At 50.8% G+C, this 61,426-nt stretch overlaps 18 protein-coding genes across 18 annotated transcripts in view; 9 read left to right on the top strand and 9 right to left on the bottom strand.

Annotated features, from left to right (window-relative positions):
- Positions 1-4,288: 4,288 nt before the first annotated feature.
- On the top strand, positions 4,289-5,556 carry PFICI_05332 (uncharacterized protein; the record flags this gene model as incomplete). The annotated part of the gene is made up of 2 exons (XM_007833913.1): positions 4,289-4,880; positions 5,057-5,556. The coding sequence occupies 2 exons, from the start codon at positions 4,289-4,291 to the stop codon at positions 5,554-5,556; spliced, it is 1,092 nt and encodes a 363-aa protein (XP_007832104.1).
- A 536-nt stretch (positions 5,557-6,092) lies between these two features.
- On the bottom strand, positions 6,093-7,957 carry PFICI_05331 (uncharacterized protein; the record flags this gene model as incomplete). The annotated part of the gene is made up of 5 exons (XM_007833912.1): positions 6,093-6,437; positions 6,518-6,544; positions 6,711-7,494; positions 7,561-7,752; positions 7,842-7,957. The coding sequence occupies 5 exons, from the start codon at positions 7,955-7,957 to the stop codon at positions 6,093-6,095; spliced, it is 1,464 nt and encodes a 487-aa protein (XP_007832103.1).
- Positions 7,958-9,291: 1,334 nt separating this feature from the next.
- On the bottom strand, positions 9,292-13,227 carry PFICI_05330 (uncharacterized protein; the record flags this gene model as incomplete). The annotated part of the gene is made up of 4 exons (XM_007833911.1): positions 9,292-9,930; positions 10,013-12,927; positions 12,999-13,116; positions 13,222-13,227. The coding sequence occupies 4 exons, from the start codon at positions 13,225-13,227 to the stop codon at positions 9,292-9,294; spliced, it is 3,678 nt and encodes a 1,225-aa protein (XP_007832102.1).
- A 1,008-nt stretch (positions 13,228-14,235) lies between these two features.
- PFICI_05329 (uncharacterized protein) lies at positions 14,236-16,659 on the top strand (the record flags this gene model as incomplete). The annotated part of the gene is made up of 2 exons (XM_007833910.1): positions 14,236-14,580; positions 14,644-16,659. The coding sequence occupies 2 exons, from the start codon at positions 14,236-14,238 to the stop codon at positions 16,657-16,659; spliced, it is 2,361 nt and encodes a 786-aa protein (XP_007832101.1).
- A 558-nt stretch (positions 16,660-17,217) lies between these two features.
- PFICI_05328 (uncharacterized protein) lies at positions 17,218-21,257 on the bottom strand (the record flags this gene model as incomplete). Its single annotated transcript, XM_007833909.1, has 2 exons — positions 17,218-18,840; positions 18,900-21,257. 2 exons carry the CDS (start codon positions 21,255-21,257, stop codon positions 17,218-17,220), a joined length of 3,981 nt encoding a protein of 1,326 aa, XP_007832100.1.
- Positions 21,258-23,928: 2,671 nt separating this feature from the next.
- Positions 23,929-24,880, top strand: PFICI_05327 (Uricase; the record flags this gene model as incomplete). The annotated part of the gene is made up of 2 exons (XM_007833908.1): positions 23,929-24,706; positions 24,774-24,880. 2 exons carry the CDS (start codon positions 23,929-23,931, stop codon positions 24,878-24,880), a joined length of 885 nt encoding a protein of 294 aa, XP_007832099.1.
- Positions 24,881-25,140: 260 nt separating this feature from the next.
- On the bottom strand, positions 25,141-26,724 carry PFICI_05326 (uncharacterized protein; the record flags this gene model as incomplete). Its single annotated transcript, XM_007833907.1, has 1 exon — positions 25,141-26,724. The coding sequence occupies one exon, from the start codon at positions 26,722-26,724 to the stop codon at positions 25,141-25,143; it is 1,584 nt and encodes a 527-aa protein (XP_007832098.1).
- Positions 26,725-26,794: 70 nt separating this feature from the next.
- Positions 26,795-27,268, bottom strand: PFICI_05325 (uncharacterized protein; the record flags this gene model as incomplete). Its single annotated transcript, XM_007833906.1, has 1 exon — positions 26,795-27,268. One exon carries the CDS (start codon positions 27,266-27,268, stop codon positions 26,795-26,797), a length of 474 nt encoding a protein of 157 aa, XP_007832097.1.
- A 660-nt stretch (positions 27,269-27,928) lies between these two features.
- PFICI_05324 (54S ribosomal protein L23) lies at positions 27,929-28,399 on the bottom strand (the record flags this gene model as incomplete). Its single annotated transcript, XM_007833905.1, has 1 exon — positions 27,929-28,399. The coding sequence occupies one exon, from the start codon at positions 28,397-28,399 to the stop codon at positions 27,929-27,931; it is 471 nt and encodes a 156-aa protein (XP_007832096.1).
- A 1,039-nt stretch (positions 28,400-29,438) lies between these two features.
- On the top strand, positions 29,439-30,359 carry PFICI_05323 (uncharacterized protein; the record flags this gene model as incomplete). Its single annotated transcript, XM_007833904.1, has 3 exons — positions 29,439-29,550; positions 29,617-29,694; positions 29,806-30,359. 3 exons carry the CDS (start codon positions 29,439-29,441, stop codon positions 30,357-30,359), a joined length of 744 nt encoding a protein of 247 aa, XP_007832095.1.
- A 5,712-nt stretch (positions 30,360-36,071) lies between these two features.
- On the top strand, positions 36,072-37,847 carry PFICI_05322 (uncharacterized protein; the record flags this gene model as incomplete). The annotated part of the gene is made up of 5 exons (XM_007833903.1): positions 36,072-36,086; positions 36,148-36,297; positions 36,349-36,684; positions 36,737-37,768; positions 37,827-37,847. The coding sequence occupies 5 exons, from the start codon at positions 36,072-36,074 to the stop codon at positions 37,845-37,847; spliced, it is 1,554 nt and encodes a 517-aa protein (XP_007832094.1).
- Positions 37,848-39,128: 1,281 nt separating this feature from the next.
- Positions 39,129-41,130, top strand: PFICI_05321 (uncharacterized protein; the record flags this gene model as incomplete). The annotated part of the gene is made up of 7 exons (XM_007833902.1): positions 39,129-39,229; positions 39,312-39,493; positions 39,550-39,632; positions 39,697-40,241; positions 40,293-40,509; positions 40,589-40,993; positions 41,092-41,130. The coding sequence occupies 7 exons, from the start codon at positions 39,129-39,131 to the stop codon at positions 41,128-41,130; spliced, it is 1,572 nt and encodes a 523-aa protein (XP_007832093.1).
- A 1,214-nt stretch (positions 41,131-42,344) lies between these two features.
- On the top strand, positions 42,345-44,852 carry PFICI_05320 (ATP-dependent RNA helicase DBP2; the record flags this gene model as incomplete). Its single annotated transcript, XM_007833901.1, has 7 exons — positions 42,345-42,469; positions 42,639-42,736; positions 42,790-43,758; positions 43,814-43,921; positions 44,393-44,521; positions 44,576-44,719; positions 44,785-44,852. The coding sequence occupies 7 exons, from the start codon at positions 42,345-42,347 to the stop codon at positions 44,850-44,852; spliced, it is 1,641 nt and encodes a 546-aa protein (XP_007832092.1).
- Positions 44,853-46,626: 1,774 nt separating this feature from the next.
- PFICI_05319 (uncharacterized protein) lies at positions 46,627-47,412 on the bottom strand (the record flags this gene model as incomplete). Its single annotated transcript, XM_007833900.1, has 1 exon — positions 46,627-47,412. One exon carries the CDS (start codon positions 47,410-47,412, stop codon positions 46,627-46,629), a length of 786 nt encoding a protein of 261 aa, XP_007832091.1.
- Positions 47,413-48,180: 768 nt separating this feature from the next.
- Positions 48,181-49,045, top strand: PFICI_05318 (40S ribosomal protein S16; the record flags this gene model as incomplete). Its single annotated transcript, XM_007833899.1, has 3 exons — positions 48,181-48,249; positions 48,517-48,588; positions 48,755-49,045. The coding sequence occupies 3 exons, from the start codon at positions 48,181-48,183 to the stop codon at positions 49,043-49,045; spliced, it is 432 nt and encodes a 143-aa protein (XP_007832090.1).
- Positions 49,046-50,559: 1,514 nt separating this feature from the next.
- On the top strand, positions 50,560-51,384 carry PFICI_05317 (uncharacterized protein; the record flags this gene model as incomplete). The annotated part of the gene is made up of 1 exon (XM_007833898.1): positions 50,560-51,384. The coding sequence occupies one exon, from the start codon at positions 50,560-50,562 to the stop codon at positions 51,382-51,384; it is 825 nt and encodes a 274-aa protein (XP_007832089.1).
- A 1,566-nt stretch (positions 51,385-52,950) lies between these two features.
- Positions 52,951-54,525, bottom strand: PFICI_05316 (uncharacterized protein; the record flags this gene model as incomplete). The annotated part of the gene is made up of 1 exon (XM_007833897.1): positions 52,951-54,525. One exon carries the CDS (start codon positions 54,523-54,525, stop codon positions 52,951-52,953), a length of 1,575 nt encoding a protein of 524 aa, XP_007832088.1.
- Positions 54,526-59,805: 5,280 nt separating this feature from the next.
- The window catches only part of PFICI_05315 (uncharacterized protein), a gene marked incomplete at both ends in the record, with an annotated part of 1,652 nt that continues 31 nt past the window's right edge, over positions 59,806-61,426 (bottom strand). Inside the window, 3 exons of the mRNA XM_007833896.1 lie at positions 59,806-60,167; positions 60,372-60,552; positions 60,750-61,426. The exon at positions 60,750-61,426 is cut by the window's right edge and continues 31 nt beyond it. Coding sequence (XP_007832087.1) covers positions 59,806-60,167; positions 60,372-60,552; positions 60,750-61,426 — 1,220 coding nt within the window. The remainder of the gene's footprint in view (positions 60,168-60,371; positions 60,553-60,749) is intronic.

Raw genomic sequence — 61,426 nt, 5'->3', positions numbered from 1 at the left:
TACCCCCTGGCTGGCTGGCCACTCGCGGAGAATATCACCTTTGGCGAGACCGCCGAAGATCTGTTTCTGAGCCCGATTGGTCACCGACGCAATTGTGTTTGTGGTCGAGGTCAGAGCACCCTACAAGAGCCGTCCCGTTTAGCTAAAGCAGCCGCAACACGTCATCTCATCCGCAGTGGGCGGCGGGCAATAGCCTAACGTACGGAATATACAGACTTGCAGTTGGCATTGTAATACGCGACCAATACATTGGGGACATTCTTTGGTTGTGGCTGACCTTGCAACCCACGTTCGCCCACTCCATCCCGCGTCCCCCCAAACTAAAGGTGAACTTCGAAAGAAGCAGACCTTCCGGATGCGGCTCCATGAGGTTCTATCTCGAGCGAGACGAGGAAGAGTACCTCTGTCACCGACTCCGTCCCTGCCATGCACTCATCGCACGCCACCCCGGCCCTCTGCCAGGAGGATCACATCGTTGGGCATCGAGCTAGCAGCGGCATTGCTACCCGGAATGAGTGGACAGCAAACCCTGCTCGTGGCGCGGTAGGTATGGACGTGGGCGTGGGCGTGGGCGTGGCCATCGACGACGTGGGCGGGCATGGATGGGATTTTAGGGAGGGTCAAAGCACAAATCTTTTTTTTTTAACCATGGACCATTACTATTGCTATTGCTTCTTTGAATTATTATTATTTTATTTTATTTTAATTCGGCGTGGGTTCTACGCCATGGTCATGGAATAAGATCCCTGATGATGGCATGCTCCAGTTTCGCACCTCCAGTCATCACTCTTCCATCGGTTCTTCGCTGCAGAAACACACAAGATTCATACAGGCCCCGCTGCAGTGGGATCCTTAAGCTCAACATGATGGCCACAGGCCTGCCAAGGTGATGTATAGGTAAGCAAAATGACGTTCCCCATCCTTCTGACGGCTTTGACGACTTCTTTTGCTTTTTGTTTTCCACTCTACATACCCTCCTCTCATGCACCACGACAGTGATCATCACGAGTAGGCAAGCGCTTAGACAGATTGCGCCCTTGCTGTCTAGTACCGTAGGGTACTTGCTGTAGGTCTCCCGACAACCGATGATCACGAAGATCGTTGACAGGGCGTATACACCGGTGCCCTGGGTCCGTGGCGGATGCCGAACGACCCCTACCCAAGGCCATAACACAGAGCCACAGAGCCACAGAGCCAAAAAGACGGGAGGGTTGATGACACTACGACGTGAAGAAGAAGACTATGGCATGCAGGTCACCATCTGCAGCTAATCTCTCGCTGCACCGCTGGCTCGGCTAGGCAGTCTCCATCCTCATCCAATGACCCTAGCTCACCACTTTCCCCGAATCCCCATCATCCTGTTGGCATGAGCAACAATTGATTCCATGTCTTTTCAATTTCATAATTTATATGTTATTTGGACTATAGACAGGGCTTGATTCAATAACCTGCTGTTCCGAATACGCGAAAACAAGTAAGAAGGTTTCATCATTTCTGATTATGGTGAATCTACCAGTTCAGAGTCGGGTACTTGACAATGCCAGTAGCTGGCTAGCTGCTTGCCCAGCCGACCGTATGGGTTGATTTTTTATAAAAAAAAAAAAAAAAAAAAAACCTCGTCAAATGTTGCACCCAATGGCACATGAAGTGAAGCACGCTTATTAAAGGCATGAGGTTGATGCCGAAACCTACAGACTGCACAAATGATTGTTCAGCTAGAATCCAAGGATACCTACCCTCCATGCAGTCGTGCTTCGTGTCACAACGTAAAATCATCATAGAGCAGGTGGTCACCAGCGTCCATTTCCAGGTAGACACACATACTACCACCACACACGCGCAGCCGCACGACCATAACGTCTCATCGATATCACATGCAGCAGCCAGTTACTACTACTACGTACCGCCTCAAAATTTCGCAACTGTCGCCAGGGCTATGAGGGAGCCTGGAAAAGGCGGCTTATTCCCTTTTACGAATTCCCTGGCTAGGTACTTTACCTAGTTGGTACACACACGACCTATGAAGGTAATGTAGGTTCAGATATAAGGTACTAAAAGCCTGTCCATGTCGACTTCACTAATCTAGACAGAGTTACTACTGCCTCATTGCACAGCACCGGCCTATAGTTTATGGAATATCTACTACCTTAACGGTACTCATCAGCTGCACTTGGGCACAATCGCGGCATGCGTTCCTAGGTAAAGTACCTACATACCTCAGACTTATGGCGCAGATCATCTTGGAGCAGCAGCAGCAGCACTGGGGCCAACCAACTACGCTACAGTAGTCGTAGTGACCTTTTTTAGAGATATGCGGGACGGCACGAGTACCGTACCCCTCCCTCCCTCCGTCTCTCCCTTCGTCTCTGCTCTCGCTCGCACGGAGGCAAGATGCGATACAAAAAGCGCCAGTCAGCCAAGGACATGCCCTGTTGCGGCCTCTTGCGATTGCTGCACGTACGTATCATAGTGTGTGTACTACATTTCAGTAGTGTCCAAGCAAGGGTAATCCGTACATACATTCCTGGGCGGGCTGGCTCCGGCTGCATTGGGGCCCTCCACGCGATCGCCGGCATCCTTCCAAGCTGCTGGGTTGGAAAAAGAAAAAAGGCCTTTGCCAAGTCTGCCCCCCCATATACATACATGGCCCCAAGTAACACTAACTGGTCGGCAATTCTTCTTGCTTGCAATTGAGTTTTGGGGGCATGTACCAACTGCAATAGTCCTGTTGCAAGTCGCGGAAAAATCAGTGGGCGAGGATGCCGCAAGTGAGGGCATCCATGTACAGACACTGTCCCTTCTTTCCTCAGCCCGGTCCTATGTTCGGCAAGGCTTGACCTTTGTCTCATCCTACAACCACCATCTCGTCCATACGAAATCTCAAGAATCTTACCTGTCAATTTCTGGCTCTGGCTTGTCACGGTCACCCCATGCAAAGATGGATGAGCTCCTGCCGTTGTGTACCTCTTTGATTCAGCACTGAGAGAGAAGCGAGAGAGAGAGACAGGGTGGGAAGGAAAAAAAAAAAAATAACAAGGACGGAGCGGTCAGCCATGGCCGCACACACGAATACGCCAAAAACAAGGAGCTCCACTTGCTAAAGTATTTCACTCGACGGTACGGAATATACGTGCGAGAACCATTTGAACGGCGTCCTGACTTGGACCAAACTGACTGGGTTGCTGGGAATCGCTCGCTGGCTGACTGACACCTTTTTGGGAAGAATGCAACACTATTGGGACCCCGCGTCACAGGTTCCGGTGTTCCGCGGCCGCGGCGCAAACTTGCGGTCTGGTCACGTCACGCAACGAAACACGTTGCTAGTGGGGAGGGAAGGGAAGCAAAAGAGGTGGAGGGTGCGGCGTCTACGTGACCGTCCCCCCCAAAGACTCCATCGTGCTGAGCTGGAGTATGTAGTAGGTAGTGTATCTTATGGGTCTCGTTCGTCACCAACAATAGACTGCCAGGTCACCACACTTGGGGGTGGGCTCTATCGCGTCTATGGCTCCAATCTATTGCCGTCGACTCTTCCTGCTAGACATCAGAACATGCAGTCGCACTCTCATTGTCCGCTCTCGTCTTGATCTTGTTATGCTCTGCTCTGCTTCAAAACGACGTCGGGGGCTGGCCCATCAATGAAACTATTTTGTGCCTCCAGGGTACTACTGCCACGGGCTTACCGCCTTCATACAAGCGCACCCGTAATTAGTAGTGACGAGCCCGCCCATTCAATCGTATCTATTTCTTCATGCTTGCCAGACAAAATACACAACCCTCTACGCTACAAGCTTGAAACCCCTGACAAATAATGAATATACTTCAATATAGCCGTCGAGTTCACTGATTTGCCATTGAACCGAAAACTCCGGGAAATGAACATATAAACGACGGAGAAATGTCGATACTGCGGAGCGAAGGCCCGCATTCCGGTGCATGTAAAGAGAACACAGTTGTAGTGAAGCGTGTCGTTTATACCACAATGTGAGGTCTCGGGGCGAAAGTTTGCATTGAAGAGTCAAGCTATTTAAAGGCAAAGCTTTGATCTCTCTTTTTCGCCTTGTTCGCGTCACCATCCCGCAAGTGGATTCCAAAAGGAAGATAAAAAAACAAAAAAACAATCTCGATCGATGCAATTTTTTTCGGATGCGTGCCGAAAACCTTCGATTGAAATCGAACCGATCCGCTCCGAGAACCGCCCGCAATCCCCACCGGAGCAGCACGGCGCGGGCGGGACCCAGAGCCAGCCTTGCTTCATAAGAACGGGGACCGATTTTCTTTCCCTTCTTCAATGGCAAGGATTCTTACTAGAATTTTGGAGACTTTGGGACTGAGGAAGAAGAAGGCGCAGAAAGAAAATTCGAAACAGCAGCAGCAGCAGCAGGCAAAAGGAAAGGAGTCAGCAGAAAAGGACGTGGAGGTCAGGAACATGTCGTCAAACGCCGCCGCCGCCGCCGCCGCACCGGCATCGCTGCAGGAGTGGGAGATCAAGGAGCCGTGGATCAAGCTCCACTGCGCGCTGGGCGAGGGGCCGTACTACGAAAAGGCGAGCCACCGCCTGCGCTTTGTCGACATCATCGAGAAGCGCATACACACGGTGGACCTGCACCGGGGGCCCGAGTCGCTGTCGACGCTGCAGCTCGACGTCCGCGTCGGCGTCACGGCCGACATTGCCGGCGTCGACCCGCGCGAGCGCATCCTCGTCGGCGCCAAGCACGGCGCCGCCATCCTGCACCGCGACTCGGGCCGCTACGAGTACCTGACCAAGTTCTACGTCGAGGACAAGGAGCGCATCCGTGGCAACGACGGTGCTGTCGATCCTCATGGCCGCTTCTGGCTCGGCAGTATGACGGATTTTGGTTATGGCCCCGTGCAACCCGAGGGTGAGTAGTATATACCTTGGTCGCCTATGAATTTCTTTTGTTGCGGTCCCAGTTGATGGGGTCTCGTTGCAATCTATCTACAAGCAAAGAAGAAACTACATTGGTTTCTTCTTTTCCCGTCATATAAGTTTGATAGACAGTTATCAGAAATTTTGCTGACATGTTCATGGATCTAGGTGCCCTGTGGTTGTTCCACGCCGGAGACCCCGGCCTGGAGGTCAAGGGCCCAGTGTCCATCCCCAACTCGGTGAGCTGGTCGCCGGACAAGAAGACCATGTACTTTACGCACTCGTCGTCGCGCGTGATCCACGCCTTTGACTATGCCGACACGGCTGAAGGGCCCGCCGTGTCAAACGAGCGCATCTTCTTCATGTACAATGGCCAGGGCGAGCCCGACGGCCACCGCATCGACGTCGAGGGCAACATGTGGTGCGCCGTGTACGGCGACGCCGTGGTGCTCAAGATCTCGCCCAAGGGCCAGCTGATCGGCTGCATCAAGATGCCGACCCGCAACATTACCTGCGTCGAATTTGTCGGCACGGAGATCTTCATTACCACCGCCGGCATGGAGGAGGGCCAGGGCACCCCCGAGGAGGTCGACTTTAGCGGTGGCTTGTTCCGAATCGATGTCGGTGTTCGTGGCCAGGAGCCTCACCTGTTCAAGCTGGACGCGTAAAGTTGTTGGCGTTAGATAATGGGCTGGGTAATTTTGAGGCCAAGAAAAACAATACAGTAAAAAGAAACATCAGTTTCCAAGTGAAGAGGCTTGTACTTGCCCTCTAATTATGATGAACCGATCCTGAGGACACGACTATAAAAATGACAAATGTGCATCTCATCCCCTGACTTCAAGGCCTGCAAAGCTTTGCGCCAAGCCCGTGATACACTTATTGACGAGACCGATTTCTGGGAACTTTGCCAGTATAAATCGGCCTTGGGGGGGGGGAATTGAACCGCCTGACTGGTTTATTTCGACCCCTAGACTCGCTCAAAAGTACAACATGATCAAAATGGAATTGTGATAGCTTATGTCATCTATTCTCAGGTCTGATGAACCAGCTGAAAATACACCATTCCCGATGTATCAACCACGAGCCTTTCTGTGCTCTTTCTGAAATCTCATTCTGCAACTATCATCATTTACATGCACCCTCTTTGCCAAGCTTTACACGTCTCCCTACGATCAAAGAGTTGACTGGCGTTGTACCCTTTTCAAAGAGTATATCGGAAGCCAGGACTCAGCGCAAGGGGACCGACTCGGCTCTCCTGGACAATTTCGTCGCGTTTTTCCAGCTCGCCCTTCTCGGGACTACCACCGTCGTCCTCCTGAACGTTCTCAAGAGCGTCGAGCTTGCGATTCTCGCGCACCAGACAGAATCGCAAGACGGTGGCACAACAGATGGAGGCAAACACAAAGACGGTGTTGGCTGTCATGGCCGGGAGGTAGCGCGGCCCCGTGGACGAGTTGTACATGTACGGCGAGTAGATTTGCGCAAAATTGCCTACCATGTTGGCAAAAGCGAATGCCGCCGCGCGCTTCTCGAGTGGACGCGGGATCTAGTTTATAATCAGCCAGAACTACAAGACAAAAAGGATCGGTCTATGGAGTTCAAAATATAAGAAAATAGTTTTCATACCGTCGACGATATCCAGGCGTACGTGACCTAGTGCGTCGAAATGTGTTAGCCTCTCAAATCTTTTCATGATTGTATAGAAATTTCCACCAAGTTCTCGAGCTACCGCTACTAGGTAGGCAGGTATTTCCCGAGACAAAGTTACGGGACCGCCAAATCTCAAAGATAGACTCTTCTAGGAAAACATGCTGCTTACATTGAAGCTGCCGTAAACTCCCCCGAGCATCAAGAATAGGGAAAAGTACCGCGGCGCCAGCGTCGTCGTGGACGCCGCAACAATATAGCCCACCATGCCGACCGCAAGGGGCACGACGAGGTGGCCGTACCGCTCGGCGCGGCGGTCGCTCGAGATACTGACGGCCATGGCGACAATGGCGGCAAACACGTACGGCGGCGCCGTCATGAGCAGCGACTGCACGCTGGAGAATTCAAAAGTGGCCACCAGGGTCGGGACAAACGACGTGACCGCCGCGGCCGTCGTCTTGGTGATGACCACGGCGGCCAGCAGCCACACCTTGTAGTCGGCGAGGGCGAGCCGGACGCCGCGGAGGACGGGCCCGCGCTCCTCGTCTTGGCTGCCGCTGTGCCGGTGGAGCCGGTCCTTGGCAATGGCCTTTTCCTGCTCCGACAGCCACCGCGTCGTGCCCGGGAAGTCGGGCAGCAGGAACACGGAGCACAGCGAGAGGAAGACGGTCGCCGAGCCCTCAATGATGAACAGCCACTGCCAGGCGTGTAGTCCGTGGGCGCCGTCGAGCCCGTATTGTACGCCGGCGCCCACCAGGCCGCCAAAGGCGCTGGACAAGAGACTGCCCGTGTAGAGAACTGCCGTCCGTGTAGCAAGCTCTTTGGGCGTGTACCACGACGACAACAAGAAAAGCGCACCAGGAAAGAAGGGAGCTTCGAGAAAGCCGAGAAAGAAACGGCAAGCTACTAGGCCATGGAAACTTGTCACTGCAGCAGTACATGCAGATACGGCTCCCCTGTACAATGTTTAGTCTGGACCATATAGCCAGAAAGGACCGACAGAGCAACAGACAAAGACTTACCATAGAGCCATACAAAGAGGCAGGTATATGCTTGGCCGTACTCGAGTGAGAATCATGTTGGATGGAATCTGCAAGGCAATGTATCCGGCAAACAAGACCGATATAGCCACATTATAGTCGTCCCCTGCAAGGCCGAGGTCATCTTCGATGCCCTGCACACGAGCGTTGGGGAGTGCTTGACGGTCAAGATAGCTGCATGTTCCAACATTAGCAAGAGCGCAGACACATAGAAAAGAAACGCAAGATGATATTTTGCAACGATAAGCTTGGCTTGCCCTTACTTGAGAACGATCATCACCACCAGGACTGGCATGAGCCTCCAATCAATCTTTCGCACAAGCTTCTTTTCCAATGCTTGGTATTCCGACACATCGGTGGGCAGTAAACTTGAAGCCATGTTTGCGGCGGTGTCGTGCTGCCGATCAGGGTAGTCTGACGGGGTGAATTCGTTGACACGGTGACATTGGCTGCGAAGTCACAGCGATAAGAGATGACCACCTTGACCTGTCCAGATTGAGTGTGCAGGGTCTTGTGTCTATCTGTCTTGCCGAGTTGACTTGATGAAAAGCAAGCTGATCGATTGATGGTGAGGTCGAATATATGAATCGGCTCAATGTGCCAGTCGTGTACCACCGTTTGTATATGACGATAATGATTAGTCAAGTTGTAAAGAGAATGAAAGGAAAGATCATGACTCGAGTGGCAGGTAGGCCCTTTGCTCGCACCCTCAGATGACCAACAGAGCTTGTGCGAATCAATGTATTTTCCGGGCAATTCCCGTCGCGGGACTTGCATCTTCGAATCTGCAGTCCTCGACGATGCTGTACAACCTCATTCGTCTTCTTGACTGGTCTTTGATCCACTCCCCCATAACCTCGGGGAAGAACAGCCGATGTGAAGGTGCGGAGAAGTGAGAAAAAAAAGTCTACATGCAGTTACTCCGTTTCCCACTATATCATCACCTAGGTAGTAGCCATATCCAACCCCCGCAATGGGGTAGGTTAGTTGAAATAGGCAAGCCAAAACAGCAGATGCAAAGTCGGGGTATCTGACCAATGCGAGCGGCCCAGATTGGTAAGATAATGTAGATCATAGAATATAGAGGTTATGACTTGCGAGATTCTGCTTGAGCTTCAAAGTAACACCGCCACATATCTCGCGCAATGTGTTTTATTACAACAGTGTCCAGAGTCTTGGTCCAGTTGTCCGTGGCTGAGTATAACATTCATCTGGCAACAATTTGCAGGAAGGTATAAATGCCTATTTAGGCAGTCTTGGCTTGCAAAATTCAACTATAGACTCTTGGCCCTTGGCCCCGGCCACACCTTGAGCTTACCCTCATGGTTAGCAGGTTGAAAGGAGCATAAAAGCATACGCAGTCGCACAATAGAGCCGCACCCTGAGTGCATCTTGAGTAGGATGAATGAACGGTATCGCTCAATAAGTCGCTGAAACACTTTGCTCGCAGAGAGCCTGATAAACAGTCAGGTGTAAGCACTACGGACAGTTTGACAGTACTCTAAGCTCAACGCAAAGTGCCGGTGCCGCATCTTTGCACAATTACAAGTTCACGGCAGTTGCCAGTCCCTTTCTGGTAGACACAAGTCTGCAAGACATTACTGGATTCTGTTTTTTGTGTGTGTCCTGAGGGCCTCCCAGTTCAACAGTCGCTTATCCCGACGATGTGGGTATCTTTGCTATGACAAAAATTCAATACCATCTGGCACTTCTTTACAGGACATAACGACCTGCGCCAACATTATTCCAGTCGCGAATGCCCCTGCCTTCCTCCAGCTCCACGCACCACCAAAGGGCTTCTTTTGCCTTGTCCATCTGGCCACTCTCCTCGTGAGCCCTGGCCAGAGCAAACCACGCATCCGAGTTGTTCCAGCCAGTGCCGAGTCGCGTGAGGCCCGACAGCAGACCGTATGCCCGATCTCTGGCAGCAAGTCTGTCCACTAGAGGTAGCGATTTTGCCTTGTATGGCGCTGGGAGCTCTTCGATCGACACGGCCTGGGATGGCTTCCGCTGCTGCTTGGGAGGTGATCCACTAATTGCAGGTGAACTCGTCGCCTCTCCGCCAAGTCCTAATGGACCGGATGGGAGAGCAGTGAGGGCCAGTGCAGATTTTGATCGCAATGCGAGACTCTCGTGTGTTGCTGTTGGATCATCAATATTGATTGGCTGCCCGTCCGGCTCTGCGATACCTGGAATGGCTGGCGCAGGCGAAAGGACCTCGGCATAAATGTCCAACAAGATCGTCGACAATCCTACAATGGCAGCCGGATGGTTTGCATTGTGCATCAAAGCTTCTTCAAAGTCGGCTCGAGCTTTGTATGGAATACCCTCGGCAACTGAGAGGGAACCAGTCTGGACCAATGTTAGTAAATGAACTTCATGATGTGGTATGTAATTAAAGGTGGTGGGCAAAATGCACCAAGGGAATGCATACCTCCGAGTGAACATCAGCCCATAGCTCCTCGACACTTCTCTTACCACCCCAACCAGGGTGACTGATTCCAACAGATCCAGACGTGTCCTTGGCAATATCCAATTCCATGGCTTCAATAATCTTCTTGGCCTCATCGATGGCGTTCTGGCACTGACTAAACACCCCCGCACGTCTGTAGAATGCTGCAATCATCAACCATACTTTAACGAGGATCGTCTGTCGCTGTCTCTTTGTTTGCTCCGCGGGGAAATGAAGCAGAGGCAATGTGATTGGTGGTGAGAGAGAATCCAGAGTAAAGGATTCCGGGCCTGTGGTCGACCCCTTATACGAAGAAGCTGTAGAATCGTACCTGAGCAACCCTCTCCCCTTTGAGAAAGACTGTTGGCTAGAGATGTTGCTCTTGGTCTTCCAATCAAAGAAGTCTGGCCTGTCAGTGGCTGCGGCATCTCCCAGAGGCGTGAAATATGCGTCACCATCAGAAATAGTTGGCTGGTGTGCCCGCTGGCTTGGAGGTCTGCTTGTGCTTGCAGCTCTTCGTTGCTGGCTGCTGGCATCGCGCTTCTTGAGACTGTTGCCCCGTTTTACAGAGTCACTTCGGCGCCCCCGGACACTTCCGGTGGACTTGCGGGAGCGTGTGTCGGACAAATCCGTGTTGTCTCGAGTGATTTGTATAGCAGGAGCTGGGGGCGCATCGGCGGCGGCAGTGACAGGAGCGGCAGTGGATGGTGGGTTCTGAGCAGTTTGAGGTCGGTCTGATGGTGACATTGGTGTCTCTTCCTCTAAAGGAACTGTCTCTCGCAGCCTGCTAGAAGCTCTACCCCGGTTTCCAAAAACACTACCTCGAAAACTACGCAACGTCCCTGCCGAGCTTTTCGGAGGCGCAACGGTGAGAGACCTCTGTGTTGTCGATGGGGCATTTGTCTGCATAGTTCCAAAAAGTCTGGTGTACAGAACAAGCAGTTCGTGACTTGCGTTGACGGCAACTTCTGGGCCTTCGAGCAGCTCTAGAAGCGCAAGTTGGGTCATCTTGACCTCGATAATATTCTCCTTTTCAAGATCGTCCATCTCGTCAACAAGAGCGCCCGGTTTGCCATGTCCATTCTTGGCTTCAAGCTCGTTGAGGTGATCGCTTCGGAACTGACTCTGCAGCCCCTGAGTTCCAAACAGTACTGCCGGATCACCAAATTGCTCGAAAGCACCCTCACAAGCTCGAGCGGCCATGACGTAGTCCTGACGCGCACTGAGAAGCAGGGCCAACAAATGCCAAAGTGGAATGAGGGAACGCTCATGCCAGTGGCTGCCAGCCGCCGGGATGTACTCTGTTGATTTCTTGTTGGTCATGAGAGCAGCCTTGATGATATCTATGGCTGTGGACAACTCTCTCTGCTCTGCCAGGAGGAGACCAAGAGTGAAAAGAGTCCGAACATCGGCTGGATTTCCAGTGTCTGGTGCTAGGGACTTTTGAAAGCTTCGAATCGCCTTACCCTGTATTTCCGTCCTGGAAGCAGCGTCAAATGTCATCCTAGCCCACTGAGCTTGCGATACACCAATCGCTTGCCACGCCAGAGCATTCGCCTTTGCTGAAATACGTGGGTGGAGAACAACGCCATTAGCGTTTTCCTCGGGCAACGATGTTATATCTGCAGTGTTGGGCATCGGTGCTGGTAGTTTCTGTAACATTTCTTCCAACTCAATTCCAAGACCGTAGGCTGCTTCTGCCTCCTCGCGGAAACCGTATTTGCACAGAGCTGAAATAGCCGCCGAGATGGTCTCGAGCACAGTAGCATCATCGTCAAGGCTAGGTTCTGCGTGTCCAGTTTTGTCGATGCGAGCCTTGCCCTTCTTGACAATTTCCAGGTACGAGTTGAACGCCTTGAGGGCCAAGTCAAATTCAGCCACAGCAAGATGCACCGTGAAGAGGTGACGCAAAATGGCGGTTGAGTGAAAAGTCTTGGTCGCGGCTCGGTATAGAATTTCGAGGATACCACGGCTCAGGGCGTCCTTACCACCATGAGCAAGATCGTGTTCGTGCCAGTCGCGTCCATTCAGAATACTCCAGTTGCTCATGACAAGAGCGACAAAGGCTTCAATTTCCTCGCGCTCCTCGTCTGCGCGGGGAAACGGGGTCTCGTCCAGCAAAAGCGCCTCATATGCAGCCTCGACCTTTTTCAATTCCATACGCAGCTGATTCCGTGCCGATGCCTCGTTTGAAAGAGTAGGCACTTCTGCGGTCGGGAAAGGCAGATCCTGGTCTAGGATGGCAGAAAGAGCAGTGTAATACTCGCGCCATACCCTTCTTCTCGGCACAGCTCCTCTAAAACCGTGACCACCGACGAGAGGAGTGCCCTGGCTCTTGGAAGTCTCCCAGTAGCGTGCCCACGAGCGATATGGAGCCAGAACTGTCGAGTCGTCCAAGCTCTTCTCGCCTCTTTCCAATGCCTGCGACTGCAGCATGCAGAACTCGGTCAGGAAGAGCTCGGCCCAGAATTGTAGCTGCTTGCGACCTTTTTGCGTGGACCAAACTCTTGTCAGGGAACTCAAGGCGACCTCAAAGACAGCGAGGGCCTGGAGTCGTTCATTGTCCCGAGAAAGACAATTTGCCTTGAGGTAGGCGGCCTTGAGCGTGCAGACTCGGGTCCATTCTGAGACTTCCTCGGGATCCTGTTCTAAAACACTCGGCAGACGGGTTACGGCAATGCTGTACTCTCCGACGGCCCAGTGCAGCCATCCTACGCAGACTTGTGCCTGATACTTGTCCTCCTGCAAGGTGTGCTCATTTTCGATTGCCTCGAGAAGTTTTGGGAGAAGATTTGTGATATCGAGGTCCGTCTGGGAGACTGCAGTGGCAGGACGCGCCGTCTGCTTCAGCTGGGCTTTGATGATGGCATATTCAGTTTCGGCAGTCGTCGCAAGACCTATGTGACGCTCGAATTAGCCATCTATGGCCAATGATACGGTGAAGTCAGAACGGTGGGTAGTGTGTTACATTGTCTGTTTGGTGCATGTTTGCGAATCTTGCGCACCGCCTCGGGCACGGCGTCCCAGTTGTCTTCGCAGCGACAATTCTCTAGTTGTGACAGGTAGATCTCGGCCTTGGATGGTTTCTGGGTAGTAGAGTTGGGCGTTAGTATTTGTCTGATGTATCATTCGCGTCGGTCGCCGAGCATGTCTGCTCATGCCTAGAGAGAGGGGAGGATTGCGCGGCGTACCGTCATTATGAAGGGGGTTTAAAGGAGCGGCAGATGTTTTTGGAGGGAGTGAAGATGCGCCTAAGCTAGCATGCTCGAAAAACGCAGGACGGCGGCGGGCAGCAGAATGGAAAAGAAGTAGATGCTGTCTGTGATCAAAATGATGAAGGGCGTCGCAACGCAGGCAAGCAAATCAAGGGCAAACAAAGCGAATCAAAAGCCTTCTCTGGCCAACGCAAGTTGTCGGCGACTTGAGGCCAACGTTTATGGGAAATAGCTTGGGCGAGATCGACGCAATCCAGGGGCAGGGAAGTGACGTCCATTTCCACATGCTGGGATCACTGGGTACGGAGCTGGAGCTCGGGGGGACGCGACAGGCGGTTGGCAGCTGGCCCAACGGCGGTAAACATTAAAAAAACAAAAAAGGCCAGGGAAAACATTAACTTGCATATGGGAATCACAATTTTTCATTGGTTCATCCCCGTTCCAATGGGCCATGAAGAGATATTCCGAGATTGTGTGTAAATTTATGATCTTTCAAGTGATGATTGAGTGAACATTCATGTGAGCCTGCATTGCTGTAGTAGTTCTACTTTGGCATGATTGTTGTCAGCGACTTTGCTTATGGACATTGATGAGTGGAATTCATAGACCCAATTATAATGTACGCAACCAGGTACAGGGACTACTCGGTACGTACTTGCACATTGCAGTGTATCTATCTATCCATCCGTAATGGATGGACCTTATGCAGTCCCCGGACCCACTAAAAAGTTCAAAACCAAAGTCGCAACAACAGAGACTTTGAAAGATTCAGATAACGAGAAAGATCTGCACCTCTTACAATCTAGAGTATTTTACCTGCTGTGGGATATGGTCTGTGAAGACGCACCGAATTTTTTTGACCGACTGAGATGACCAGAATTTCTACGAATTCTGCAACTCATTGGTCATTCACGAAATCCAGCAACCTATAAATCTCTGCACAAAGCTTAAGATTTTCTCTGCTCAGCTGCACAGCTCATAATCATAACAATGTCTTTGGTCTCTCTTCCACCAGAGCTCCGCAGTATTTGCAGGAGGCTCACCACCGCCAAGACTGAACAGCTCCCGAGCCTGCTTCCTTCCTTGCTGAAGGATCTTCAACGTTGCCAGCAACCTCTGTCTGAGCCGCAGGACGCCAAGACCACATCGTCCTCGTCTGAAGCTGCCGTCCTGGTGCACAAGCTCCGAACCCACATCGGCACATTGCTGAATGGCCGGAGTCTGGAGGGCCGTTTTACTGCTGTCGCCTTGATCAAGACCTACATTGAAGTGGGAGGATGGGAAACCTTGCGTGTCTCTGAGCCCTGGGTGAGAGGTCTTGTGTCGATCCTCCAGGTAAGTTGAGAGCAGTTCCATCATTTACTCTATGTTGGAGCCAGTGAACTGACGCCTCCTAAGAAACGGGACCCCATAGCAGTCAAGGAACTATGTGCCATTGTACTTGTTAGGATATTCACACTTGCGCACAAGTTTCAAACCTTGATACGCGAGATTGTCACGCCTTTCCTCCCAGCTTTTGCCACTGCCTGCCTACAGATTGTGAAGCCCGCCAGCACAAGTAAAGCAGCTGTCAAAATTCCCTTGAGTTTTACTGAGACCGTCATTGAGGCATTCTCCGTGCTGATTCCTCTCTACCCAACGACGCTGCGTCCTTCCGTCGCACAAATACGTTCCGTCACAAGGCCATTCATTGCCCCAACGAGCTCAGACGATGAACTCGTCCCCTCAAGTCTACAAAGCAGCAGCCGAAAGCTACTTGCTAGGCTACATATGACAGCAGCCAAGAATGGCGGTGCGGATGAGTGGGCCAAGCATTTCCAAGGCCTTATCAAAGAGTTTCACGAGACCGCCGACCAAGTCTTTCGAGCTGTGCTTGAGAACTGGGAGTCCACTACAGGACACAACAAGCAGGCGCCCAACTTCGATGCCGAGCCTGGCAATGACAGTCCATCTGCAGAGCAGCTACCCCAATGGTCAGGCATACTAGCTGGCAGCGAGCGCATGATGGGTCTACTTGCTAGCTTGGCCGATTGTCTCCGTTGCCCTACGAAAGTCGCCGTCACCATTCCAATCAGTGCTGCCACGGATATGATTGCGCGTGTGTCGCTGATTATTCCTCCCGTCGCTGGGAAAGATAAGAGCGAGTATACTCAGCTAAATCCGGCTGCCGGCAGAGAAGAAAAGGATGATTTGTGGGCAGTCTTACCTGATGTCCAAGTCGCCATTCTGCAATTCGCTCGAGTCCTCGCCCAGCGATTGGGAAGAAACTTTATTCCTCTGGCCCAAGACACCTTGGACCAAGTTGTCCGCATGATGGACTCGAGCTATCGCCTGCCCGAAGTCCGCAGCATAGCTTTTGCTTTGATCACTGATCTGCTCCAGCTGAGCGGCCCAACGCGATCCAAGCCGCAAGTCGATGCGCTACAGCTTGTCACCATGACATGCTGCCGTGACTTGCTCGGCGCTGGGGGTCACCTCAAGGCGCCAAAGCAGCAGACCTCCACGACCGGGCAGAACGGAGCGAAATCCAGAACCGCTTCGCAAAACGCCGATGCCTTTCTCAAGTCCAACGCCGAAGATGAGACCGTTTCCGTGTCCTTTGACGCAGAGCACGTGGCCGCTGCAGAAAGACTGCTCACGGCCTTGTTCAGCCATCTGCCCCAGCAACACATCAATCCTGACCTGCGGTCTCGCATGCTCCGGACTGCGATCCTGTGCCAAATCAAGGACGCCCAAGTTGCCAGCATCCTCAACCCCGCCAAGGACAAGAACGGCAGGACAGCCCAGGTCATCCTCCCCTACCTCCACCAGCAATTCCCCTACGACGAGGCCGTCGAGATTCTCCGCTTCAACTTTCGTCCTATTGCCGGTGGCGCCAGGGGGGGCGATGCCCTGGACGCTGGTAATGATGATGATGACATGGAGATTGACTCGGAAGTGCCAGTGGAGAAACCCGCCGACGGCTTCACCTTTGACCGCCCCTTCCAGGTGACTTCGACCGCCTCGGTGACACAGACAGCCACCATGTCGGAACCCGTAGTCGCCCGGACGGCCCCCTCGGCGCCCGCCATTGCCGCCGAGATTCAGCCCAGCCCCTTCCTGCCGCAGCCGCTCGTCCCGGCAGTCGTGTCGCCGCTGGCCGCCGCCAGCAGCACCGTGCCCCTCAAGCGCAAGAGCGAAGAGGCCGAGGCCCTACTCGCTTCGAAACGTGTGGATATAGCTGCCGCCGACACCCCCGACCCCGGGTTCGGGACCATGGGCGCCCTGGTCGAGGACACGCTGGCCAAGTCGGCTCCTGCTGGTGCTGGGCAGTTGACGGCGGCAGACGGTAAAGACGACGACGATGATAGCGATGACGAAAGTGTTCATTTGAACATGGATTTAGATTCTGAAGGAGATGAAGATGAAGAGTAATTGCATAGATGATAAAAAAGTAGAACAAGATTTGTAAATGCAAATCATGCCAAACTCGACATGAATAATTCTCATGTGAAATCACAATCGAGGCACCAGGTAGCATTTCACAGATGACAATTGCATCGCAGTAGACCAATTGACCGGGCCAGAGAAAATCAAATCTTTTGCTAAGTAACTGAGCATCGCCGATGGCATCGTCTCCATTCACGATGTCAGCCATGAACGCCCCAAAACGCCTAAGTGACGAGACTTTCTTTCGTGTAAACCACCTTTAAATATCCATGAATTCCCCCTCCCTCGCCCAATGTTTCGCCAGATTCCTTTGGATATCATGATCGCACTAGAACAGACGATGTGATATAGAAAAAAGCTCTCAAAACGCCGAGCCACACCCTCTTTCGAATGCCTTTAGATGTGTATTCCCTCAGACACATGTGTACGCATGATGCTGCCCCTTCTTGCTCACTTGAATACTCTTTACGCTCCTTTCCCTCCCTCTCTCCTCCATATATCTACACCATTGTTCACGGGTTTGTACGCCCGGCCCCAGTAGCCTCAGATGGAGAATTTCTGCGTCAGACCCCTTGTACCCTCCCAATCGGCCGGGTCACTAATACTCCTCTGACGCTCTGTCCTTCCCTCGTCACCAGAACTGGTTTCAACCTCCTCTTCACCCTCCTCGTCGCCATACACAATCTGCCTCAGTACGCTCTTGTCAAACATCTCAATGGCCATGTGTCGATCGCTCAGCCGGTAGTGGTGATTCTCCAGGAGTGACAAGACGCGGCGGAAGAGTTTGGCTTGTCGAAAGCCGGGTACTTTCTTGTGTCTGAGTTGCAGCAGTTCCATCTTTGCTTTCTTGTATTGCACTATGTTGCCCAGCTCCACCATGATTTCCAGGATCCGCTGATTAGTCTCATCAGGATCTTTCATGACGGCCGGTGGTGCCTCGATGATGGTTCTCTGTGACTCCGGAAGCACCACAGAAGATGCAGTTACATGCTCCCATGGTTGAAAAGAGAAAAGTTTTGACATATCGGTTGGCAGACAGAAGCCGAGTGACACACCCAAAGGCGTGGTGTTCGAGTCCCACCCCAGCTCAGAGAGTATTTCAAGGCCATGAACGGATCTGGATATCAGGCCGAGCACGAAAAAGGCGGTTCCTCGTAGGCTCATCACTTCATGCGTCTCTGCAATCTTGACAATCTGGCCCACCACATCTGTGGACTCGAGGAAAGGTGCTCCGAGCTCCATCGAGCCGACGTTCCCCACTGCCCACATGCAACCTTTGACCTTGACCATGAGTTCGGGGTCATTGGAATACATACCATAATCGCGGATTGTTGTAGAGAATTCTTCAAAGTGTCCCTTATCCTCTAGAAGCTTACATCCCTCCTTGGTACGCGTCAACTCGCGGTAGAAGTGTGGTGGGATGTGATTATCCTGGTCGGCGTCCAGTTCATCTTCATAAAGACTAAGTCGGCCGGAATGGTCCTCGGGATTCTCGACAAATGAGCGAGCCAAACTAGCCTCTATAAGACTGACATAGCTGTCGTTTCGGCCAAGAAACCAATCGTCCATTTCGTTGCTGATATAATCGAGTCCGTCCAGGTAGTGGTATCCGATAGATGTGGACAAGAAACGGAGCAGTAGAGGTGCTCCAATCTCTCCTAAATGATCCAGTGCAGGACGACACTCCACGATATATTCCAGTAAGTGCTTGCTATTGCAGGCCTTCTCCAGGATCTTGACAGCTGTAGCACAGACCTCGATTTCGGGATCATAGAGCTGAGTGACAAGGAGCTGGATAGCCCACTTCGCATCAGACACGATATGGCTGGATGACGGCGCTCGTTGGCCCGTGGCATACAACCTCAACGCATTCGTGGCATGTATTCTGATTTCCTTGGTTCCTGCTGTCAGCGCCTTGGACAGCAACACGCGGGGATGTCCTTGAAGACCATAATCAAAGTTTGCCAGGATTAGTTTGATCATGTCAGGTCTCTGGTTGTAATCAACAATGTGATATATCATGTTGAATATCCGCCACCGTTCGAGCATTTGTAGGCCGTTGGGGTCTCCTGTGAGCACCCCCAGCATGGGGAAATAGCCACCGCAAAGGAAGTCAGTCAGATAATCAGGTGAGAACATCGGACGTTGCGCTGTTAAACCGCTGGTCTTGAATTCCTTGTCAGCATCAAATCAAGACAAATTTTGTAGTACATTGCTCGGCTTACTGGATCACATTGGGCAAGACATTCGGCAAGCTGTCGCAAGAGCTTGTTGTCTGCCAAGTATTTTCTGCCTTCTGGTGATTGAAGCAGAGAGTGCATCAAAGCACAACCAACTCTGATATATTTCTGAGAATTGCGATGACTCTTGGTACCGGAAAACCGATACTTAAAGGGCCGGTAAAAGCTCATCAGTCTCTTCACGAACTTGGATGCTTTGATAGCCTCTTCCAATCTCTTGCCGTTGGTGAGAGGGCCTTCGATTATCCTCAGAACGATATCCCAGTTCCATTTTATGGGGTTCGAGCTTCCGAGAACACCCGAGTCGATCAAGAGCTGCCGAAAGGTTGCATCATCCGTGTTTATTGAAGCACTGTTTTTGGGTGTGTCCTCAACAGAGCCAACATGGTCAAGAGCGCTGCTGGCGGGTAAGGTAAGAGCTGCTGGCGATGATCGGAACAGCGTGCGACTGACGCTGCTGATCTGATACACCACACCCGTCGCGTGGAAGCGACTGGTGTCCTTGAATTCTATAGCAGCTGAGAATAGCTCAGGAAGTAGTTGTAGTTGGCTGCTCCAAGCTGGAGGTAGTAAACGACCTGCCAATTTCAGCACCTCGCCGATAAGCAGTGTTGCCTTTCGCTTTAGCAAAGTTGTATCGGGTTCTTGCGCAATGACGAGGAGGCTTGGTAGCAGTCCAGCCTTGACGAATATAGCCAGTAATAAGGATGTGTAATGCTCGACAAAGTTTTGTTCGTCATTATCCTCGTCATAAGAAGCGCCAGTCTTGGTCGTGGCCGATTTGAGGCTGGCAACTCTTCCGTAAGTGGTCAAACGCCTTCCAGCTAGAAATGTCGTTGCCCAAGCAGGCGGCTTGATTCGCAAAAGCGTAAAGAGCATGTCAATAACCGTCTCGCGAATCGCCGTGTTGGGCAGAGAGAGTGTAGATATAAGTGCCCTGATCGCTCTAAAGTCAAACATGGATAGCGTCATCAGGCCTGACCATGACTTTAAAGCGCCTGAAACAGCCTTGGAGTTTTGTTTCACAACACCCTCGGCGGAGAATAAGGCATCTGTGAATGCAGTGAACATGACCTCCAGGTCATAGCCTGCACGAAGATATTTTCGGGTATGAGGTGCATTGAGTAGAAACAAAAAGGCAGATGCCAAAGATTCAGGAGACTTATACGTCCCCTCTGCAAGGGCTTCAGACAAAGGTGCCAAGCCACCACAAGCCGTGAGCAAAGCAGGATCCTTGAGCAGAATCTCAGCCAGAGTTTCGATGCATATGGGCCGCAAGCGATCCTCCAAGTGTTCAGCAACTGCGACTATGGTGCGCACAACAGCCCGTGAAATCTCTCGGACACCATCCTTGACGTCGAGAAAGGCGCGCACAAACTTCAACGCTTGTTCACGTTCAACATCAGCCTTTCGGTCCTTGGCCAATGATACTACTACCATGTAATCTGTATTGAGGCTCCGGATCCTTTTCAAGGATGTCACATCCGAAATAGCATAGCGGATCATGCGGTACCCGGCGGCAACAACCTCTCTGCTATCACTGAGAAGCATCATTTGCATCCGGTCACCAAAGATGGACCAGACCAAATCATACTTGAGCGTAGGATGCTTCTTGAAGAGCTCCACGAGGCTATTAGCACGTCCGACATAATAAGCAGCTGTCAAGCCCTCCTGCTCAAGCGCTTGTAGGATCTCGGCAAGAGCAAAAGTTGGTGACTGTTCCACAGGTTCGTCGAGATCAGAGCCAGCACCGCTGCGTGATGCGCTTGGTGGAGAGCGGATGCCGTTGCTAGCGAGCAAGCCTTCGGTGCGGTTTCTGGTAGGAGTAGCTGGGGTAGCCTTGACCCTTTGTATATCGTCAATTTTGGTCCTGAGTTCTTTGATCTTTTGATTGGACGTGTTGAGTTCAGCTTCGATCCTCTGTCTTTGATCCTTTGTCTGCTTCGCTTTCTTGATGTTCAGAGCTTCTAGCATGTTTTCACTACCATCGCGGATCTTGATCTCACGACTGAGTGCATCTTTAAGCTGGTTCAGGTTCTTTTCAGCCAGAGAAATCTCCTCTTCATCCAACTTCTCTAGAGCAAAAATGTCTGCACGTGAACCAGTTCTGGAGGCTGCCTGGCTACGCACGTCTGGGTTGAAGCTGCCCGGAGCCGGAGTAGGGACAAAAGATGAACCGCCCCTGGAGACATAGGAACCCCCTTTGCCTCCATTTGTGGCTCCTGGTGGTTGAAGCCCATCTCGTTCCAAACTCGGGCGGCCCGTCGCTATCGAGGATGTCAACGAGGATGGCGGCTGTGGTGTGTGTGACTTTTGAGTCGGTGTTGTGTTTGCGCTCAGCATTGTGGCAGTCCCAATTCAATGTCCACCCTCCGGGACGTTACCCACGAGCGGCTCATTCGATTTGATTTCGCATAGGCGGTAATGATGGATGTGCGCCGACTCCCAGACGGGGTTTGGTTGGCTTTTTTTGGTCAAGATGCAGTCCCTCCGTGCCGCGGCGTTTCTTTTGTCGCCGGCTCACACTACTGACAGTGGTTGTGCGCTTCGTCGCCCCAGCTTGTATCGCTCAGTGCAGACTTCCAGATTCCCACGAGACTGACTGCGGTAAACTCCCGGCGCGCGCGAGTTGCTTCCTCCTCTTGACTGGCCAAGAATATTTCAAGGCGTTCGAGAGGAATTTAACGTAATCGGAAGGTGTGCCTCGAGTGTCCCACCTACGTTCGTACAGTCGAACTGAGCAAGATTGGTCGGGTTGAGGAGGCTCGACTTTGCGCTTGAATGGCAGCGTGCCTTGCAGGGCTGCGTGAACGTACGGCGCAGTTTGTCGCTTGTGAATGGTCAAGATCGTGTCTGGCGTACGTTGTCGACTTTCAGGTCAAAGATGTGCTACCGAGCTGTGCGTCGATGCTGCAACTGCCAATTGTACCAGGTCGTGAGGAGACACGATCTGTTGCCTCGTGGGGTTTGGTGTCTCGGATTGTTTGGGTTATTGCCAAGTCAAGACCACGGCGCAAAGGGCGTCTGGCAGGTATATATCGCCGCTACTCGAATCTGTGACGTTTGACGTTTATGCAAGAACTGTATCGTACAGATCAGGTTTGGCTTTCGCTTGCCAGACTGTGCTTGGCTGCTATCATCACCAACTTCGGAGACCAGGTTGAGGCCGATTCAGGATTGGGATCTGTGCTCCATGCCAAGAATAACACGCGCAGGGGTAAGGCCAAGCCAAACGAACCAAGTGGGATGGGTCCTTGGGATCTCCTAAGCTTCAAGACGGGAGACTGCGGGGCTACCACTTGTTACTAGCAGCAGCATATTTTGTATATTCCGCGTTGTCAATCTTGTTCTGTCCTTCACCTACCACTAAATGTAGAAATGTAGAAATGTATCAAAGAGTAAAACTAATTTATACAGTGATCGTGACTCATTTGCATAACATTTACGATTAAAAAGGCGTATTAATACATGATTGTGCAAGGCATCAACCGAAGAAGCGTGTATCCTACTTGACTTGCTCTGACAGCGACTGGAAAAGAAGTATTCTATTCTTGCTGCTATGCACCATGTACGGCAATTTGATATCTGTAGAACACCTAACCCTCGATTAATAACAAGATTCAATCCTACATTTTGTTATGCCGAAACAACATAGCCTCAAGATCTAGATGCAAGCCTCCCGAGCTGTGCAAAGGACAAGTCTATTCAGAATGGCTACACACGAGACTAACACCATCATGGCAGAAAACCATGCAGGCCGCCCAGGCAAATCAGAGAAAAATCAAATTTGACCAGCAGCAAGACCTCTTTTATTCTACCGGGTTTCCAAATCGAGGAACCACTGGAGCATCTGGGCAAAGGATGAGTAAATTCAAAGGAGGTCTGCGCACTTCCCAAGTACTACGTTGACGTACACATATCAATGATGGATTGGACAAATCCAGGTACAGGACAATGGACTCGATCGTATTTGGTCCTACATACGCTAGGCTAATGAACAGAGCGTCCAATGAGTCGTACGATGCCACCAAGTCACTTCACTGTCAAGGCTCTTGCATCACCACCTGCATTCGTCTTATCTGCCTCTCCCTCTTTCCTGTGGTTGCCCTGCAAAGGATGATTTGGTGTTGGCCAGCAAGGTGAAAGACCCCCGCATCTCTCCGCAGCTTTCCGGCCGATTTGGCTGCAACGTCCGCCCCGCAGCTCTCCGGTCAGATGCAATAATAAGGCGGGTTACGTACCTGATTCATACAGCTAGTACCCCCTGTGCAGTAAAGTTCGCGAGAGAGGTATAACGTTCAGCTCAAAGAGGCAATGTATAACTCTTGACAACCAACAACAACAAACGTATGAGATTAAAATGATTGTATGAGAAAGTCCTTCTCAATCCACGTGGCTCCGCAGGGATCGCCCACGACTAAAAACTGCCCTCGTATGACTGGACGATTCCGATCCGCCCCGTTGCTATGGGCCGTCCACTGTGTTAGTGAAGTTCCTATGCGGGTGGTCGGCGTCCTCCGTGCCCTGTCTATCGCTGGTTTGCTGCCCTATCCGGAAAGCTCCCAGCGATTCGGCGCTCTCATGAATGCTAAGGTCTCGGTCACCAGCGGCCAACGGGCTTCGCTTTGCGTTCCTTTGATTGCTTCGCTTTCAAATTCCGTCCGGTGTTAGAAAAAGCCTTTTTGGGGCAATATGTAAACTCTACTTAAATACCGCCATCCGCCTTCGTAGTCTACAAACGTTCCATTTCCCTTTTCTCTGTTGCCATTCTACCTCAAAGACAAAACACCATCATCTGATACCCCCCAAAGACATCACTCGCTACTCGCATTACCAATCTGGACACCTCATTGGCCTATCCATCTCTTACAACATAATAAAGCAGAGATACAGATACTCAAAAGACCGCCACGATTTCTATTCATTGTGTTTCCTAGCATAGCTGAACACATTTCACCTGCATATTTCCAAGAAGGGGACAGGAAAGAGTAAAACACTCATCCTCTAAATCAAAATGGCTCGTCTTTCTGCTGCCCGCTATGGCAAGGACAATGTCCGCGTTTTCAAGCGCGACAAGCTGGCAGATGGCTCCGAGGAGGTCACAGAACTGACCGTGTGCTGCTTGCTGGAGGGTGAAATCGAGGAGTCGTACACCAGGGCCGACAACAAGCCCGTCGTCGCCACGGACTCGATCAAGAACACCATCTTCATCAAGGCCAAGGAGTACCCCATCAACCCGATTGAGCAGTTTGCCGCCATGCTCGGCCAGCACTTTCTGGACACATACTCGCACATTTCGGCCGCCAACGTGGACATTATCAAGCACAAGTGGACGCGCATGATTGTCGACGGCAAGCCGCACCCCCACAGCTTCCACCGCGACGGCGACGACAAGCGCACCGTCGCCGCCCGCGTCACCCGCGCCGGCATCGAGATCAAGTCCTCCATCCAGGACCTGCTCGTGCTCAAGAGCACCGGCTCCATGTTTTACGGCTACGTGCAGGACGAGTTCACCACTCTCAAGGAGACCTGGGACCGCATCCTCTCGACCTCGGTCGACGCCACCTGGACCTGGAAGACCTTTGCCACCGTCGCCGACGTCAAGGACAAGGTCGACGCCTTTGACAAGGCCTACAAGGCCGCTCAGGACATCACCTTCAAGACTTTTGCCGAGGAGAACAGCCCCTCGGTGCAAAACACCATGTACCTCATGTGCGAAAAGATTCTCGAGGCCGTGCCCGAGACGGCTGCCGTCTCGTACGCCTTGCCCAACAAGCACTACTTTGAAGTCGGTAAGTGGCAAATGAGTTCCATCGTGCAAAACATAGTAAAACAGTTTCACTAACACAACCCTCTCAGATCTCGCATGGCACAAGGACGTCAAGAACACTGGCAAGGACGCCGAGGTCTACGCTCCCCAATCGGGACCCAATGGTCTGATCAAGTGTGAAGTTACAAGAGATTAGATTTGTTCATCATTTTTTATTGAAAGCGAGTTAGCATTGAATTTTTTAACATATATCATCAGCATTATTCATGATGTCTATGTTGCCTGTACCATCTTTGAGATGGATAGCAGGCACGACTAGAGAAACCAAGGTTAATAAAGACTTGAATATTCATCATTACGCTTCATCGAGTACATGATACCAAAGTAACTTCATGTGATCTAACAAGTATGTAAAGGTGGTAGCCCTGAAATTCCTTCGTCGGTCAATCTTGAGTCTCAGGCTTCCTCCGTAACTTCTCGAGATGTATCGGCCTCTTTGCTCAAGCGTTCGAACATGTCCCAAACTTCCTGTCGCCCGCGGAAGTGTCTGCACAGAATGTCGAATGGAGTTCGGTTGAACTTGTCCCGCCAAGTCAAGTCCTCTCGTCTCGGTTTGAGAGACTGTAGGATCTTCATCGTCCTTGCATCGGCGGCCATAGCGGCACAGTGCCAAATAGTGCGGCCATATCCATTGGCGTGACGGTGATTGGCGTTTTTGCTCAGCAATAAGTTGATGACCTCATGTGCGTTAACTTCAATCGCGTAAATGAGCGCTGTGTCATTGTCTTCATCGACGGCATCCATGGCAGATCCCCATTCGATCAGACGCTCAACAATATTGGGTTGGTTATAAATGGCGGCCAAGATCAATGGAGTTCCACCTCTAGAATCAAGGGTGTCTATATCAACACCAAGCCAGTAGAGCTGCTCGATGAGTTCCAATGAACCAGTGTATGCTGCGACGTGTATGATGGAATCACCATGCGTGTTTTTGGCGTGAATATTCGCACCTTTCTCAGCAAGAAGTTTGAAGGATTTCGCGCCCTTCACGCATCTTGCCAAGGCGGCTAGAGGTGTAAAGCCAGCAGTGTCTCGTATTTCTAGTTCCGCTCCAAATGACAAGAGGATTTCGACGGCCTCGGCATCATCCTGGCTCGCGGCCAAGTGTAATGGGGTTCGGCCGAATCCATCAGCGTGATGTATTTGCTCGAGTCGCTCGTTCTCTTCGAGATCTTCGAGGTATTCACGAAGATCAGTCTCCAGTAGGTTGAGTACTATCTTGTGCACAGTTCCGTACCCGAGATACTCCGTTGCATCCTCCAATCCTTCGGCAATGGATAGCTTGCTATGAAGCTCATAATGATCTGTCCTAGGGAAGTATCCCTTGAATGCATGAATTGCGAATGCTAAGGCAGCGTCGATGCCCCGATCATCCTCAATCGCCGTGTCTGCTCCGTGGTCTAGAAGCAACGCAACTATATCAGGGTTTTGCAAATGCACGGCCGCATGTAAAGGCGAGTGGCCACCGAGGTCCCATTGGTCGTTCACTACAGTTGGACTGGTCTTGAGCAGTGATCGTATTTGTTCAATGTCATTTCTTTGGATACTCCAGAAGATGTCACCCACCAGAGACACCACTCTCTGCGTGGCTTTCAGTCTACAACTCAGACCGCGCCTTAACGAGTATCTCACGGAGAATTGGACAACTAGAGGACCAAACCAGTTCGGAACTCGCCAGTTGACTAATCTGGCAACTTGGGCTCGCGGTACAGATCGGCAGTCGTGACAGTAGGAGTTGAGATGACTTTTTCGGGATGAAGCCATCATCATGGCTCGCCAGATACCTTGCATGCTATTCGGAAGTACATGGGCTGATAATCGTTTGATGTGATTGTGACAATTGCAAACACAACTGGAAGAGCATCGAGGAGTGTTGTAGAGCCTTTTCGAGGATGTCTCAACCAATGAGAGCCTGCTTGATCTCGATACTTCCGATCGCGTAGTCCTCTCATCGAGGATTGCTAGGCGTTGTTTGGACATGGTTTGACTGTCGAGAAGTTGAGTACCAGCTCGCGTTGAACGCCTCTCATGATCAGCAATGGTCACAGACTTACCGGGTGCTTTGTGCCAACAAGATCGAGTTCATACTCCCACGCAAATTCTCAAAGTTTTTCTTTTGTGCTAAAGCAAGACGATGCTTGGATCTCAACTCGCACCTTTTGGCAAAGTGGCGCAATTTAGCTCCGATGAAATCCCTCCGTGTTCGCTTCTGGCGGGTTGTGGCGTCGAGTTGCTCGTCATTTGCGAGCAATTTGTCAATCTCATTTAAAAATGTATTGCCCTGCTCGCCGAGCTCGAAAATCATGCGGCTGAAGTCGTCATCGCCCATCTCTGCTGCAGCATCAAATACCTGGCCCAATTGCATCATGAATGCCCAGTGGGCGGGAGCCTCGTTGCGAAGCTGTTCCATCTGTTTGGGTGCATCCTTGTACGATCGATAGAGGTGTCTGAGGCTGTTGACGCCTTTGACCCCAAAATCAGTAATACTGATGATACTTGCAACTGCACTCAGTGGATCGGCCATGCTTGCAAAAACAAAGGTAAGTCGGACGGCGAAGTGGTTTTCTTGAAAAAGAGGGGTAGCCGACGGATTTTGAAAGCAGAGCCTGGTTGCATTCGATAAAGCCCGGCTGACCTTTCGACATGTATCGAGGCAGTGCCCAAGCCATGCCTCTGTAGTGGTGCACTGCGGCCAGTGAGTGCAGACTGCGGTCGATAAGGCTGCCCAATCTCACTACACCACGTCTGCCAATTCAAGCCTATGATACGCCGGTTCGCCTGTAAATTCTGCCTTGGCCCCCTGCACATGCATGTTCTTCGGGCATACCTTGTTCTCAACGTCGGATTGAGTGCTAAAATGCTTCGCGGAATTCGAGTTAGTGTTACACAGCTCCTGGAATGATTTAGAGCCTGGCCAGAAGACGCTTCCCCATCTCTCCCATCGAACCCAGCAGTCCCATCACGGATTGTCTTAGAATATAAGAACGTCAAGTAACATGCATGAAACGTAATTTTCACTTTACCTAGTGATGTCTTCCAGTATACAGGATGCAAAATCGTAATACAGTCAAATGTACAGGGCTCGTGGCCACGAACAGCGGGCCATCTCCTTCTCCGTATGAATGGTGATTGTGCTCCGCCCTTCGCTTCCAATATCTCTTGCCAGCCTTTTCGTAGAGGTTTTCTATAATTTCTTGGAGTCTGCCTCCCTGATTGCCTTGACAGCCTCCTCCCATCCGTCGTGGCCCACAGTCTTGCCGCCGAATTGTATCAAGTTATTCTTGTACGGGTGGGCGTCGCCCTCAAAGGCCTTTAACCTGGCTAGGCGCTTGTCACGGAGGCGGTTCTTGGGCAGCATACCGCTGACGGCCTTGCGCAGGACCTCGGCGCCGCCAAACTTGGCCATGAGCACATCCATGGTGACGCTCTTGAGAGAGCCCGGCCGCGTGTTGTGTCGGTAGTAGGTCTTTTGCCACTTCTTGTTGCCGGTCGTATGCAGCGCTGCACAGTTGGTGACGACGACGTAGTCACCGCAGTCGGTCGACGGGTCCCACATGGGCTTGTGCTTGCCCATGAGGATCGTGGCTATCCTCGATGCCAGGCGGCCGAGCGAGGGCGGCGTCACGCCCGGTTGTGTGGAGAGGGTTGGGTGCATCGCTGATGCGGAAACATGGTGCCATACTCTAGAGTAGGAGAGTTTCGTCTGTAGCCGTAGATTAGTTTACTGATTGACTCCGACCACGAGCGACGGTGTAAGAGCTGTTGCTCGTGCCTGTTTGGAAAGGGGAGCTTGCTTACCAGTCCGATGGTTTGCGACATGATGGTTGCTCAAGGGATACCGATCCCCAAGGAGACAATTAACACCCAAAATTATAAGAGTAGATTCCGTCTCCCTTCTCACAATGGAGATTAGCAATCGGTCGTCCGGCACAACAGAATAATTGACGTTTCGCGAGATACCAAAGTCACGATATGCGCCTACCAGCTACCTGAGATGCGCGGTCCCCAAATTTTCGATAGGAACAGTGTCACGTGCTGATAGGTGACGGGTAATAAACTACGGCAGCTAGGCTAGGCTTACCTAACCGCTAAGCTGGCCAAGCTGGCTGCTGGAATGGATGGTGGGCTGGTATGAAACCTCCATTATTACCTAGGTACCTATGGCGTTTGAGCGGCCCCCCCCTCCATCGGATTCCACCGCCGAGTGCGGAATGTTCGTGATGGAGGCGATTTCAAAGCAACCGAGAATAGCCCCATCTGATTGGAAATTTGGGCAGCCATCCAATAGGTAGTTCTAGTTGCAGCCAAAAACAAAACCAAGTAGCAGTTACCCCATACCTTGCTTTGTTTCCAGTAATCTTTTTGGAACAAGTGAATTATGCTGAGATATTTTCATAATATTTCATTCAAAACATTTGTTACCACTACTGGATCCGTCTCGCTCGGCTTATTCACTGCGTCATACTTTCACGACCTGCACCGAGATTATCACAAGCGAAGTTTCTTAGCACCAGCAGCCAACATGACTGTAGACCGAAAGGTCAAGACGCCTTTCCAGGTATGTTTTTTCAGCTATGCCAGCTAGTATTCAGCTGCAATTGAGACCTTTTCTAGAAGCTTTCTTCTTCTTGGGAGTTTTGTGTGTTTGCATGTGCTGATCAAACGTTTGATATCAGACGCTTTTCGCAGTTCACATGACATGTGAATCATGCGTCAAGTCCGTCTCGGATTCACTGTACAGCCTGGAGGGCATCACCAAGGTCGATGCAAACCTGCAAGACCAGCTCGTCGCCGTTGAGGGGACTGGTAAGGCCCAGCTACTATGTGGTGTGAAATAATCAACAAGGCAAACATTGACTTCTATTCCCATAGCCGCACCCTCAGCGATTGTTAGTGCTATCGAGGCAACTGGAAGGGATGCTATTCTCAGAGGCTCTGGCACATCGAACAGTATGTTTTAGTATTTATGTTTGTTTCATTCATCGTTGCCGGAATGATCCGGGTCATCCCACCCTGGAGGGAAGTCCTGTCAATACTTTTCTCTTCTAACAAACAACACAGGCGCTGCAGTATGCATCCTAGAAACATATCACGAAAAGGCCAGTGAGGGACCTGCGCCTGCAGATCTCCCAGATGGCGAGGGAGGCTTCTGGAAGCAGCGGGAAGTCAGAGGTCTGGCCCGCATGGTGCAAGTGTCACCCGAGACTACCCTGGTTGATATCACAATGCGCGGCGTCGACGCGGGCAGATACCAAGCCTCCATCCGCGAGTACGGAGATCTCAAGGACGGTGCCGCATCCGCCGGACCGGTCTGGGCGAGCACCGACGCCACGACTGAGCCTCGGGGTCTCCTGGGGACCGTGGACGTTGGCAAGAACGGACGAGGATCCATGTTTGTGGACCACCCTTTTCAAGTCTGGGAAATTATTGGTCACGCCATGGTGGTGCAGAAGGAGGAAAACGCTGCCGGTCCGCTACAAAACGACGAGAACACCGTCGTAGGCGTGATTGCAAGAAGCGCCGGCATGTGGGATAACGACAAGACCGTCTGCTCATGTACGGGCAAGACGCTGTGGGAAGAGCGAAAGGATGAGGTTCAAAAAGGCATGATCTAATGGCGCCAGATCACCCATATAGTCATCTGTTTTACAGAACGATATTGCCAGCCATCGAAAGTTCATCAAGTATGATCAGATCAGTAGGATATCAGGTGACGTCTGTGCCAGTACATTATCATAGCGAGATGATGCCGAGATCGTATATCTGTGAGCTGACAATGCCGAGTCGTGACCTGATACGTGCCGAGTGCTTGGAGCGGATTATAACGTGTTGGCCATGATACTGTATTCGCTCCTCGCGCCCTATGCCTGACGCTTTTCTGGGGATTCTCCAAGATGTTTACCCCATGTACCCCATTATCTTGGAAGGATCCGTAAAAGATCGAGGTCTTGACTGGTGAGCACTCGGCATGCCGTTGGAATGTAGTGGCCGAGAACCGAAGGACAAGAAAATACGGCGCAATCTCTTCTGGCACCACTCCAAATGGTCCGATTCCAAGAGATTGTCGAACGAGGAGGGGTGGCCTGCGTCCCAGTCTTATACGTATGCCTAGGAACCATGAATGCCCTAGACTTCTTTGCTTGCTTGGGATTGTAGGCAAGGGGACGACGGCAGATTGGCGACGAGCCAACACTCATCGACAACCAACATGCAAGAATCAGGCCACTTCCTCGTGGCAGCGCGGAGTGATGCGACGCAGCCCGCTGACAGGGCATTGGGATGGAGGGGAAAGATGCGCGCAAAGCTTAGCCTTACTTACCCACGGTACTGGCTGGCTAGCACCCTTTCAGAGATTGACAGAACGCCTGCGTGACAGGGGGCTACATTATGGAGACGGATCATTTCTGAGAGGGAATATGCGAGAGAAGACAGCTCCCCAAATTCTACCGTCAAAGCCGCACAGACTTGACTAGTATGTCGCAGTGTTACTTTTTTCTTCTGCATGATTTTTGAATCGTCGCTGCAAACATGTGATGAACAGGATACAAGTTGCACTACAATCTTGTGGCATAGTCAAGGGAAGCCAATGACGGAGTAGATACTGACACACGGCCACACAGATTAGAATAGCATCTCGACTATAGCTTGTAGCACGAGCCAATAATGGTTCACTCTAGGGAATTGTGGAGATTGCTATCTTGAAGTTGATATACTTGACACGGAGACGTGAAAGCTTGGCTCTGAGCCTAATCTAGAGATAGAGTTATCCAACAAGCCTCCGTTGCTAACAACCATCCGAACATGTCCTGGTTTCCGCGGACATATAACCCAGGGCCTGAGGAAACGTCCGGATCGAGATCCCCTGGTCTACCTTTTCATTCCTCCCAATTTGACCAGGAGACGGGCAGAGACGAAACATCTCTGACGAGCCCCACTGAATGGCGACCGGAAAGCCCCCTTCAGAGCAGACTTGAGACGATCCAAACCAGTTGACGGAGGCTGCCGAGAGCTGGTCATTGTCCGGTGTTTTAGACACACTCTGGTCCCAGCTCAGGGAGTTTTCAATAATCAGTTTTCCAAGGTCCAAGGCCACTAGAGTTTACTATACAGATAGCCGACCAGTTAGTTACACTATAAGCGATCTTGCACACATGCAACTTGTTCTCGAGCTCGTGGCCGAGTCTCCGCGTCTTGGACGTCAATCTTGTGATACCGATGACGAGCTGCAACATTCTTTTTCTTCTCCATCTTCTTCTGTGACGTACGTGGGGGCAGCAGAACACACAAGATTTGCTAAGGATCTCGGGTTTGATTTCCGAAACACACAATTCCTACATTGAGGCTGCTGTCTCCTAGTGGCCCTGTCAACACATGCTTGCGTGCTCAAGACATAGCTATGGATGTGTGTGTGTGTGTGTGTGCATGCGTAGAGAGTAGAAACCCTGACACTGCGCGCATGATCTTCTCGAAGACATATCCAGTCGAGGACGCGGCTTAGAATCATCGACGGCCAGGGTCCAGTGTAGATCAGACGTTGGTCCTTCGCCCAGGTGCTTCGTCGGCAAATGTTATTATCCAAGGGCCAAGGTGTGTAAGGCAATCCATGCGCGTGTATGTCATGCTATAGCAATTCCAGTGTGTTGGGTCAATGGTCATGACTGCCTTGGATACGCGCCACTTCCATGTGTGGATGATTGTTGTACTCGATGCCTCTTTGGCACAAATAGTTATGCTTACGACACTCGGTGTAGATATTTCTCGAGGCCGTCGAACCCGTTGACTGCGCTGTAATATTTCTAAAATTAAAATTAAAGAAAAAAAAAATCAATATTGCAACCCTCTTCTGCAGATACCACAATTCGTAGTTGGAGTGACGATCATGGTAACATTGACAGCCGTTGATAGAGTACACAGACATTGCGCTACTAGCCAAGGTACTGTCAAGTGTTAGGTGCTGGCCATTAGGTGGTTTCGTGGGGTAATAGGGTGGAATCGGTCCCCCCACCCACCGACTGAACATTCTCAAACTCACCCAAGACAGAGGAGTTTCGTAACAAAGTTTCGGGACTCAAAGCTGGATTCAAGCAACCTTGAAAGTATTTCTTCTTTTTTCGGATTCTTCGGATAGGGAAGGAGTCCAGCACTAGGATTGACAGTCGGGAAATTGCTTCTGATCAACACGAAATGCAAATGAAATGCCGGATCAGGTTGCAGTGCAGCGGCTTGTTGCTGTTCTCGAAGCAACGTGGCTCTATCCGGCCAGTGAGAAGGAAAACTACAGGATGGTGATCGGATGGCATACGTACATGCTGGATATCATTTCACAATGCATGCACTCCAGGCTATGGCTTGCCGACGACTCTTGGCTCAATTACACGAATTGACGAATCAACAGAGCTTGTGGTGGCATATTAGTCTTTATTGGGCTCGTGGGCAACTGCTAAAAAGCTCGCCTATGTACGGTTAGATTTCTTCAGTGCATGAGTGGAACTCTAGAAGGTCGATGCTGAACCGTCTGTCTACTAATGTGTACATCACATATATTTAGTGGTCTGGGAGTTGCGGAATGAACAACGCTTGCCGCACTACGCGCCAGTGCATGCCATCACTTGCATATATCAAGGTAGCAATGGGTGCTAGGTAATCAATATCTAGATCGTTGAAGATCGGCCTGGTTATAGTCAAAAAAGCTTTAGTGTGGTGGAAAACCTCCGGAACATTGCGAATGGACAAAAATGGTCGTGAACGCTCGGATAGTGACCGTCGTCGACAGATAGCAGCATAATTCGTTCCGAAAGAGGCATGATTCAAGAGCCGCCAAACTCTTCTTGACCCAACAGATGTTTTATGGCATCAACTTTAAAGTTGCTGTCAAGAAAGAAGGAGAAAAAGAGGACGGTGTGCACACTTTTACGCGCCCATGGATCATCGGGGGCGCTCCAATAGCGGACGTACTGCAGGACAACCTCCCGGTTCCTCTTACCGCGCCGAGGAGTCACATCCAATCATCAACTAGCTCGAGCACCTGGAACACTTGGTGCTTGAAAGCTGCAGGGTCTGATTCGTGCCAACTCCAGGAGGGAACAAGATCTGAGTAGAAAGCACAAAACTAGAGCACGGCACAATCCAGGATTGAGCTACTCTGATGATGGACGCGATATCGATCCTCTTACCAGCTTCAGGGCATGTTTCTCCATGGCACATTTGAGTTTGTCAGGAACAGTGGCAGAATCCTGTCAGTACCAGGCGGAGGACGCGGAGGACGTGGAGGAGGCGGAGACGGGGGCTTTGACGAGACGATACGGCCAAGAAGTGTCGTCTGGTTGAATAGCAGTCGGGACTCCCATTCAAACCAGGGCCAATTCCAACGATCAAAGGCAATTACGTGTTGTGAATCAAAGAAAAAAGCGTACACTCAATGTATGTATCCAGTAGTTTTAGTGCCCGTCATTCTAGATCTGATACAATGCAGATCTATCGCTCTTTAAAACTGATGATAGCACCGGAGGCTTTGTGGTCATAGCACATAACGACGACCCTGTGCTACCGGTGCCGCCGTGCTAAAGGTAGCCAGAAATCCCCACAGACTCCAGAACGCTTGGGTAATTCTTAGCATAACTCTAGTTTAGCGGTTTAGGTATCTATGGGCCTGTAGGGCAGTACTTTGATATGATCTGAGAGTGTGGTTGGGATGGATTGGCTGTGGTGGATGAGGAAGCTTTGGGGCTTGCGGGAGAGCTGGAGCGCCGTATATTTGCTGGGCATCATTCGAGGAGACAACTTGTCGACGGATGACATGTCGACCTCATGATCGATGAATGTTATGATCTAGCATAGCTAAGCGCCAGCCACCAAGATGACCAAGATAACGAGCATTTCAACTTTTACCGTGCCTTTCTACCCCATGGTAAACATGAATCCAACTTCCAAGACGGCTGAGGTCGAGTGGCCGGGGGGCCAGCCAGGCCTGAACCAACCCCTTGTTGTTCTCTCACTTCACAAGTCTACATTGATACGCGGCGGAGCGCACAGGCGTCGGGTATCGTTTTGCTTATGACTGCTGGGTACGTGCTACTTACTCCGTACCCACTCCCTCGCTCACCTCGACGACAAGCGATGAGGTGTCTTGGTTGCATTGACTGCCGTAGACCGGCCATACCCAGGCAAGGTAGGTAGGTAGGTATACATGGACGAAGAAAGACGTTGAGAAGACGAGACGGTGATGTACCGCCCAGGTAGCGAGCGCATCAAATCAATCTATGTATGCATGATATACGTACGAGCTCCCCAGCCCTCGACCAGATTTGCCAGCTTTCTTTCCCCCCTCCCTCCCCTTCCGCCTGATGAAAGGCCAAGCAATCCTGGGCATACGAGCTATCGACTCTCTCTTTCCAGTGTGAACCGCTCCGAGGACAAGCCCTCCGAATTTCCAACCACTCTCCGCCCTTCTGCAAGCGCTGGCTCGTCCTGCATCCACTCACTATTGTCACTCTTATTGCTCCTCCCGACTGGAATCTCTTTTTGATCACATCACCATTTTCTCCCAAGTTAACCTAGTCTGTCCTTTCCGCTGCGCACCTCTAATCATCTGGATGAAAATCTGTGTGATTCGGATTACGAAAGTCGATCGCATCTCCGCCCGGCAAAAATCAACTACTAGTTATCAATCTTAGTCCTCGTGGCTTTGCCTGCGTGTCTTAATTCATTCCCACCTTCTGCTGCCGCTACTACCGCACCCGCACGCAGTCAGACGTACAATACATTACCCAGCAGCACCCCCCGCCAAAATTGGAATTTTCTGGGTTCACAAGCGCCTGAAATCCGCCCCGAACCAACAACCCAAGTCTCTGGACCCTTCTTCTGGGACCTGCATCGAGCAAGCGTCAGCAGAAAAACTTACCAACAGTCGTGTTGATATAATCGGATGCATTCTTATTTGGACGCAATCGCCCCCATACCGCCACTTTCGATCATTGCTAGGCCTCGATAGTTGGTTCCAAAGAAGAGACACACCGAGTCGAGCGGGGAACTATAGTAGCCACTCGAGAGAGGAAAAAAAAGACCAAGAGGTCATTCTGTCTTACTACTTGCTAGGCGACCTAGACGGCCCCAGGAAAAAAAAAAGAGTATTAAGGGTCGGGCCCCTCCTTTAACCGCCCGAGGTTGTCAGTGGCCTGCTCTACTCACTGCGCCGACTTCCGATCTGCAAGAAGAAAATCGTTGGGGTTTTTATTATAGTCGCAGGACGGCTCCAGGCCTGCTTCAGGTTCAATACTCTTTTTTCGGCTAGGACGAGCACTGGCAGATTTGCCATCAGTTAAGACAAGATGTCGTTGAAACAGGTAAGGGCCCCATTGAGAGACGCAGAATCACGGGCATTTTGAGGCTAATCCATCTGTCCAGGAAATCGAGACTTGGGTGACGGCTCTTGGCCACTACGACAACAATGAGTTTGACGAGGCGCTCAAGGACTTTGAGAACATTGCCGATACTTCCAAGATTCTTTTCAACATGGGAGTGATTCATGCAACTCTGGGAGAACACGAGAAAGCTGTTAGTCATGGACCACACAGTGGTTACCCGCACATGCTAATGTGTTACTAGGTCGAAGCATACCAACGTGCAATCAAGCTGGACCAATACCTCGCCGTCGCTTATTTCCAGGAGGGTGTATCTAATTTCCTGCTCGGTGATTTCGAGGAGGCATTGGCAAACTTCAACGACACACTGCTATATCTCAGAGGAAATACCATGATCGATTACGCACAATTGGGATTGCTTTTCAAGCTATACTCTTGCGAGGTCTTGTTCAATCGAGGTCTTTGTTACATCTACCTACAGCAAAAGGATGCCGGTCTCCAGGATCTACAGTACGCAGTCAAGGAAAAGGTTGTGGAGGACCACAATGTCATTGATGAGGCCATCAGAGAGGAGGCAGAGGTAAGCATCATGTATCCTGTCGTGCGCCTGACCACCAAATTGACTTGTCTAGGGTTACACTGTTTTCTCCATCCCAGTCGGAGTCGTCTACAGACCCAACGAGGCCAAGGTACGGAATTTGAAGACAAAGGACTACCTTGGCAAGGCTCGTCTCGTGGCTGCTTCGGACCGTGCCAATGCCTTTACTGGCTTCGCCGGTTCAGAGATCAAGAATGCAGGCAGGGCAAACGACAAGGATGATCGTCCTACAGACAATATCTCCTTCGCCGCCACCAACCTGGTGAAGCCGGGACTTCAGAGTCGACGACAGCAATCCGAGCCTCCCAATGGCCGCAATGCATTCCCGCCTACCCCGCCGCCCGAGAATGATAAGCCGCCTCAGATGAGCCGTGGCGCTTCTGTGCGCAACGGACCAAAGCCCATGCCGGCCAAGCTCAACATCCAGCCGTCTCGCTCCAATAGTTACACCAAGACGGACTCGCCTCAGAGTGGTCCTGGTGAGAGAAGACCAGCACCTGCTAGAGCCGCTTCGGAGGCTAGATCGCCGCCTCAACGCGGTTACTCACAGCGGGATCCACCCCGATCTCGACAGCAGCCCAGAGACGAAGATGGTTATCCGGATGATGTTTATGACATGTACAATGGAAGCCAGGACTCGAGAAGCAGCAGACAGACTGCTCGCCGGCAACAGCCACGCTACATTGAGGAGGAATTTGACGGTAGCGACTACGACTCTTTCGACGAGGGAGACTTTGAGATGATCTCGAACCGAAGACCAGGAACGGGCTCAGTATCAGGTTCGTCACGAGGTCAATCTAGGAGGCCAGAGGTTCGCAAAATCCGAGTCAAGGTCCATGCGGAAGATGTCCGCTATATCATGATTGGCGCGGCCGTCGAGTTCCCCGACCTTGTGGACCGCATTCGTGATAAATTTGGCCTGCGCAAACGTTTCAAGATCAAGGTCCGCGACGAGGACTCGCCTTCGGACATGATTACCATGGGAGACCAGGATGATCTCGACATGGTCATGATGAGCGTCAAGCAACAGGCACGGAAGCAGAGGCTAGACATAGGCAAGATGGAGGTCAGTATTCAAAACACCCACTCTTTAGGACGACTCGCCCAGCTAACTTTATTTTCAGGTTTGGGTCCAAGAAGTTTAGACATTTTCTACCTTTATTCGGCAGCCACTTATACACAACGATACCCAGCAATCGCAATACGAAGTAATGAACAACAAAGCTTTGAGCTTTTTACAACAACGCATTTCGCCTCGAGCTGTTCTGCGCCCCCTTTTCAGGCATATACTCACATACAAGCTTGCTTTTTTGCAGCTCGTCAGAGGTTTCTAGACTGAAACTTGTCATGTTTCACAGCTCAGCTCTTTAGTCACTGCCACAGAGCTCACTTTGCACATTCATCCAGCCAGAAGCAAGCAGCACAGAGCAACATTCTTTTATCTGTTTTTAGCACAACTGCATACCTACACTCTTAGATGCACCTGAACGATTCAAATCAAGCACTTGAGCCGAGCATCAGCAAAGGCACAGATCTTATTCTCGGCTCCTTTCATTGTTGTTTCTCACCTATTCTCTTAAAACAACCTTCATCCTGTCTTTATTCCCTGTTTGTCAAGGCGTTGTGAGCGGAACCAACACCGCATTATGATGGATATAAGGGCATCTCAAGAAAACCAGAAGATGACGACTGATACTCTGGAGTTCACGTCGGAATATATGTTGTAGATAAAACGGCCGAGCAAGAAGGCCTGGGGGAGAGGGAATAATTAGCAGCGCCTCCAGTGGCAGCGATATAATTGTACACCTATGATGCCTTTGTTGTAAACATTTTTGAGTTCCGTTGTGGTTACGCCTTTTGTAATTGATGCTATGCGGACAAGAGCAAAGTCAACAATGATGGCGTAGCTGATCACTTTCACGGTCTAGTCTGATTACTTTATGCATTCTCAAGCCGAGGCTTGGAAGCAGCCACCTGACTCACAATAAACGCAGATATTTTCTCAGAACCAGATATCTTTCGATTCTATAAAGATGGTTAGTTGATTGTGGAAATGGTCAAGCAAGAAAAGTGACTCTGGGAATGTTCCCACTGCGTCTAATAAATACTGAACGCCCCACACCCCACGTTCGCACCAGTAGTCAGTGGACTAGTCAGAGCGATGAAATTCTCGCAATTTCAAGGTCAAGAAAACTGCCATGTGCTGCCAGAAATCCATCTGACGAGAAAGTTTTCCCCAAATCTAGCAGAAAGGAGCACAGGGAATCTAGAGGCGCCAAGTAATCCTCCGTGATCTGAAGCTGAACGGGTCCGGCGCCGGCCTATATCTTTACCCAATATCTGTTGGCTATTGACTACAGCTCGAGCCAGCGAACTTTAAGATTAGCGGGTGAGGTGTGAGCTGACAAAGAAGAAGAAGAGGCGCGATGGCTACGAGTGGGCAAGTTCAGAATGGGACGTCCGAGCTGGGTAGTCGAATCCAAGGAAAAATCCTGGTAATCGCCGGCTCGGATAGTTCGGGTGGAGCGTATGTATTTACCCTCCCAATCTCCTCTCTGCAGTGGTAGGCATGAAACAGTATAATGCTGACATGATGATTTGGTCTTCAGTGGCTTGGAGGCGGACCAAAAGGTCATCGCAGCTCATGGCTGCTATGCCATGACCGCGACCACGGCACTTACGGCTCAAAATACGACAGGTGTCAGTGGCATTCATCATGTACCTACCGAGTTTGTACGAAAGCAGATTGATGCTGTTTTTACAGACATCCAGCCTGACGTCGTCAAGACTGGTACGTCTATTCCTCGTTACAAATAGGCTTATTGGATCTCTCGCTAACCATATCAGGAATGTTGGCATCGGCATCGACTATCGAGATGCTGGCAACTGCTATCAAGGATTATCAAGTGAAAAAGCTCATATTGGATCCAGTGAGTATTTCTTTAGCAGAAAGAGTACTCTTTTCTCAGAGAATCTATTCTGACACGAAAACAGGTCATGGTGGCAACGACCGGAGCTGTCTTGCTTCCCCCTGAGGCTGTAAAAGACATGAGGACCCTGCTACTGCCTCAAACTTTCATAGTAACACCCAATATCCCAGAGGCCCGGCTTTTACTCTCGGATGCTGGAAATGAGCCCATAGAGATCAACACGATTGATGATCTGGAAAAACTAGCACGAGAGACACAAAAGCTGGGACCAAAATGGATTCTCATCAAGGGTGGTCACGTACCTTTCAAGAAGGACGGCACTATAGCCAAGGAGACAGAGGACAAGGAATTGGTCGTGGACGTCCTCTTTGGTGAGGGCCAGATCACGAGATTCGTGAGCCTGTACCAACAATCCAGGAACACTCACGGCACGGGCTGCTCGCTAGCTTCTGCCATTGCGTCCAACATTGCGAAGGGACTCGAGCCCGTGGACGCCGTGAGAGCAGCTTCACGATACATTGAGGCTGGCATTCGTACCGCGCCAGACTATGGACATGGAAATGGACCGCTCAACCATTTCCATTCCGTATACACTCTCCCCTTCACACCGTAAGTTGTGTCGCAGCCGGATGTAGGAACAATGCTGACTCTGGCATCAAGTGGCCGTTTCATCGAATACTTGCTCAGTAGGCCGGACGTTGCCCCAGTATGGCAAAAATTTGTCTATCATCCGTTCGTGCTGGCCATGGGTTCTGGAAAGCTACCCCTGGAGTCTTTTAAGAACTACTTGATTCAAGACTATCTCTACTTGGTCCATTTTGCACGGGCAAATGCTCTGGCATCGTACAAGGCCAACAGTATCGAGGACGTCGCCGCGGTAAGTCCCCTTCACTGCTTCATCCGCATTCTATAGAGCAAATAGAGGCTGACATGTCGCCATTCTCACCTTCTTGTAGGGAGCCAAGATTGTGAACCACATCCACACGGAAATGTCACTGCACCTGGACTACTGCGCGGGCTTTGGGATCCCCAAGGCGCAGATCGAGGCGACCGAGGAGCACATGGCCTGCACGGCATACACGCGCTACGTCCTTGACGTTGGCATGGCCGGCGACTGGCTCGGCCTGCAGCTCGCGCTGGCCCCTTGCCTGCTGGGCTACGGCGCCGTCGCCCAGATGCTCCACGGTGCCGAGGACACGGTCCGCGAGGGCAATACCTACTACAAGTGGATCCTCAACTATGTCGCCGAAGATTATGTCGGTGCCGTGCGGACGGGCAGTGAGCTGATTGAAAGGCATGCGGTTCTGCTCGGTCCTAGTCGAGTTGAGGAACTTGTCAAGATCTTTATTCACGCTACCAAGGTAAGTTCAATTTGAGATTGTCATGTATCGTATGCTGTTGAAGATGGAAGGAGATGTCTTGAAAGTATACCTATGCTCAGCTGCTAATATATGTACAGATGGAGATTGGTTTCTGGGAAATGTTCCCTTACGAGTAAAGGAAAACATAGTAGGAGACAAGAATAGCGATATAGACCATACAATGTATGCCTTGCTAAAACCAAACTCGTCTTTCGCAGCGCTTGATGAAAAGCAGTACTGAGAAACACATGATATCATCGTAATGATGACAATGGATTGCCTTGGCTTGCTGAAGTATCAAGGACAGCATTGCTTGTGGGATAAGCTTGAGAAACCGTGTAATCAAACTTAGCTGAACATTATCCTGCGTTTGCGTTTCCAATAGAATCAAAATTATTATCACTTTTTGAACTCCTTTCGATTCTTGTTTTTGAGCCCCTCACGGTCGCAGAAGAGAATCTAGGTAACTATAAACTGAATACCTGATACGTCGGACTAACTAGTACCTAAGTAGGCAATTCGAGTATCTCGAGTATCGTGAAAGAAAAACTCGGGCCCAACAGATAGGTCTCAAAACAATGATTCACATGTGACCTCACTAATAAATTAGATTCTATTCTAGTGAGAGCACATCCGAGAAGAGTTGAGAAGGGTCTGAAGAAAAAAAAAAGGGAATGCATCCACAATTCAACACCTATTATGTACAATTCAACTGCTCTCAGAGACCCTGATCCTGGTCGAAAAGGGTAAAGTATCGTTATCGTTATCAGTGGCATCGATGGCGAGGGAAGGGGAAGAAAAAAAACCCCCATTCCTGCTGTTTGCTGTGCAAGACTCTCTGAGCTGGCTAGCAACAGTGCTCCATTATTAGCAAGTGCAACGCAGGGACTTGCGGGACACAAATCCACTTTAAACCAAAACGATTGGCTAGGACGCACCGCTGTGGAGACTTTCTGTTTTTTCTTCGCTTTGCAGAACTAGACCAGGCTAGTAGCTGACTAGCACTTGCTCAGTAAATTTTTTTTTTCATCGCCCAAGCCAAACCGCCCTCCGTAGCTGCTGCCTTTCTCGCCTCCAGCGACGGACAAAACTTCACGTCGACCCAAACAACCTCTTTCCATCCAAACTCTCCCCTCCACTCAACACCAACGTCTCTTCTTGTGACTGACACGATTAATTTGTCACTTCCTCTCATTTTCAATCTACTCGGCGACGAATAGTTCGTCGAAACATTTGCTGGATTGCTTCTCCCGGTTTCGCTGGGCTGCAATAACCTGCGACACCCCTTCGCGCTGAGCGCTCCGTCATAAACACACACACGATCAATAAACTCCCATCCTCGACGCGCAACATGTCTTACGGAGGTGGATACGGCGGCGGCGGCGGCTACGGCGGCGGTCGCGGTGGTGGTGGTGGTGGCTACTCGAACGGCTACGACAAGTATGGCTCTGGCGGTCGCGACCACGGTGGTTACGGGTATGTTTTCTTTGTCTCTACCACAATTTCCCAGCTCTACCGAAGCCCTACGACGGCTGTTGTCTGTGTCTGGGTGCGCAACACCTACTTGCTCGACTCCAGTGCTCTCCTCAATCATCAGTATCGTAAAATGGTCCTGATTCAGATTGCTAACGCTCCTTTTTCACAGTGGCAGCAACGGCTACTCCAACGGCCATGGTGGCGGCCACGGCGGCGGTGGTGACAGAATGTCTAACCTTGGTGCAGGTCTTCAGAAGCAAAACTGGGGTATGTAAACTTGCCTCCATTGATCAATCCCATATACTAACGGCTTGCACCAGATCTCAGCACGATGCCCAAGTTCGAGAAGTCTTTCTACAAGGAGGACGATGCAGTTGCCAACCGATCCCAACAAGAAGTTGACCGATTCCGCAGAGACCACAAGATGACAGTTCACGGTAGTGATGTGCCCAAGCCTGTCGAGACCTTTGACGAGGCTGGTTTCCCTCGCTATGTCATGGATGAGGTCAAGGCCCAGGGTTTCCCGGCCCCCACCGCTATTCAGTCGCAAGGCTGGCCCATGGCCCTTTCGGGTCGCGATGTCGTTGGTATTGCCGAGACTGGTTCCGGAAAGACACTTACTTACTGTCTTCCCGCTATCGTCCACATCAACGCTCAGCCCCTCCTGGCACCTGGCGATGGCCCTATCGTCCTGGTTCTGGCTCCTACTCGTGAGCTGGCAGTTCAGATCCAGCAGGAGATTACCAAGTTCGGTCGCTCCTCCCGCATCCGAAACACCTGTGTTTACGGTGGTGTTCCCCGTGGTCCCCAGATTCGCGACCTGACCAAGGGTGTTGAGGTCTGCATTGCGACTCCCGGCCGATTGATCGACATGGTGGAGAGCGGCAAGACTAACCTGCGACGTGTGACTTATCTCGTCCTCGATGAGGCCGATCGTATGCTTGATATGGGTTTCGAGCCCCAAATCAGAAAGATCATCAGCCAGATTCGCCCTGACAGACAGACGCTCATGTGGTCCGCCACATGGCCCAAGGAGGTCCGAGCCATGGCTGCTGACTTCTTGACTGACTTTATTCAAGTCAACATTGGTTCTCTGGACCTGTCTGCTAACCACCGTATCACTCAAATTGTCGAGGTCGTTACGGAATCGGAGAAGCGTGACAAGATGATCAAGCACCTCGAGAAGATCATGGACGACAAGGCCAATAAGTGTCTCATCTTTGTTGGTACTAAGCGCGTTGCCGACGACATTACCCGATTCCTCCGCCAGGATGGCTGGCCGGCACTTTGTGAGCTTCTTGATTCATACCGAACACAAAAACCAATTGCTAACTTTTATCCCAGCCATTCACGGTGACAAGCAGCAAAACGAGCGTGACTGGGTCCTTGACCAGTTCAAGAACGGCAAGAGCCCCATCATGGTTGCCACCGATGTGGCTTCGCGTGGTATTGGTATGATAACTTATCCCCCTCCCCTCCCCTGTCCCCGTAGCAATTTCCAGCCGAGATATTTCCATATCCGCTGTGCTTGACTTCCATGTATGTCTAGGGGCTTTCTCGATTGTGCACAATTTGCCTGATCTCGTGTACCGTGGTTCTCTCACTTCCAGGATTATTGGGATCCGATTTATAGCAGCTGTGCACCCACTGCTATATCATTTGAGCTCCGCCCTTTTGACTTGCTGGCCCTTGCAGCACGAGGGCGGAATTGGCATTGCTTGATTCTTTCAAGCTGTCTCTTAGATTCCAATATCCCGAAGGACCCGGGCCGTGTTCAATGTCTTCCATACTGGCATGTTGACGCAACGGACAGCCCCCATTCTCCTAGGAGAAAGCGCGGATCTATATTTTTAGACATCCTCCGTCGCTGGGACTTGCTACAACCATGACTGCTATCTGAAGCTAACCATACTCGTAATCAAGATGTCCGCAACATCACTCACGTGTTCAACTATGACTACCCCAACAACTCGGAGGATTACATCCACCGTATTGGTCGTACTGGTCGTGCTGGTGCCATGGGTACTGCCATTACCCTGTTTACTACTGATAGTAAGTTCACGATCCATGACGTCAAGATACCCTTTTGCTGACATAAAAATTTAGACTCCAAGCAAGCTCGTGACCTGGTGAACGTTCTGCAAGAAGCTAAGCAGCAGATTGATCCTCGCCTGCAGGAGATGGTCCGCTACGGCGGTGGCGGCGGTGGTCGCTACGGCGGCAGAGGTTGGGGCCGCGGTGGCCACAGAGGTATGTTGTTTCCAGAAGTAGAAAATTCAAGCCGGGGAAATGTAGACTGACTGATTTACGAACAGGTGGCCGTGGTGGTGGTGGTGACCGAAGCGGTGCCAATGACCAACCTCTTGGCAACCGCCGCTGGTAATCCATAACATGATATCCACTTCCTCTTTGCAGCAAAAATAGTTGTATTGAGTCCTCATGACATTGAGAGGACGGATCATTGTTTACAAATGTTCTCTTTTCTCTTTTTTTCATGCACAAATAGCAAAAAGTCGGCGTTGGGGCTAGAGGGTTTGATTTACATAATAGATCTGACTGCAAAGGCTGTCGGATGACAGTTTGCTGTCAATTTAGTTTCAGCGACTTTTTATTTGGTACTGCCCCAGTCGACCGGGAGTAGCTTGTAGTACAGCAGCCTAGGAACACTCGTGGAATTTGGCCCTTAGAGAAAAGAGAGGGTTCCAAAGATTGCTAGGTAGATTAGCCATCCTTGACGAAGAAAACTTGATGCCGAAATAGGTAGCAGAATAAAATGTACTCTGAAGATCTGATCACATATGGTTTCCTGTGAGCATCCGCCGCACAATGTCTGAATGTTGAGAGGAAACTGTAACTGCCAACTGGGAGACATTGAGCCTGTGCCACATCCGAGTCGTGAACTTGTTGTTTATCAATTTTGCTGGGCGGCAGGAGTGGCAGATATCCAGACCATGAAGCCTCCTTCATATTGATAATAAGGTAGAGAGTTCATTACTACATCATGTCAATCAAACATACCACTACTATTCATTGGCTCTAGTAGACCCTCGGCATTTGGTATTGTAGTATTCAAACTGAAATGGTAACAAGCAAATATATGCGGTCTAACGAGATAAAATCAAAATCCCACCTAGTCCAGATATCTCCTCCATTCACTAGTAGATGACATGCCATTTCAAGTACATTAGGTCAATTGTTTCACCACCTTATGCGTGCTTGTGAAAACACAAAACAATATCAAAAAGTCAGAAAAGAAATGCAAAAATGTGGAGAAGCTGGGAATCGAACCCAGAACCTTTTCCATGCTTTTATCGCATGCTAAGGAAACGTCATACCACTAGACCACATCCCCGGAGGTTTTGATCCGCATCGTCGAGAAGGTTGACGATCGGTTGTTGAAGAAAGGCTGTGGTAATTAGGGTTAAGGCTGGTGTGGTGAGCTTTTTGCGTATGGTTTGGCAATCCCGAGATGTAGACGTTGGGGTAGGTGACGAGTGGGTACTTGCATGATCACTAGGTATGGACTCGTTTGTAAGTTCATACTTTTGCTTGGTCCATAGCATTCGATATATGGACTTTGAGGTTCTGCTTCTTGATTGTGTTGGCATCGGTGCGTAGGTTGGAAGGGCCACGGAGGGCATATTGGGCACAGACAGCCATAGAATGTTGGGTACGAAAAGGTATAGATGATGTATGGAGATGATTGTATCAACTTGTTTGTTCTACATATAATTTGCACTGTGTTATGAATACGGAACAGAGCCATAGTCTCGAGACTGTCAGCAGGCCAGCCACTTATACATATATATATATCGTTCACTACTGCCTGCAATGACCCCAGCTTGGCACGTTTGTCTTGCCTCACATGGTTCCCTGGGTACAACTGCTGCGGACCGACCAAACATTCCGACGCAAGGTAGCTTCTCCGTGAACAGTTGGCGATTTGGTTGTCTGACTCCAGATATCGCGCGTATCGTTTCACCATGGATATCTCACTGTAAAGTCTGGTGACAAGCTTTCTTTCACAGTAGGCAATCAGCCCTCCCTGGCATGTATGGTCCATTATGCCTGAGCGGCGACCTGTCGTTGGTTGCTGTGGTCTCTCTATAAGGTGAGCCCTTGATCGTTTACCAAGTGGCAAAGGTTGTTTGCAGCTTTCAACCTGCAGAACCACTCAACATGAATCCCGGGCTCCAATATTCCCACTCGTCAGATTGCTTGTCAACCCAGAGCATACCCTCGCCGAGAAGGTCCTCAATCACAGTCTGGCTTCTGGCTCTCGTCCAGCTCAAGTTCACCATGAGCATGGAAACACTGACGTAGCCGAGAACTTGGACGGCCTCGAGCACGGCGCTCTGGTCCGTACTCAGCTCCTTGGGCACGCTGCGAACATAACTCCGGTTACCGACCTTGATGACGGCATAGCTGCTGCCGAGAGGCTTGAGCGTGCCCACGGCCCTCAGAACATCGTCCTCGGTGATCTCGGGGGCACCATTCATGCGGCCGCGCATGAGGCGCTCGCGCAACTCCTTGACGCCAATAAGGCCGCCATTCTCGCTGCGGGTGGCGCCGCACGTCTCGACGACGCGGACGGCCAGCTCAAAGTAAAAGTCATTGACGGTGCGACCCAGCATCTGGGCCCAGATACTCCCCACACCTCCCGAGCCCCCTCCTCCCGACGACGAGGATGAGTTGGACGAGGCTAGCGGGTCAATGCCAATGGCGGCGCACATGCGCGCAAACTGGGCGCGTAGCGAGGGGTTCGACTGTATGTCCTTGGCGTGGGTTTGAGCAAACTGCTGCACCAGCGACCGGAACTTGGTCATTTGCGTCTCCAGCGCCTCCGCGTTGGTTGTCCGGAGCGAGGTTCCGTGGGAGGCGAACTGGGCCGATGTCAGGCGGGAGCGGTCAAAGGCCGCCAGGCCTACACCTTTGCGCGACATGATCGATCTAATATGTTTCTTCTCTCTTCGAGATTTGTATGTAGTAACGTCTTACACAGTCTGGTATGCGAATCTTTCAGTGTAGAGAAAGTAGTGGTATGTCATCAAAGGTTGCGTGGAAAGGCAGTAGCGGAGGCTTCAGTATATGAGAACAGGTCTAGGAAGGAGATGGTTAGAGAGGTAATGTACACTGTAAACCATGTACCTTTTTACCTTGGGCCGGCAAATCAATCTGTACAAATCAGCACACTCTATTGCTGTCTCGATATATCTCAAGCATCGAGTTGGCTCACGGATGGGGTATTTCATGAGTCCCGTCAGTTTTCCCGCTTTACCTTGTAAATAAAACATGCCCGAGTATAATGATAGTACCAAATGGAAAGTAAATCCAGATTGTCATCAATGCTCCCCGCGCTGATTCTCCAATGTCAAACGTCCGGACCCGGCAACTGGCGCCAAGGCGCCCTTATCCAAGTGGGTCAGTTCCAGTCTCTCCGATAAGAAGACGAGCGCAAGACAAGACAAGGAAAACGGTAATTATCCGGCTAATTCTCCACTTTTCCAACGCGGCACCACTTTCACCTCCCCCCACCCAGAACAAGTCTAGCGCCAGCTCCGAGGGCACAATTTTGAAAACCCTACGAAAAATCTCAAGTCAGCCTCAACCCAAGCAAATCCGAAAGCAAGCCGACCCTCTTTTTCCTTTTGAGACCGTTCTGAGATTGCGACATCCTCAACCTCACGACCGACAACCACAGATTCGCAGCCATGGCTCCCACCCAGAGCGTTCAATGCTTCGGCAAGAAGAAGACGGCCACCGCTGTCGCCCACTGCAAGGTTGGTCTCTCGCCCGCCCTGGAGGATAGACGATTGGGATAAAGCTGGCGCTGGCTTGGCTACGATTTCGCGATGGAAAGAGGAGGACGAGGAGGACAACAGTTTGGACGAGTTCACAAGAAGAAGACGACAAAATCGAACCAACAGAGGAAATCGCGTCACGAAAGAAAGAAAGCCAAAAGCGAACAGCGAGATGGAACACAGGAGTCTAGGGAAATCACAGGCGAAAAGGGAACAAGTTTGCTGACGGATCTCTCTCAATCACAGTCTGGCTCCGGCCTCATCAAGGTCAACGGCCAGCCTCTTTCTCTGGTCCAGCCCCAGATCCTGCGCTTCAAGGTACGAACGAACCGATTTCAGTCCCCAACATTTCTCAAAACAAGATGATCAAGAACACATGATGGACCAATGAAAATACTCTAATTTCAACACATCTGCCACGACGCCAATACATTACCCCCAAGATGCGCAAGAACGTGCGTGCTAATGAATACTGCACCGATAGGTCTACGAGCCCCTCCTTGTCATCGGTCTTGACAAGTTCGCCGGTGTCGACATCCGTGTCCGCGTCGCCGGTGGTGGTCACACTTCCCAGATCTACGCCATCCGTCAGGCCATCGCCAAGGCCCTGATTGCCTACTACCAGAAGTTCGTCGACGAGCACTCCAAGAACACGCTCAAGACTGCCTTCGCTCAGTACGACCGTACCCTCCTCGTTGCCGACAACCGTCGCTGCGAGCCCAAGAAGTTCGGTGGTCCTGGTGCCCGCTCCAGATTCCAGAAGTCTTACCGTTAAGCGGTTGTGCTTCTTGGTGTCGCTGGTGCATTTGCATTGCATTTTGGCGTCTGCTGGGGATGGATGGACACAGGCGACCGGTCTGTCTGCCGGCTAAAAGGGAACCGTGCTGGATGGATTTCTGGTCGTGCTGGACGTGATGAAGGGACGACGAACAGGGTGTTCTTTTTATTAAAGGCTCTGGAGTGGACAACGGACGGCTACTTTTTCACGTTTGGTCTCAATGGAGTCAAAAACAAAACAAAAGAGGATCCCACACATGAAAAGGGCTTTGTGAATGCCCTCTGATCATCTATGCATTTGCATGGCAGGGCTGCTCTCTGCCTGGGTTGTAAGGGAATAGGCGAATGAAACGTCAAGAATTCTACCACGTCGAGGTCTTCCATCTTGGTGACAAGTATGCCATGTCATGCCAGTACTAGGTCTATGCGGGAGACTGCCGGCCTAGAACAGAACTCCCCCCCATCTATTGTCATTTCCCATGTGATATTCTTGTTTCTGGACGCTGATATTAAACACATTAAAGCCTTGGTCACGACTCTCACAGCTGGACAATCAAAAGCCCGCAGATACTGGTCGCAGATTCATAAATAGCAGCCCGGCACACCTTCACCTGGCGCTTTGTGCAGCCCACTTATAAAGCAGCAAGTGATTGGGCTTGCTGACCAACCATGGACTTCCCATTCACAAGGAAGACGTATTAGACCTTTTGAGTTCATCGCATTTACGACACACCTCAACCATGTGTTCACGGACATCAAAGTGTCGAGTCTGCCATAGTAATGACTGTATAAGCCCGGTAGGAGATTCAATGTTCTTTCTCTGCACCGCTGAGAAGCCTGTTCATCTAATCAGCGTGACGTACCACTCCATGTGGCAGGATACTCGACCTCTTCGTGCCTGTTCTCTATGTGGCAGGAGAGAAGAAAAAGGGAAGGATCGAATGTGTGATGACCACAACTTACAAAGAGAAGTTGCAATGGCTTCATTGGCCCATTCTCCTTGCCGTGAGTTTCGACCAATTATGAAACTTACTTGCCTAGGAATGAGCGATGGGAGAATGCACCTCTGTTTACATCTATCAGGAGACTTTGGACTGTCTCCCTCTTTCTTCTCCACCCAAAACAATATCAGATCACAAGACAGATCACAAGACAGATCACAGTTTGTTTACGACTCAATCATCATTTTCTAGTCTTCAAGTAACAGTGTTTCCATCTCTGTTTTTGAACCCTGATCATTTCTACCTGCTAAAAAATCAACTTGTTCTATCAGGAAATCAACCAGCCCGGGCCGTCATAATGCTGGACTCGTGGCCAAGGTTCTCGTTTCTCCTCATCCTCGTACTCTCTCAGCTCGGTTTCCTATCATACGAGTTGTACTGGCACTTTAGCCGCCAGAAACTTTACACCTAGCAGTTGAAACGTTTCGACAGAATTGCAACAGCCATTGCCTTTTTGTGCGCCTGCCTTGCCGTGGGCTGCTGGGTCGGTCTGGGGGCAACGCAGCGGGGCATGAATCTGGCTTGCCATGTGGACATCAACAAGGACGTGGGAGGACTCCTCATTCGCGCCGCTATCTGGATGATGGTGATAACTGCTGCATTGATGGCATTCATCGGCTTCTTCGAGACATGGCTCACACACGGCGCCATCATTGGTGTCGTGTTGCTCCTTGTACAAATGTACTATGGGATTGCTCTGGTGGTCCAGGCGATCAAGCCGACCCCCAGAGAGCACGACCCTGAGCAAACGAAACCGTCTCCTGCCGACATTGCCGTTGGGATCATGCTTCTCGATGCAATGAACCTAGCTGCGGCTACTCCGATTTACATGAAGAAACCCCTGGGAATGCGTTGGTTCACAAAAGCTGCCCTAGCAGGACAAGGGTTCGGGTTGATACTCCTAGGGTTGCTCATTGGCCTCTTCACTCGAGGCGAGTTTAGGTCGGGTCACCGCTGCCGGTGCTTTCGACTCTTTTGGTGGGCATGGCTGAGCAACTGCTCCCACGGAAGACCTGTAGAAGTGGCCGCAGTCTGGTTGTATTATGCATTTCGATGTCTCAACTTTATCCAGAACGTCGTTTTCGGACTCAAAAACACTGGCGACTTCCAGGCATGTAAGGGACTTCATCCAGTGCAGAAATATTTGCGATCGGAGCGTATTACCCCTGGAGACGGCAATGCCCTCTGGAATGAAATGGACATTCGCGGTACTGGTTCGCCAGCTCCTCAAGATGAAGATGACGCCTCTGATGGACAACGCCGTCAGGAATTGCGCCGACAGCGACAGTCCATCAACTCGCTCCTGAGTGAGGCCCAGAACAAACCAGGCCGGTAGCGAAGACTTGGTCGAAAAGACTTGTGGGATCAGACCCTTGCGAAATGGGCAGGAGCTGCATGGTGGTACAGACGGCGCAGCACAACCAATCTTTATTTCCTCGTCAACAGTGTATTTTCCTTGACGTCGATGGCAGCTGCAGAAATCGTTATCCAGCATTTCAATTCCTCAAAGACTGGACCAACAGGATTGCGTTCCTACGCGCAGAATCCCGTCATTCTCGTCGCTTCCGTGGCTGTTGCTTGCGAGATTGGATGGTTTCTGATCAATTGGCGCACAGGCAGACCCCCGGAAGACATTGACAATAACCATTGAACTCCCCAATCAACTGCAAGACGATGAGAAAAGGTAGACAGACTCCCTCTCACACATCTTGGTAGCCAGGTAAGACAGTTTATCCTCAGTCTCGAGATGCTGGTGTTTCTTCCCCTCCCTTTCTGTTGACATGAACAGCTAACACTGAGTACAGAGAAGTCACTGTTCTGACCGCTATACATGCGTCTTCTTGCAAGATCATTAGGACGTTGCTGGTCGCATGCTTGAGCGCTACTTGGGATAAGCTCTTTGTTCTTTGAATTTCTCATGGAAGCCTTGTCCCAACGTTTGCGTTTGGTCAGATTCATTTAGGGAGGTCACCTCTTGTCTCTGGACTCCGGGAAACTTCAGCGGAGGAAAGTTATGACATGACTGTAGACTATCATGGTGTATAGAAAATCCGATAAGAACAATCATGGTTAAATATACAATGAGTTCCCCTCATGGAAGCAGACCGTTTTGGGGATGGCATCAGTTTGACAGCTTTGGTATAGTCAAAAAGCATACAGGTGAGCAAGACCACCACGCAAGCAATGATAGTGGAAAGATGGTCATGTCGACTTTGCACGACTCGAGAATGATTGTTGGCCGATCAATTTCAGAGCCCTTATCTTTGTGCCATGAGGATATTGACGTCTATACTTGGTCATATCTTGGTGGCGGCGATGCCAATATTGAGTGTGTGTCTTGTAGTAGTAATCAATCCACCAGGGCAAAGGCGGTATTACATATTTTCAATAGTGGACCTGTCAATTGCAAAATCATAATAATATTCTCATTACTCATGGCTTTTATGACCGATAACGAAGCAATACACCACCGCCCTTCAGAGAACGCCCATGCTATGCGGATAGGGAAAGAAGAGAGAAAAGCCAAACAAGAAAACCTCGACTGCAAAATTTCATTATTCCAACTTATCAAACCGCGTCCCTGTTTGTCGGAGCGTCTCAGCACATGATCCGTGATTTTGGACCGCTGATAAAAGATAGAACGAGTGCCCAACATGAACATTGCCCCAATAGCACACTTCCATACAAAAGAAATCAGCTTCCGAACCGTCCCGAGAATGAGCGACAAGAGGCAAGGTAAAATTATTTCAAAGTCCCCACAAAGCCACTTGCTTCATCTTGATCATTCCACTGAAAGGACAGAAGGTTGTTCGTGATAAGATGGAGATGATGACGGCCGCACCAACTATGGCATGTTGTCAAAATGTGGCGGCCGCTCTCCTATTTAGTTTTTCTTTCCTGCTCAGACGGAAACAAAGTCAGTAGGCCGACCATTCTCATCCACATCGACGACAACGGCAGCAAACTCGCCCCGCTCATCTTCGCTTTCGAAATCGGAGAGCTCGGCGTCAATGACCTCACCATCCTCGAGCATTACTTTTCCACTTCGGACGTAATCACCGCGGAGGTCCCAGCCAAGACGCCACAACCAGCTCTCGAGCGCCGAAAATGCCTCGCCCACGGCGCCTTGCTCCGACGTACACCTCTCTCCTAGTGACAGAAGCTGCTCATTCAGGCGCGACTTGTACACCGTAAGCGCCCGCTGCAGCCGCCGGGCCTGCTCGGGAGCCGAGTCTAGAATCGATGCGCCCTCCAGGTACCGCTCGTTGTAAACCAGCTGCGCGTGCACTGTCTGTATCAACCGCAGCACGAGAGCTGGCCGGTCAATAGAAAGCCGGTATGACCGGAAGATGATCATGGTCGTGTAGTACCACCACTGCTCAAGGCACGAGTAGTTGCCCAGATGCATGCCAGTCAGAAAGGCGAACTGGACCTCGCCAAGCAGTGTGTCCTCTTCTTCAATACGCGAGAGCACCCACGATGATGGATCGAGAGCCTGCTGGGTGCGCTCTGCGCCCGCGGCCGCCGGATCAAAAAGCCGCTGGTCCATGGGGAACGAGAAAGTCAGCTGTGCTGAAGAGGTGGGATAGAGGTGGGCTTCCTCGGGAAGACTAGTCTCTCCAGCAATGCGGTCAGAAGTATTGACGGCCCACGCGTCCTTCTGCTTCCCGCCGGCCAAGCGATCAAGCAGCCGTGGCCCAATGGCCGAAGTGAGCTGTTGCCATATCGTGATGCTGCTGAGAAAAGAGGGCAGAGGGTCTGCATTGGCAGCAAGACCTGGAGGCGCAACAGCCGAGGTGGACGCCTTGAACTGATATGGGGCAAGTTTTGCAAAGATTTGGCTGAGCCTCTCCCTCTGAAATCGCTCCTCGGCCTGGCTTGCAGGATCAGAAAGCACTTCGTTGAACTTGTCCCATTGCTTGACATAGACCTTGCCCGGGCTGCCGGCCTCCTTCTCCGGAGTGCTGATCCAATAGCCGCTGCGAGAGGAGGTTGACTCCAATGGTGATACCCAAATTAAATGAGCACCGGGTGGGATATCACGAAATCCGAGAAACTGCTGCGTCGTGGAGAATGAGATGGTATCACAGCCAACGGTAAAGGTGGCGGGCAAATCATCAAGTATGAGCACGTCACCACCCTGAAGCATGTCCGAGTCCTTCTCTACGGGGTCTGGCGTTCTGTCGGGGACGGTGAGAGGGGTGGCGTGGTCCATTTCGGCGTCGGTGTCCTCTGACGGCTCGTTGATGCGCAATGAGCCGAAGGGATAGACACCAGTGACAGGGACGGAGTCGACCGACTTCAACGAGAGGAGCCCCGGCGAGTCCAAGGATCCTTTGTGTGACCGGAAGTTGGGCGTTGACAGAGGGTCAGTATGCGCCAAAACCACGTCCTGAGTAGCGAGTCTAGGTGTTGATGCGGTTGACCTGGACGGCGACGAGGTTGAAGAATCGGCGGATCGGCGGTGTGGGTCCATCCCGGACGTTGGAAGCAGTGCCCTAAGGTATGTAAGGTAGTATGCAAATGCTTCTTCCAGGTAGCGGGCGGGGACCTGGAATATTATCAAGAAGATGTTTAGCTCGAGTGGAATCTCCTAGTAATTTAGAGAATCAACCTATGAAACGAAAGTCGGCGGCGGATAGTTCTTTTTTTTTTTTTTTTTTTTTTTCCTGCTTCTTCTTGTTCTTCCAGGAGGTTCTGTAGCAACGGCCTACAAGTGTCCTGTTGATTCCGTACAACTCTGTCTGGGTGCCCTTGGAAAGAAGGTTCTGAACTGCGCTGCGAGGTAATTTTTTTTTCGGTTGTTCCAGCTCGAAACAGTTTGACAACAGAGTCCCAGAACAACAGCTCGGGGGGATATGAGCAGAGGCCCGATTAAGCGAGTGAAAGGACCAACTGTGCCTGTGTCTGCACCACTTGGGTTGGAATAAAGCGAGCGATGGATTCCGAAATTCAAGGAGTGCAAGGGAGGTTCATCATATGCCGCTATTCTGCTCGTTTCCTTTCAAACAAGGTCAAAAAAGACAGCGAAAGGAAAGGGGGAAAGAAAATCAGGGCAGGACATTAATCTGAATCAGACATATCTTATCTTGGTCTGTCCATGTATTATCGTGCCTGGGCCTTGGAAATCCAACCAAATCTTGGCTGGCTGGGGTGGGAGACTGATTTTCAGGGTCCTTCCTCTGTAAAAAGTCGCTACAGGCGACCGTCGCAGTTCCCCCCGCTACGTCATCGTATCGCATCGCACTTGTCTCTTTCTTTCTTTTTCTTTCGCCTGTTTTACCGTGCCGCAAATTAATGTTTTGTTGTAATATTGAAAACAATCTTATGCAAAATAAACGCGTCTCATCTATGTTATGCCGTGCCTCTTTTCTTTTTTTTTTCTCTCTCCCGCACGAGAGAATAAATATATGGAGGTATTGTGTATCTAGTCAATTTATTCCTCTCTTTTCATATTGGCCTAAGGTAGAGTGCCGCGCATCTGTCCAACTCGACTGGCACTACATATTAGAACGGCGCAGCAGTGTGTTCTTCTCTATGATGCGACACACTGCATTTATTCAAAGAAAACTAAAGCGATGATACATTTTCCATCCGCCAATGCTCGCGTTCAGATGCCGATCAAGCGCTGTATCGTGTCTTGGGGGCAAATGCTACGTGCGAAAGAGGAGTGAGTCTTCCGGGCATCGCCTGTATGCCATGTCACCTTGTGGTACACGAGGCTCCCCTGTCCGGGGTGGTCAAATGATGAGTGAGTGCATAAGCCATTACGCATACCTGTGATTTTTACCTTTATCTCTTTGAGCGTCTCGCTGCAGTGAAGTTCGGAACCGCTACCTATTTATTGGCTGGTATAAATTGTCCCAACATGATCGTGCCGCCTTGACGATGCATCCATGGGATGACTAGAATCGGAAGCTGGAGACGGATGCTATAAATATGACTGACTGGGTGACTACTATTACCTAACCTGCCAGAAATGATATCTGCTTGCCTTGATCAAAAGACCATGTTGCACAAAAACATTTCATTTCATTGGTAGTATTGATTCTTGGTTCCGACCGAGGAATTCGGCCTGATAGGTAATCAACTTGATACACTTGTGCATCATCTTCTTTCCTGGTGCGGAGATTGAGCGTGCACTACTATCTGTTATACTTGTTTGTGCACACTGCAGCCGCAACTCTTTTTTTCAGAGGGGCATTAATAAATAAATAAATACATGGCGGCACGCGACGAAAAAGGAACTGCGCCTAGTCTTGATATGTTCCCCATCCTTTCCTCTCATTGTCCATACTAGGATGGAACCAGTAGTCTTCTAGTAGATGCACAGAAGGTTGAAAGCAGGTCGAGTGCCAAATGGATGCGCCTAACACAAAGACGGCATAAGGGGGGAAAAAAAAAAAAGGAACAAGGTAGGGATTCGTGCATTTTGGGCAATCCCTCCCCTATAATAGAATCCATGTTAATGAGCTTCACCAAAGGGGGAAAAGAGAAAAAGAAAAAAAAAAGGACGAGCAAACTAACTGCGTACAGAAATATAGGCTCCCAAGATCAATGCTAGTCTTATTCCGTGCCGGTATATCGACTAGGTGATAGATACCCTCCCATCAAACCCCCCCTGCTCATGGGGTATTAAGTGAATACTATTAGCCTCACACGGGCGCCATCGTGTTTTTCTCTCGATTGGGTTTGTCTACCGAAATGTACACAAGTTTTGAAACCATTACGATTCCGTTGCGGTTGATTTGATTTGCCCTGGAGCCATGATTGAACGAATCCCCACAACTGCAGCAACCCATATTGTTGACTTTCCCCCCCCCCTTGCAATGTCAGTATGATATCCCGAAGAAGGGATGGGAATGTAGGCAGGTCGACTGCCTCCTGGGGCTCTCTCTGATCCTGTGTGCATACAGCCTCCCGTTCACAATAGGATCGAGCAGTGATTTGGGCAGAGTGCAGCCACAGATCAAACCAAGCAGGAGTGCAAAACAGGTTTGTCGTTGTTTCTTGGATAGGGAGCTAGAATCCTATTTAACATTGCTGCGCCCGACGGGGCGCCGACGGGGCACCTCCTGGCCACCTAAATAACAACCTTGGAAGCCCGTGATGACGGGACCGAGCAGGCGGGGCGGGTCGACGGGAATGATGTTATTGTGTATCCCTCCTTGCTAATATGATTTGCTGGAGGGGGGGGGGGGGGGGGGGGCATGGGTGCGTTTGTATCGTTGATTGTGTCTAGCAATATACAAGTCGCGACCGGCGCTTGCTTGCTGTTGGCATACACGCTTCGTCCCATCCCAAGGGCAGGTGGGTGTGTGCGTGCGTGCGTGCGACCCTATTATAGTCCCGAAGCCTTGGGAGAAGCCCAAATGGAAGGAATCATCTTTTTAGGGACTTCGGACCATAAATAAGAATTCAACCGGCCCCGGGGACCAAACAAGAACAAGCACCGGCCGGTTTCCCAAGAAAAGACATGGAACCAAACAAGGCTGTGATCCGGGGGGCGGGTCTATTTTAGAACGACAAGCCCAAGGATTCCTTTTTTTTTTAAATGAAATCTGGCCCCCAATCCTGTACTAGCACGCATAGGTTAGACGCAACGGGAAAAATCACAATATACAAGCACATATTGCTAACTGGATAGGCGCCATGTCGAGATCCTAGATTAGAATCCCTCGCTAGTACGACTGAACCCTTGAACAACCCAGATGCGCGGGTCGCATCATGGGTCGCCTTAGTTCGAGTGCATCATCCATACGTACCAAACATGGTAGTACAATGGAGTAAACCCGACAATACGGTACTGTATGTAGGCCAGGGGAGAACCAACAATGGAATGAAACTGCACACAACACCCATATTTTGTGTGTTTGTACCTGCAATTGTTGCACTGAAAAGCATCAAGAATTCAAGCAAAATGCCATAGGTCAGCGACGATGCATTTTCAGATGCAGCCATGGATTGTTTAGCATCTGAGCACCATAGAAATAATGCTGCCGATCATATAATCCCCACCCTTTTGAGAGAGTTTGGTGTGGGAAAATTGTATACCTACTGTCGAGTATATTATTGGAAAAGTCCTTGCATGGCAACCACAAACAGAAAGCGTACTGTGCATATTGTTGCCATGGGCATCATTTCCACCATATTACCAAGTGCACCCACCAGTCCTCTATTGCATGCCGTGAATTAATCCATGCCGCCCTCCCTTACCTCCAAAATACCGACAACCAAGCCAAAGAGGGGCAAAACGCGAAAAATGCACAAGTGTTCAAAGGTTGCTAAGAATCCCAGTCAAGATCCTTTCCCTTTGCGTTATGCAAGGTATGCATCTCATCACACATGGAGGTGACTAATGTAGGAGTTGGAGGGAGGACCAAAAAAAAAAAAAAAAAAAAAAAGCTCACCCCTCCCAAAAGATGGTGTTGTTACACAGCATGGCTCTAACCAAAGATCCCAGTCAAGCATTCAACAGAAACCTCTGACCTCTCTTATTCCCTTGTCTTTTCTTTGTGTTCTTCTTATCCTTCCATCTTCTTGGCATCGGGCGCACCCCAGTAGGTATGTCTCACCCTCCCGACCTATAAACACCTAACCCAGCACCGGATCGCCTGACCCTAGCAAGATGGACAAAATAGTGTAAAATTTTGAACCGGCGCTGGTCGCAAACACTTTCGCCTCGTGGCGAGGGTTGCACAACCGTAGTAGTCAAACTAAACTAGTTGGCACTGATGACTTACAGATGCAACAAAAAGCTTGTTTTTTTTACCCCCCTTCTTACCCTTACGACCAGGTTCTCGGAGAATAAAATAAATGCATCTTAAAACTGCAAACTAAATAATGCGCCGCTGGCTGGCAGCGTAAATCTTTTCTCTCCGTACAACTTCAAAACAGTGCATCCATCATATTGTAAATGATCAAAGCACACCTGTTGCAAACCAGGTCCACGCTTCTTTTCTCTTCTTTTCTTTACCATCATCTCACAATGTCCCCTAATTGTATAGGGGTTACACCATGACCACGCATAAGAAAGTTTTAGACAGTTTTCTTTTTGTAAACGTAAACTCAATGCAACTAAATAACTATCGCATTCGTGACTCATGGCCACCAGAAAATCCGTGCTTCGCGTGTGTATCGTATGCTGAATGTGGCCACCCTTTCTCAAAAACAAAAAACACGTGGTCTATTATTGAGACTTGGGACATGACCCTCAAGGGCAAGTCTGTCAGCCTCCACAGAACCCTTTGTTTTCCGACCCTTAAATGAACCAATATTTCTGCCTCCACAAAACTCCATGAGTAGAATGTCGAGCATCCAGGGATGTCAGACAAACCGCGGATGACCCTGCCTCAATTGAGGAATGAGGGGTGTACCGCAACGTTCATGATTGACCGAAAGATGTCTGCTTGTCCCCTGGGTATGCAAATGCAAAAAGAAATGCGCCTCGTGAGAGCTGCCCCGTTGGGCGTGTATACTCGGTCGAAAGTCATGAAAACTTTTTTCCTTCGCCGGGAAACCCAACGCACCAACTCCTTGACGCAGTGCCGTGTCCTTCTAGAATGGCCGAAATCAAATGAAGCCTTATGAACAGTGGGAGAGTGATGATCATGGAGGGGTAATATACAGCAGTTCCAACTTTTTACTCTTGACTTTCATTTCCCAATGGGGTGGTTGGAACTATTAGTCCCCTTGAGAATGCTCTGCGGCCTGGTTAGCACGCCCGTAACAAACCCATTGCCACTACCGAGTACGGTTACTGACGTTGGCTGTACATCTGCTGCTGGCCAGGGGGTGGTGCATAGGGCGAAGCTGGCATGTACTGGCTCGGGTACGCGCTGCCACTTGGACTAGCGTACTCGGGCAGCGGTTGCTGAGGCACTGCGGCTGATGACGGGGGCGCGGGATATGCGCTCCCGCCAGCAGTCGGCTGGTAGCGAATCGGAGGCAAACTGCTGCCGTAGGCTTGGGCTGCCTGACCGGCACCAGCATCGGCCTGGGCGCCGTTGTGTGTGGCCTCTTGGACCTGGCGCTGACGTTCGGCCTCATCGGCCGCCTTACGATCAGCCTCTTCCTGCTTCTTGCGGGCCTTCCATTCTTTACGGATCTCTTTGAATTCTGATTCATGATAGTTAGCGATTGCTCTCCCCGGGTGTAGACATTGTTGTTGGCCTTGATAGCGCTAGCGCGAGGCGACGCGACCGAGGGACTATAGGCAGATCCACGAGTGCGACCAAGACCCACAAAAAGCACGACGCGCCTCACAACATAGCGGAATATCGGCAAGACTCTGCAAAGGAAAGCAGGAGCAATCTGACGTACCTTCAGGGGTCCGCTTTTGACCGTGCGATTGCATTGTAACGTGAGCATTCAGGTGGTTGAGTGTACCGTAGGCCTTTTCACAACCATTCCAGCCGCACTTGTACATGCGCTCAATCTCCTCGTACCGCCGGCGAGGCCGCTTGTGCTGCTGGGCACCTGGGATCGGGACAAAGGAATATACCTGATTGCGCAGTTAGTTTTATTTGTCCCAAAGTCACTAAACAAAGTCGTGGAAGCGTGAATCCGCGCATCGCATGCCTAGAGATGAATTCAATAGTCAAGCAAAGCATCTGATTCCGCAGGGCGCCCGCAATGCGCGAATGATGAGATCAAACGGCACTGAGTTGAAAAAAAAGTTAATTTAAAAAAAAAGCCTACCTGCGCGGGTCTACCATGCGGCGCGGCAGATGTCGGAGTGGGAGGATACATGTGAGGGTGGTGTACTTGACCAGGCTGGCCATAGTTTGCCCAGTCAGGCCTTGCCTGCGGGTAGAGGCCACCACTTTGAGGGTAACTCTGCATGTTGTCGTGGTGTTGAGGCGGCGCAGCGTACGGGGAGTACTGGTTCTGGCCGTACGTAGGGCTAGGTGCCGTGAGAGATGGATCTAAGGGTATATCGTCATTAGATTTGACCTGCTGAGGCTGATGGTTGCGTCCATCTTGTGTAGGCATGGACGGACTTGTTGGTGTTTGCGCCATACCTCCGCTGCTACCTCCGTGGGTGCTCGCAGGATGATATGTACGCTGGAGATGTTCGGGAAACGAACTTGACCTGGCCGATGGCGGGTAGACACTGTACTCTGACGTGGGCGTCGCGGACGTGGAGTAGTTGGCCGAACGCGGTTCCCCTGTGCTCGAATACTGGGCAGCAGATGCGTGATCTGCAGAGGAAGCTTCAGACTGGGTGTCGCCGTAGACGCTTGGATAGGGCGAAGGCAAACCTGACTGCGAGTACTCCGGAGCAGATCTTTCCATAGAGCGAGGAGCTTCCGAGCTGGGACTTCGGCTTTGGCTTTGCAGCTGTAGGCCGGTGACGCGGGCAGGATGCTGAACGA

The sequence above is a fragment of the Pestalotiopsis fici genome, assembly GCF_000516985.1.
Source record: "Pestalotiopsis fici W106-1 unplaced genomic scaffold PFICI_Scf_3, whole genome shotgun sequence".
Lineage (NCBI taxonomy): Eukaryota > Fungi > Ascomycota > Sordariomycetes > Amphisphaeriales > Sporocadaceae > Pestalotiopsis > Pestalotiopsis fici.
This window is presented reverse-complemented; position numbering and strand designations above follow the sequence as displayed.